Here is a 72,089-nt window from a genome sequence, read left to right as displayed (position 1 = left end):
CCTAAATACCCATCAACCATCACGAGCACACTGCCACAGCCTGAATAGCCATCAACCATCACTATCACAATGTTCACAGCCTGAATCAACATTAACCATCACTGTCACACTGTTCACAGCCTGAATACCCATCAACCATCTATTCACAATGGTTCAGCCTGAATACCCATCAACAATCACTATCACACTGTTCACAGCGTGAATACCCATCAACCATCACGAGCACACTGCCACAGCCTGAATAGCCATCAACCATCACTATCACAATGTTCACAGCCTGAATACCCATCAACCATCACTACCACACTGCCGCAGCCTGAATACCCATCAACCATCACTACCACACTGTACAAAGCCTGAATAAACATCAACCATCACTGTCACACGGTTCACAGCCTGTATACCCATCAACCATCTATTCACAATCGTTCAGCCTGAATACTCATCAACAATCACTGTCACACTGTTCAGAGCCTGAATACCCATCAGCCATCACTACCACAGTGCCACAGCGTGAATACCCATCAACCATCACTGTCACACTGTTCACAGCCTGAATACACATCAACCATCACTGTCACCCTGTTCACTGCCTTAATACCCATCAACCATCACTGTCACGCTGTTCACTGATTGAATACGCATCAACCATCACTGCCACACTGCCACAGCCTGAATACCCATCAACCATGACTACCACACTGCCACGGCCTGTATACCCATCAACAATCACTGTCACACTGTTCACATCCTGAATACCCATCAACCATCACGATCACACTGCTACAGCTTGAATACCAGTCAACCGTCACTGTCACGCTGTTCACTGCCTTAATACCCATTAACCATCACTGTCACACTGTTCACAGCCTGAATACCCATCAACCATCACTGTCACACTGCTACAGCCTGTATACCCATCAACCATCACTATCACACTGTTCACAGCCTGAATACCCATCAACCATCACTACCACAGTGCCACAGCCTGAATACCCATCAACCATCACTATCACACTGCGACAGCCTGAATACCCAACAACCATCACTGTCACCCTGTTCACCGCCTTAATACCCATTAACCATCACTGTCACACTGTTCACAGCCTGAATACCCATCAACCATCACTGTCACACTGCGACAGCCTGTATACCCATCAACCATCACTATCACACTGTTCACAGCCTGAATACCCATCAACGATTACTATCCCACTGCTCCTGCCTGAATACCACTCAACCATCGCTGTCACGATGCTGCAGCCTGAATAACCATCACTATCACACTGTTCACAGCCTGAATACCCATCAACGATTACTATCACGCTGCTAGTGCCTGAATATCCATTCACCATTACTATCAAACTGCTGCAGCATGAATACCCATCAACCAACACTATCACACTGCCACAGCCTGAATACACATCAACCATCACTACCACAGTGCCACAGCCTGAATACCCATCAACCATCACTATCACACTGCGACAGCCTGAATACCCATCAACCATCACTGTCACCCTGTTCACTGCCTTAATACCCATTAACCATCACTGTCACACTGTTCACAGCCTGAATACCCATCAACCATCACTGTCACACTGCTACAGCCTGTATACCCATCAACCATTACTATCACACTGTTCACAGCCTGAATACCCATCAACGATTACTATCACGCTGCTAGTGCCTGAATATCCATTCACCATTACTATCAAACTGCTGCAGCATTAATACCCATCAACCAACACTATCACACTGCCACAGCCTGAATAGCCATCAACCATCACTGCCACACTGCAACAGCCTGAATACCCATCAACCATCACTGTCACACTGCTACAGCCTGAATACTCATCAACCATCACAATCAAACTGTTCAGAGCCGGAATATCCATCATCGATTACTATCACGATGCTACTGCCTGAATATCCATTAACCATCACTATCACACTGCTACAGCCTGAATACCCATCAACCAACACTACCACACTGTTCACAAACTGAATGCCCATCAACCATCACTATCACACTGCCACAGCCTGAATACAATTCAACCATCACTATCACGCTGTTCACAGCCTGAATAACCATCAACCATCACAATCACACTGTTGACAGCCTGAATGCCCATGAACCATCACGATCACACTACCACAGCCTGAATACCCATCAACCATCAGTATCACACTGTTCACAGCCTGAATACCCATTAATCATCACTATCACACTGGTCACAGCCTGAATACCCATCAACCATGACTACCACACCGCCACAGCCTGAATACCCATTAACCATCACTATCACACTGTTCACAACCTGAATACCCATCAATCATCACGAGCACACTGCCACTGCCTGAATACCCATCAACCATCACTATCACAATCTTCACAGCCTGAATACCCATCAACCATCACTACCCCACTGCCACAGCCTGAATATCCATCAACCATCACTACAACACTGTACACAGCCTGAATAAACATCAACCATCACTGTCACACTGTTCACAGCCTGAATACCCATCAGCCATCACTCTCACACTGTTCACAGCCTGAATACACATCAACCATCACTGTCACCCTGTTCACTGCCTTAATACCCATCAACCATGACTGTCACACTGTTCACTGATTGAATACACATCAACCATCACTGTCACGCTGTTCACAGCTGAATACACATCAACCATCACTATCACACTGTTCACAGCCTGAATACCCATCAACCATCTATTCACAATGGTTCAGCCTGAATTCCCTTCAACAATCACTGTCACACTGTTCACAGCCTGAATACCCATCAACCATCACGATCACACTGCTACAGCTTGAATACCAGTCAACCGTCACTGTCACACTGCTACAGCCTGAATACCCATCAACCATCACTGTCACACTGTTCACAGCCTGAATACCCATCAACCATCACTGTCACAGTACCCATCAACCATCACTGTCACACTTTTCACTGATTGCATTCCCATCAACTTTCACGATCACACTGTTCACAGCCTGAATACCCATCAACCATCACTGTCACACTGCTACTGCCTGAATACCACTCAACCATCACTATCACACTGTTCACAGCCTGAATATCCATTAAACATTACTATCACACTGCTACAGCCTGAATATCCATCAACCATCACTGTTACACTGTTCACAGCCTGAATACCCATCAACCATCACAGTCACAATACCCATCAACCATCACTGTCACACTGTTCACAGCCTGAATACCCATCAACCATCACTGTCACACTGCTACAGACTGAATACCCATCAACCATCACTATCACACTGTTCACAGCCTGAATACCCATGAACGATTACTATCACGCTGCTACTGCCTGAATACCCATCAATGATTACCCATCAACCATCACTGTCACACTGTTCACAGCCTGAATATCCATCAACCATCACTACCACAGTGCCACAGCCTGAATACTCATCAACCATCACTATCACACTGCCACAGCCTGAATACCCATCAACCATTACTACCACACTGTACACAGCCTGAATACCCATCAACCATCACTACCACCCTGCCACAGCCTGAATACCCATCAACCATCACTACCACACTGTACACAGCCTGAATAAACATCAACCATCACTGTCCCACTGTTCACAGCTGAATATCCATCAACGATCTATTCACAATGGTTCAGTCTGAATACCTATCAACAATCACTATCACACTGTTCACAGCCTGAATACACATCAGCCATCACTATCACACTGCTACAGCCTGAATACCCATGAACCATCACTATCACCCTGTTCACTGCCTGAATACCCATCAACCAGCACTGTCGCACTGCTACAGCCTGAATACCCATCAACGATTACTATCACACTGCTACTGCCTGAATACCCATGAACCATCACTATCACACTGCTACAGCCTGAATACCAATCATCCATCACTGTCACACTGCAACAGCCTGAATACCCATCAGCCATGGCTACCACACTGCTACAGCTTGAATCCCCATTAACCATCACTATCACACTGTTGACAGCCTTAATACCCATCAACCATCACTACCACAGTGCCACAGCCTGAATACCATTCAACCATCACTATCACACTGCCACAGCCTGAATACCCATTAACCATCACTATCACACTGTTCACAGCCTGAATACCCATCAACCGTCACTATCAAACTGTTCAGAGCCTCAATACCCATCAACGATTACTGTCACGATGCTACTGCCTGAATATCCATTAACCATCACTATCACACTGCTACACTAGCCAGTCCAACGAGGGAAGGGGCGGTACTGGACATGGTATTGGGGAATGAGCCCGGCCAGGTGGTAGATGTTTCAGTAGGGGAGCATTTCGGTAGCAATGACCACAATTCAGTAAGTTTTAAAGTACTGGTGGACAAGGATAAGAGTGGTCCGAGGATGAATGTGCTAAATTGGGGGAAGGCTAATTATAACAATATTAGGCGGGAACTGAAGAACATAGATTGGGGGCGGATGTTTGAGGGCAAATCAACATCTGACATGTGGGAGGCTTTCAAGTGGCAGTTGAAAGGAGTACAGGACCGGCATGTTCCTGTGAGGAAGAAAGATAAATACGGCAATTTCCGGGAACCTTGGATGACGAGTGATATTGTCGGCCTCGTCAAAAAGAAAAAGGAGGCATTTGTCAGGGCTAAAAGGCTGGGAACAGACGAAGCCTGCATGGAATATAAGGAAAGTAGGAAGGAACTTAAGCAAGGAGTCAGGAGGGCTAGAAGGGGTCACGAAAAGTCATTGGCAAATAGGGTTAAGGAAAATCCCAAGGCTTTTTACATGTACATAAAAAGCAAGAGGGTAGCCAGGGAAAGGGTTGGCCCACTGAAGGATAGGCAAGGGAATCTATGTGTGGAGCCAGAGGAAATGGGCGAGGTACTAAATGAATACTTTGCATCAGTATTCACCAAAGAGAAGGAATTGGTAGATGTTGAGTCTGGAGAAGGGGGTGTAGATAGCCTGGGTCACATTGTGATCCAAAAAGACGAGGTGTTGTGTGTCGTAAAAATATTAAGGTAGATAAGTCCCCAGGGCCTGATGGGATCTACCCCAGAATACTGAAGGAGGCTGGAGAGGAAATTGCTGAGGCCTTGACAGAAATCTTTGGATCCTCGCTGTCTTCAGGGGATGTCCCGGAGGACTGGAGAATAGCCAATGTTGTTCCTCTGTTTAAGAAGGGTAGCAAAGATAATCCTGGGAACTACAGGCCGGTGAGCCTTACTTCAGTGGTAGGGAAATTACTGGAGAGAATTCTTCGAGACAGGATCTACTCCCATTTGGAAGCAAATGGACGTATTAGTGAGAGGCAGCACGGTTTTGTGAATGGGAGGTCGTGTCTCACTAACTTGATAGAGTTTTTCGAGGAGGTCACTAAGATGATTGATGCAGGTAGGGCAGTAGATGTTGTCTATATGGACTTCAGTAAGGCCTTTGACAAGGTCCCTCATGGTAGACTAGTACAAAAGGTGAAGTCACACGGGATCAGGGGTGAGCTGGCAAGGTGGATACAGAACTGGCTAGGCCATAGAAGGCAGAGAGTAGCAATGGAGGGATGCTTTTCTAATTGGAGGGCTGTGACCAGTGGTGTTCCACAGGGATCAGTGCTGGGACCTTTGCTCTTTGTAGTATATATAAATGATTTGGAGGAAAATGTAACTGGTCTGATTAGTAAGTTTGCAGACGACACAAAGGTTGGTGGAATTGCGGATAGCGATGAGGACTGTCGGAGGATACAGCAGGATTTAGATTGTCTGGAGACTTGGGCGGAGAGATGGCAGATGGAGTTTAATCCGGACAAATGTGAGGTAATGCATTTTGGAAGGTCTAATGCAGGTAGGGAATATACAGTGAATGGTAGAACCCTCAAGAGTATTGAAAGTCAAAGAGATCTAGGAGTACAGGTCCACAGGTCATTGAAAGGGGCAACACAGGTGGAGAAGGTAGTCAAGAAGGCATACGGCATGCTTGCCTTCATTGGCCGGGGCATTGAATATAAGAATTGGCAAGTCATGTTGCAGCTGTATAGAACCTTAGTTAGGCCACACTTGGAGTATAGTGTTCAATTCTGGTCGCCACACTACCAGAAGGATGTGGAGGCTTTAGAGAGGGTGCAGAAGAGATTTACCAGAATGTTGCCTGGTATGGAGGGCATTAGCTATGAGGAGCGCTTGAATAAACTCGGTTTGTTTTCACTGGAACGAAGGAGGTTGAGGGGAGACCTGATAGAGGTATACAAAATTATGAGGGGCATAGACAGAGTGGATAGTCAGAGGCTTTTCCCCAGGGTAGAGGGGTCAATTACTAGGGGGCATAGGTTTAAGGTGAGAGGGGCAAGGTTTAGAGGAGATGTACGAGGCAAGTTTTTTACGCAGAGGGTAGTGGGTGCCTGGAACTCGCTACCGGAGGAGGTAGTGGAAGCAGGGACGATAGGGACATTTAAGGGGCATCTAGACAAATATATGAATAGGATGGGAATAGAAGGATACGGACCCAGGAAGTGTAGAAGATTGTAGTTTAGTCGGGCAGCATGGTCGGCACGGGCTTGGAGGGCCGAAGGGCCTGTTCCTGTGCTGTACATTTTTTTGTCCTTTGTTCTTTGTACAGCCTGAATACTCATCAACCATCACAATCAAACTGTTCACAGCCTGAATACCCATCAACGATTACTATCACGCTGCTACTGCCTGAATACCCATCAACCATCACTGTCACACTGCTACAGCCTGAATACCCATCAACCATCACTATCACACTGCTACAGCCTGAATACCCATCAACTAACACTACCACACTGTTCACAACCTGAATGCCCATCAACCATCACTATCACACTGCCACTGCCTGAATACAATTCAACCATCACTATCACGCTGTTCACAGCCTGAATACCCATCAACCATCACTATCACACTGTTGACAGCCTGAATACCCATCAACCATCACTATCACACTACCACAGCCTGAATACCCATCAACCATCAGTATCACACTGTTCACAGCCTGAATACCCATCAACCATCACTATCACACTGCCACAGCCTGAATACCCATCAACCATTTTTTCACAATGGTTCAGCCTGAATACCCATCAACAATCACGATCACACTGTTCACAGCCTGAATACCCATCAACCATCACGATCACACTGCTACAGCTTGAATACTAGTCAACCGTCGCTGTCACACTGCCACAGCCTGAATACCCATCAACCATCACTATCACACTGTTCACAGCTGAATACACATCAACCATCACTATCACACTGTTCACAGCCTGAATACCCATCAACCATCTATTCACTATGGTTCAGCCTGAATACCCATCAACCATCTATTCACAATGGTTCAGCCTGAATACCCTTCAACAATCACTGTCGCACTGTTAACAGCCTGAATACCCATTAACCATCACTATCACACTGTTCAAAGCTGAATACACATCAACCATCACTATCACACTGTTCACAGCCTGAATACCCATCAACCATCTATTCACAATGGTTCAGCCTGAATACCCATCAACCATCTATTCACAATGGTTCAGCCTGAATACCCATCAACAATCACTATAACACTGTTCACAGCCTGAATACACATCAGCCATCACTATCACACTGCTACAGCCTGAATAACCATGAACCATCACTATCACCCTGTTCACTGCCTGAATACCCATCAACCATCACTGTCGCACTGCTACAGCCTGAATACCAATCAACCATCACTGTCACACTGCTACAGCCTGAATACCCATCAACCATCTATTCACAATGGTTCAGCCTGAATACCCTTCAACAATCGCACTGTTAACAGCCTGAATACCCATCAACCATCACGATCACACTGATACAGCTTGAATACCAGTCAACCGTCACTGTCATACTGCCACAGCCTGAATACCCATTAACCATCACTATCACACTGTTCACAGCCTGAATACCCATCAACAATCACTGTCACCCTGTTCACTGCCTTAATACCCATCCACCGTCACTGTCACACTGTTCACTGATTGAATTCCCATCAACTTTCACTATCACACTGTTCAGAGCCTGAATACCCATCAACCATCACGATCACACTGCTACAGCTTGAATACCAGTCAACCGTCACTGTCACACTGCTACAGCCTGTATACCCATCAACCATCACTATCACACTATTCACAGCCTGAATACCCATCAACCATCACTGTCACACTGCTACAGACTGAACACCCATCAACCATCACCATCACACTGTTCACAGCCTTAATACCCATCAACGATTACTATCACGCTGCTACTGCCTGAATATCCATTAACCATTACTATCACACTGCTACAGCCTGAATACCCATCAACGATTACTATCACGCTGCTACTGCCTGAATATCCATTAACCATCACTATCAAACTGCTGCAGCCTGAATACCCATCAACCAACACTGTTCACAGCCTGAATACCCATTAATCATCACTATCACACTGTTCACAACCTGAATACCCATCAACCATCACTGACACACTGTTCACAGCCTGAATACACATCAACCATCACTACCACAGTGCCACAGCCTGAATAGCCATCAACCATCACTATCACAATGTAACAGCCTGAATACCCATCAACCATCTATTCGCAATGGTTCAGCCTGAATACCCAAAAACAATCACTATCACACTGTTCACAGCCTGAATACCCATCAACCATCACTATCACACTGCTACAGCCTGAATACCCATCAACAGTGGCTACCACACTGTATACAGCCTGAATACCCATCAACCATCACTACCACACTGTACACAGCCTGAATACCCATCAACTATCACTACCACAGTGCCACAGCCTGAATACCCATCAACCATCACTACCACAGTGCCACAGCCTGACTACCCATCAACCATCACTATCACACTGCCACAGCCTGAACACGCATCAATCATCACTATCACACTGCCACAGCCTGAATACCCATCAACTATCACAAACACACTGTACACAGCCTGAATATCCATCAACCATCATTACCACAATGTACACAGCCTGAATACCCATCAACCATCACTACCACAGTGCCACAGCCTGAATAAACATCAACCATCACTACCACACTGCCACAGCCTGAATACCCATCAACCATCACTGTCACACTGTTCACAGCCTGAATACCCATCAACCATCACTACCACAGTGCCACAGCCTGACTACCCATCAACCATCACTATCACACTGCCACAGCCTGAATACCCATCAACCATCACTACCACACTGTACACAGCCTGAATACCCATCAACCATCACTATCACACTGCCACAGCCTGAATATCCATCAACCATCACAACCACACTGTACACAGCCTGAATACCCATTAACCATCACTATCACACTGCCACAGCCTGAATAAACATCAACCATCACTGTCACACTGCCACAGCCTGAATAAACATCAACCATCACTGTCACACTGATCACGGCCTGAATACCCATCAACCATCTATTCACAATGGTTCAGCCTGAATACCCATCAACAATCACTATCACACTGTTCACAGCCTGAATACCCATCAACCATCACGATCACACTGCTACAGCTTGAATACTAGTCAACCGTCACTGTCACACTGCTACAGCCTGAATACCCATCAAGCATCACTGTCACACTGTTCACAGCCTGAATACCCATCAACCACCACTACCACAGTGCCACAGCCTGAATACCCATCAACCATCACTATCACAGTGCCACAGCCTGAGTACCCACCAACCATCACTATCGCACGGCCACAGCCTGAATACCCATTAACCATCACTATCACACTGTTCATAGCCTGAATACCCATCAGCCATCACTATCAGTGTTCACAGCCTGAATACCCATCAACCATCACGAGCACCCTGCCACAGCCTGAATCGCCATCAACCATAACTATCATAATGTTCACAGCCTGAATACCCATCAACCATCTATTCACAATGGTTCAGCCTGAATACCCATCAACAATCACTATAACACTGTTCACAGCCTGAATACACATCAGCCATCACTATCACACTGCTACAGCCTGTATAACCATGAACCATCACTATCGCCCTGTTCACTGCCTGAATACCCATCAACCATGACTATCACACTGTTCTCAGCTTGTACACCCATCAACCATCACTGTCACACTGCTACAGCCTGAATACCGATCAACTATTACTATCATACTGCTACTGCCTGAATTCCCATCAACCATCACTGTCACACTGGTTCAGCCTGGAAACACACCAACTATAATTCTCACATTATGACGTTGTTCAAAACCTGAATACCCATCAAGCATCACTGTCACACTGCCACAGCCTGAATACCCATCAACCATCACTGTCACACTGTTCACTGATTGAATACCCATCAACCATCACTGTCACGCTGCCACAGCCTGAATACCCATCAACCATGACTACCACACTGGTCACAGCCTGAATACCCATGAACCATCACTATCACATTGCCACAGCGTGAATACCCATCAACCATCACTATCACTGTTCACAGCTGAATACACATCGACAATCACTGTCACACTGTTCACAGCCTGAATACCCGTCAACCGTCACTGTCACACTGCTTCAGCCTGAATACCCATCAAACATCACTGTCACACTGCCACAGCCTGAATACCCATCAACTTTCACTGTCACATTGTTACTGCCTGAATACCCATCAACCATCACTGTCACACTGCAACAGCCTGTATACCCATCAACCATCACTTTCACACTGTTCACAGCCTGAATACCCATCAACAATTCCTATCACACTGCTACTGCCTGAATACCACTCAACCATCACTATCACACTGTTCACAGCCTGAATACCCATCAACCATCACTGTCACACTGCTACAGACTGAATACCCATCAACGATTACTATCACGCTGCTACTGCCTGAATGTCCATTCACCATCACGATCACACTGCCACAGCCTGAATACCCATCAACCAACACTATCACACTGTTCACAGCCTGAATACCCATCAACCATCACTATCACACTGCTACAGCCTGAATACCCATCAACAGTGGCTACCACACTGTATACAGCCTGAATACCCATCAACCATCACTACCACACTGTACACAGCCTGAATGCCCATCAACCATCATTACCACACTGTACACAGCCTGAATACCCATCAACCATCACTACCACAGTGCCACAGCCTGAATAAACATCAACCATCACTACCACACTGCCACAGCCTGAATACCCATCAACCATCACTGTCACACTGTTCACAGCCTGACTACCCATCAACCATCACTACCACAGTGCCACAGCCTGACTACCCATCAACCATCACTATCACACTGCCACAGCCTGAATACCCATCAACCATCACTACCACGCTGTACACAGCCTGAATACCCATCAACCATCACTATCACACTGCCACAGCCTGAATATCCATCAACCATCACAACCACACTGTACACAGCCTGAATAAACATCAACCATCACTGTCACACTGATCACGGCCTGAATACCCATCAACCATCTATTCACAATGGTTCAGCCTGAATACCCATCAACAATCACTATCACGCTGTTCACAGCCTGAATACCCATCAACCATCACGATCACACTGCTACAGCTTGAATACTAGTCAACCGTCACTGTCACACTGCTACAGCCTGAATACCCATCAACCATCACTGTCACACTGTTCACAGCCTGAATACCCATCAACCACCACTACCACAGTGCCACAGCCTGAATACCCATCAACCATTACTATCACACTGCCACAGCCTGAATACCCATTAACCATCACTATCACACTGTTCACAGCCTGAATACCCATCAACCATCACGAGCACACTGCTACAGCTTGAATACTAGTCAACCGTCACTGTCACACTGCTACAGCCTGAATACCCATCAACAATCACTATCACACTGTTCACAGCCTGAATACCCATCAACCATCACGATCACACTGCTACAGCTTGAATACTAGTCAACCGTCACTGTCACACTGCTACAGCCTGAATACCCATCAAACATCACTATCACACTGCTACAGCCTGAATACCCATCAACCATGGCTACCACACTGCCACAGCTTGAATCCCCATTAACCATCACTATCACACTGTTCACAACCTGCATAACCATTAACCATCACTGTCACACTGTTCACAGCCTTAATACCCATCAACCATCACTATCGCACGGCCACAGCCTGAATACCCATCAGCCATCACGAGCACCCTGCCACAGCCTGAATCGCCATCAACCATAACTATCACAATGTTCACAGCCTGATTACCCATCAACCATCTATTCACAATGGTTCAGCCTGAATACCCATCAACAATCACTATAACACTGTTCACAGCCTGAATACACATCATCCATCACCATCACACTGCTACAGCCTGTATAACCATGAACCATCACTATCACCCTGTTCACTGCCTGAATACCCATCAACCATCACTGTCGCACTGCTACAGCCTGAATACCAATCAACCATCACTGTCACACTGCTACAGCCTGAATACTCATCAACCATCTTTGTCACACTGCTGCAGCCTGAATACCCATCAACCATGACTATCACACTGTTCTCAGCTTGTACACCCATCAACCATCACTGTCACACTGCTACAGCCTGAATACCGATCAACTATTACTATCATACTGCTACTGCCTGAATTCCCATCAACCATCACTATCGCACTGCTACAGCCTGAATACCCATCAACCATCACTGTCACACTGGTTCAGCCTGGAAACACACCAACTATAATTCTCACATTATGACGTTGTTCAAAACCTGAATACCCATCAAGCATCACTGTCACACTGCCACAGCCTGAATACCCATCAACCATCACTGTGACACTGTTCACTGATTGAATACCCATCAACCATCACTGTCACGCTGCCACAGCCTGAATACCCATCAACCATGACTACCACACTGGTCACAGCCTGAATACCCGTCAACCGTCACTGTCACACTGCTTCAGCCTGAATACCCATCAACCATCACTGTCACACTGCCACAGCCTGAATACCCATCAACTTTCACTGTCACATTGTTCACTGCCTGAATACCCATCAACCATCACTGTCACACTGCTACAGCCTGTATACCCATCAACCATCACTTTCACACTGTTCACAGCCTGAATACCCATCAACAATTACTGTCACACTGCTACTGCCTGAATACCACTCAACCATCACTATCACACTGTTCACAGCCTGAATACCCATCAACCATCACTGTCACACTGCTACAGACTGAATACCCATCAACGATTACTATCACGCTGCTACTGCCTGAATGTCCATTCACCATCACGATCACACTGCCACAGCCTGAATACCCATCAACCAACACTATCACACTGTTCACAGCCTGAATACCCATCAAGCATCACTATCACTCTGTTCACAGCCTGAATACCCATCAACCATCTATTCACAATGGTTCAGGCTGAATACCCATCAACAATCACGATCACACTGTTCACAGCCTGAATACCCATCAACCATCACTATCACACTGCTTCAGCCTGAATACCCATCAACCATGGCTACCACACTGCCACAGCTTGAATCCCGATTAACCATCACTATCAGACTGTTCACAACCTGAATAGCCATTAACCATCACTGTCACACTGTTCACAGCCTTAGTTCCCATCAACCATCACTACCACAGTGCCACAGCCTGAATGCCAATCAAACATCAATATCACACTGCCACAGCCTGAATACCCATTAACCATCACTATCACACTGTTCACAACCTCAATACCCATCAACCATCACTACCACAGTGCCACAGCCTGAATACCCATCAACCATCACTATCACACTGCCACAGCCTGAATACCCATTAACCATCACTATCACACTGTTCACAACCTGAAAACCCGTCAACCATCACTGTCCCACTACCACAGCCTGAATACCCATCAACCATCATTATCACACTGTTCACAGCCTGAATACCCATCAACCATGACTACCACCCTGCCCCAGCCTGAATACCCATTAACCATCACTATCACACTGTTCACAACCTTAATACCCATCAACCATCACTGTCACACTGTTCACAGCCTGAATACACATCAACCATCACTGCCACACTGCCCCAACCTGAATATCCATTAACCATCACTATCACACTGTTCGCAACCTTAATACCCATCAACCATCACTGTCACACTGTTCACAGCCTGAATACACATCAACCATCACGACCACACTGCCACAGCCTGAATACCCATCAACCATCAGTACCACACTGTACACAGCCTGCATAAACATCAACCATCACTGCCACACTTTTCACAGCCTGAATACCCATCAACCATCACCATCACACTGCTCACAGCTGAATACCCATCAACCATCTATTCACAATGGTTCAGCCTGAATACCCATCAACAATCACTATCACACTGTTCACAGCCTGAATACCCATCAACCATCTATTCACAATGGTTCAGCCTGAATACCCATCAACCATCACTATCACCCTGTTCACTGCCTGAATACCCATCAACCATCACTGTCGCACTGCAACAGCCTGAATACCCATCAACGATTACTATCACCCTGTTCACTGCCTGAATACCCATCAACCATCACTGTCGCACTGCTACAGCCTGAATACCAATCAACCATCACTGTCACACTGCTACAGCCTGAATACTCATCAACCATCTTTGTCACACTGCTGCAGCCTGAATACCCATCAACCATGACTATCACACTGTTCTCAGCTTGTACACCCATCAACCATCACTGTCACACTGCTACAGCCTGAATACCGATCAACTATTACTATCATACTGCTACTGCCTGAATTCCCATCAACCATCACTATCGCACTGCTACAGCCTGAATACCCATCAACCATCACTGTCACACTGGTTCAGCCTGGAAACACACCAACTATAATTCTCACATTATGACGTTGTTCAAACCCTGAATACCCATCAAGCATCACTGTCACACTGCCACAGCCTGAATACCCATCAACCACCACTGTGACACTGTTCACTGATTGAATACCCATCAACCATCACTGTCACGCTGCCACAGCCTGAATACCCATCAACCATGACTACCACACTGGTCACAGCCTGAATACCCATGAACCATCACTATCACATTGCCACAGCGTGAATACCCATCAACCATCACTATCACTGTTCACAGCTGAATACACATCAACAATCACTGTCACACTGTTCACAGCCTGAATACCCGTCAACCGTCACTGTCACACTGCTTCAGCCTGAATACCCATCAACCATCACTGTCACACTGCCACAGCCTGAATACCCATCAACTTTCACTGTCACATTGTTCACTGCCTGAATACCCATCAACCATCACTGTCACACTGCTACAGCCTGTATACCCATCAACCATCACTTTCACACTGTTCACAGCCTGAATACCCATCAACAATTACTATCACACTGCTACTGCCTGAATACCACTCAACCATGACTATCACACTGTTCACAGCCTGAATACCCATCAACCATCACTGTCACACTTCTACAGACTGAATACCCATCAACGATTACTATCACGCTGCTACTGCCTGAATGTCCATTCACCATCACGATCACACTGTTCACAGCCTGAATACCCATCAAGCATCACTATCACACTGTTCACAGCCTGAATACCCATCAACCATCTATTCACAATGGTTCAGGCTGAATACCCATCAACAATCACGATCACACTGTTCACAGCCTGAATACCCATCAACCATCACTATCACACTGCTTCAGCCTGAATACCCATCAACCATGGCTACCACACTGCCACAGCTTGAATCCCGATTAACCATCACTATCAAACTGTTCACAACCTGAATAGCCATTAACCATCACTGTCACACTGTTCACAGCCTTAGTTCCCATCAACCATCACTACCACAGTGCCACAGCCTGAATGCCAATCAAACATCAATATCACACTGCCACAGCCTGAATACCCATTAACCATCACTATCACACTGTTCACAACCTCAATACCCATCGACCATCACTACCACAGTGCCACAGCCTGAATACCCATCAAGCATCACTGTCACACTGCCACAGCCTGAATACCCATCAACCATCACTGTCACACTGTTCACTGATTGAATACCCATCACCCATCACTGTCACGCTGCCACAGCCTGAATACCCATCAACCATCACTATCACACTGCCACAGCCTGAATACCCATTAACCATCACTATCACACTGTTCACAGCCTGAATACCCATCAACCATGACTACCACCCTGCCCCAGCCTGAATACCCATTAACCATCACTATCACACTGTTCACAACCTTAATACCCATCAACCATCACTGTCACACTGTTCACAGCCTGAATACACATCAACCATCACTACCACACTGCCCCAACCTGAATATCCATTAACCATCACTATCACACTGTTCACAACCTTAATACCCATCAACCATCACTGTCACACTGTTCACAGCCTGAATACACATCAACCATCACGACCACACTGCCACAGCCTGAATACCCATCAACCATCAGTACCACACTGTACACAGCCTGCATAAACATCAACCATCACTGTCACACTTTTCACAGCCTGAATACCCATCAACCATCACCATCACACTGCTCACAGCTGAATACCCATCAACCATCTATTCACAATGGTTCAGCCTGAATACCCATCAACAATCACTATCACACTGTTCACAGCCTGAATACCCATCAACCATCTATTCACAATGGTTCAGCCTGAATACCCATCAACCATCACTATCACCCTGTTCACTGCCTGAATACCCATCAACCATCACTGTCGCACTGCAACAGCCTGAATACCCATCAACGATTACTATCACCCTGTTCACTGCCTGAATACCCATCAACCATCACTGTCGCACTGCTACAGCCTGAATACCAATCAACCATCACTGTCACACTGCTACAGCCTGAATACTCACCAACCATCTTTGTCACACTGCTGCAGCCTGAATACCCATCAACCATGACTATCACACTGTTCTCAGCTTGTACACCCATCAACCATCACTGTCACACTGCTACAGCCTGAATACCGATCAACTATTACTATCATACTGCTACTGCCTGAATTCCCATCAACCATCACTATCGCACTGCTACAGCCTGAATACCCATCAACCATCACTTTCACACTGTTCACAGCCTGAATACCCATCAACAATTACTATCACACTGCTACTGCCTGAATACCACTCAACCATGACTATCACACTGTTCACAGCCTGAATACCCATCAACCATCACTGTCACACTTCTACAGACTGAATACCCATCAACGATTACTATCACGCTGCTACTGCCTGAATGTCCATTCACCATCACGATCACACTGTTCACAGCCTGAATACCCATCAAGCATCACTATCACACTGTTCACAGCCTGAATACCCATCAACCATCTATTCACAATGGTTCAGGCTGAATACTCATCAACAATCACGATCACACTGTTCACAGCCTGAATACCCATCAACCATCACTATCACACTGCTTCAGCCTGAATACCCATCAACCATGGCTACCACACTGCCACAGCTTGAATCCCGATTAACCATCACTATCAAACTGTTCACAACCTGAATAGCCATTAACCATCACTGTCACACTGTTCACAGCCTTAGTTCCCATCAACCATCACTACCACAGTGCCACAGCCTGAATGCCAATCAAACATCAATATCACACTGCCACAGCCTGAATACCCATTAACCATCACTATCACACTGTTCACAACCTCAATACCCATCGACCATCACTACCACAGTGCCACAGCCTGAATACCCATCAAGCATCACTGTCACACTGCCACAGCCTGAATACCCATCAACCATCACTGTCACACTGTTCACTGATTGAATACCCATCACCCATCACTGTCACGCTGCCACAGCCTGAATACCCATCAACCATCACTATCACACTGCCACAGCCTGAATACCCATTAACCATCACTATCACACTGTTCACAGCCTGAATACCCATCAACCATGACTACCACCCTGCCCCAGCCTGAATACCCATTAACCATCACTATCACACTGTTCACAACCTTAATACCCATCAACCATCACTGTCACACTGTTCACAGCCTGAATACACATCAACCATCACTACCACACTGCCCCAACCTGAATATCCATTAACCATCACTATCACACTGTTCACAACCTTAATACCCATCAACCATCACTGTCACACTGTTCACAGCCTGAATACACATCAACCATCACGACCACACTGCCACAGCCTGAATACCCATCAACCATCAGTACCACACTGTACACAGCCTGCATAAACATCAACCATCACTGTCACACTTTTCACAGCCTGAATACCCATCAACCATCACCATCACACTGCTCACAGCTGAATACCCATCAACCATCTATTCACAATGGTTCAGCCTGAATACCCATCAACAATCACTATCACACTGTTCACAGCCTGAATACCCATCAACCATCTATTCACAATGGTTCAGCCTGAATACCCATCAACCATCACTATCACCCTGTTCACTGCCTGAATACCCATCAACCATCACTGTCGCACTGCAACAGCCTGAATACCCATCAACGATTACTATCACCCTGTTCACTGCCTGAATACCCATCAACCATCACTGTCGCACTGCTACAGCCTGAATACCAATCAACCATCACTGTCACACTGCTACAGCCTGAATACTCATCAACCATCTTTGTCACACTGCTGCAGCCTGAATACCCATCAACCATGACTATCACACTGTTCTCAGCTTGTACACCCATCAACCATCACTGTCACACTGCTACAGCCTGAATACCGATCAACTATTACTATCATACTGCTACTGCCTGAATTCCCATCAACCATCACTATCGCACTGCTACAGCCTGAATACCCATCAACCATCACTGTCACACTGGTTCAGCCTGGAAACACACCAACTATAATTCTCACATTATGACGTTGTTCAAACCCTGAATACCCATCAAGCATCACTGTCACACTGCCACAGCCTGAATACCCATCAACCATCACTGTGACACTGTTCACTGATTGAATACCCATCAACCATCACTGTCACGCTGCCACAGCCTGAATACCCATCAACCATGACTACCACACTGGTCACAGCCTGAATACCCATGAACCATCACTATCACATTGCCACAGCGTGAATACCCATCAACCATCACTATCACTGTTCACAGCTGAATACACATCAACAATCACTGTCACACTGTTCACAGCCTGAATACCCGTCAACCGTCACTGTCACACTGCTTCAGCCTGAATACCCATCAACCATCACTGTCACACTGCCACAGCCTGAATACCCATCAACTTTCACTGTCACATTGTTCACTGCCTGAATACCCATCAACCATCACTGTCACACTGCTACAGCCTGTATACCCATCAACCATCACTTTCACACTGTTCACAGCCTGAATACCCATCAACAATTACTATCACACTGCTACTGCCTGAATACCACTCAACCATGACTATCACACTGTTCACAGCCTGAATACCCATCAACCATCACTGTCACACTTCTACAGACTGAATACCCATCAACGATTACTATCACGCTGCTACTGCCTGAATGTCCATTCACCATCACGATCACACTGTTCACAGCCTGAATACCCATCAAGCATCACTATCACACTGTTCACAGCCTGAATACCCATCAACCATCTATTCACAATGGTTCAGGCTGAATACCCATCAACAATCACGATCACACTGTTCACAGCCTGAATACCCATCAACCATCACTATCACACTGCTTCAGCCTGAATACCCATCAACCATGGCTACCACACTGCCACAGCTTGAATCCCGATTAACCATCACTATCAAACTGTTCACAACCTGAATAGCCATTAACCATCACTGTCACACTGTTCACAGCCTTAGTTCCCATCAACCATCACTACCACAGTGCCACAGCCTGAATGCCAATCAAACATCAATATCACACTGCCACAGCCTGAATACCCATTAACCATCACTATCACACTGTTCACAACCTCAATACCCATCGACCATCACTACCACAGTGCCACAGCCTGAATACCCATCAAGCATCACTGTCACACTGCCACAGCCTGAATACCCATCAACCATCACTGTCACACTGTTCACTGATTGAATACCCATCACCCATCACTGTCACGCTGCCACAGCCTGAATACCCATCAACCATGACTACCACACTGTACACAGCCTGCATAAACATCAACCATCACTGTCACACTTTTCACAGCCTGAATACCCATCAACCATCACCATCACACTGCTCACAGCTGAATACCCATCAACCATCTATTCACAATGGTTCAGCCTGAATACCCATCAACAATCACTATCACACTGTTCACAGCCTGAATACCCATCAACCATCTATTCACAATGGTTCAGCCTGAATACCCATCAACCATCACTATCACCCTGTTCACTGCCTGAATACCCATCAACCATCACTGTCGCACTGCAACAGCCTGAATACCCATCAACGATTACTATCACCCTGTTCACTGCCTGAATACCCATCAACCATCACTGTCGCACTGCTACAGCCTGAATACCAATCAACCATCACTGTCACACTGCTACAGCCTGAATACTCATCAACCATCTTTGTCACACTGCTGCAGCCTGAATACCCATCAACCATGACTATCACACTGTTCTCAGCTTGTACACCCATCAACCATCACTGTCACACTGCTACAGCCTGAATACCGATCAACTATTACTATCATACTGCTACTGCCTGAATTCCCATCAACCATCACTATCGCACTGCTACAGCCTGAATACCCATCAACCATCACTGTCACACTGGTTCAGCCTGGAAACACACCAACTATAATTCTCACATTATGACGTTGTTCAAACCCTGAATACCCATCAAGCATCACTGTCACACTGCCACAGCCTGAATACCCATCAACCATCACTGTGACACTGTTCACTGATTGAATACCCATCAACCATCACTGTCACGCTGCCACAGCCTGAATACCCATCAACCATGACTACCACACTGGTCACAGCCTGAATACCCATGAACCATCACTATCACATTGCCACAGCGTGAATACCCATCAACCATCACTATCACTGTTCACAGCTGAATACACATCAACAATCACTGTCACACTGTTCACAGCCTGAATACCCGTCAACCGTCACTGTCACACTGCTTCAGCCTGAATACCCATCAACCATCACTGTCACACTGCCACAGCCTGAATACCCATCAACTTTCACTGTCACATTGTTCACTGCCTGAATACCCATCAACCATCACTGTCACACTGCTACAGCCTGTATACCCATCAACCATCACTTTCACACTGTTCACAGCCTGAATACCCATCAACAATTACTATCACACTGCTACTGCCTGAATACCACTCAACCATGACTATCACACTGTTCACAGCCTGAATACCCATCAACCATCACTGTCACACTTCTACAGACTGAATACCCATCAACGATTACTATCACGCTGCTACTGCCTGAATGTCCATTCACCATCACGATCACACTGTTCACAGCCTGAATACCCATCAAGCATCACTATCACACTGTTCACAGCCTGAATACCCATCAACCATCTATTCACAATGGTTCAGGCTGAATACCCATCAACAATCACGATCACACTGTTCACAGCCTGAATACCCATCAACCATCACTATCACACTGCTTCAGCCTGAATACCCATCAACCATGGCTACCACACTGCCACAGCTTGAATCCCGATTAACCATCACTATCAAACTGTTCACAACCTGAATAGCCATTAACCATCACTGTCACACTGTTCACAGCCTTAGTTCCCATCAACCATCACTACCACAGTGCCACAGCCTGAATGCCAATCAAACATCAATATCACACTGCCACAGCCTGAATACCCATTAACCATCACTATCACACTGTTCACAACCTCAATACCCATCGACCATCACTACCACAGTGCCACAGCCTGAATACCCATCAAGCATCACTGTCACACTGCCACAGCCTGAATACCCATCAACCATCACTGTCACACTGTTCACTGATTGAATACCCATCACCCATCACTGTCACGCTGCCACAGCCTGAATACCCATCAACCATGACTACCACACTGGTCACAGCCTGAATACCCATGAACCATCACTATCACATTGCCACAGCGTGAATACCCATCAACCATCACTATCACTGTTCACAGCTGAATACACATCAACAATCACTGTCACACTGTTCACAGCCTGAATACCCGTCAACCGTCACTGTCACACTGCTTCAGCCTGAATACCCATCAACCATCACTGTCACACTGCCACAGCCTGAATACCCATCAACTTTCACTGTCACATTGTTCACTGCCTGAATACCCATCAACCATCACTGTCACACTGCTACAGCCTGTATACCCATCAACCATCACTTTCACACTGTTCACAGCCTGAATACCCATCAACAATTACTATCACACTGCTACTGCCTGAATACCACTCAACCATGACTATCACACTGCTACAGCCTGTATACCCATCAACCATCACTTTCACACTGTTCACAGCCTGAATACCCATCAACCATCACTGTCACACTGCTACAGCCTGTATACCCATCAACCATCACTTTCACACTGTTCACAGCCTGAATACCCATCAACCATCACTGTCACACTGCTACAGACTGAATACCCATCAACGATTACTATCACGCTGCTACTGCCTGAATGTCCATTCACCATCACGATCACACTGTTCACAGCCTGAATACCCATCAAGCATCACTATCACACTGTTCACAGCCTGAATACCCATCAACCATCTATTCACAATGGTTCAGGCTGAATACCCATCAACAATCACGATCACACTGTTCACAGCCTGAATACACATCAACCATCACTATCACACTGCTTCAGCCTGAATACCCATCAACCATGGCTACCACACTGCCACAGCTTGAATCCCGATTAACCATCACTATCAAACTTTTCACAACCTGAATAGCCATTAACCATCACTGTCACACTGTTCACAGCCTTAGTTCCCATCAACCATCACTACCACAGTGCCACAGCCTGAATGCCAATCAAACATCAATATCACACTGCCACAGCCTGAATACCCATTAACCATCACTATCACACTGTTCACAACCTCAATACCCATCAACTATCACTACCACAGTGCCACAGCCTGAATACCCATCAACCATCACTATCACACTGCCACAGCCTGAATACCCATTCACCATCACTATCACACTGTTCACAGCCTGAAAACCCATCAACCATCACTGTCACACTACCACAGCCTGAATACCCATCAACCATCATTATCACACTGTTCACAGCCTGAATACCCATCAACCATGACTACCACCCTGCCCCAGCCTGAATACCCATTAACCATCACTATCGCACTGTTCACAACCTTAATACCCATCAACCATCACTGTCACACTGTTCACAGCCTGAATACACATCAACCATCACTACCACACTGCCCCAACCTGAATATCCATTAACCATCACTATCACACTGTTCACAACCTTAATACCTATCAACCATCACTGTCACACTGTTCACAGCCTGAATACACATCAACCATCACGACCACACTGCCACAGCCTGAATACCCATCAACCATCAGTACCACACTGTACACAGCCTGCATAAACATCAACCATCACTATCACACTTTTCACAGCCTGAATACCCATCAACCATCACCATCACACTGCTCACAGCTGAATACCCATCAACCATCTATTCACAATGGTTCAGCCTGAATACCCATCAACAATCACTATCACACTGTTCACAGCCTGAATACCCATCAACCATCACTGTCACACTGCTACAGGTTGAATACCCATCAACCATCACTATCACCCTGTTCACTGCCTGAATACCCATCAACCATCACTGTCGCACTGCAACAGCCTGAATACCCATCAACGATTACTATCACACTGCTACTGCCTGAATTCCCATCAACCATCACTATCGCACTGCTACAGCCTGTATACCCATCAACCATCACTATCACACTGTTCACAGCCTGAATACCCATCAACGATTCCTATCACACTGTTACTGCCTGAATACCCATCAACCATCACTGTCACACTGCCGCAGCCTGAATATCCATCAGCCATCACTATCACGCTGCTACAGCCTGAATACGCATCAACCATCACTATCACACTGCCACAGCCTGAATACCTATCAACCATAACTATCACGCTGTTCACAGCGTGAATACCCATCAACCATCACTATCACACTGCCACAGCCTGAATACCCATTCACCATCACAGTAACACTGGTTCAACCTGAATTCACATCAACTATCACTATCACATTGTTCACAGCCTGAATACCCATCACCCATCACTGTCAGACCGTTCACAGATGGAATACCCATCAACCATCACAATCACACTGCTTCAGCCTGAATAGCCATCAACCATCACTATCACACTTCTTCAGCCTGAATACCCATCAACCATCACAGTCACACTGCCACAGCCTGAATACCCATCAACCATCGCTGTCACACTGGTTCAGCCTGAATACCCATCAACCATCGCTGTCACACTGTTCACAGACTGCAAGGGAGGCAGGTACGGGGATCCTGAGTTTAGGAGTTGAGGAGCCTCAGCCCTTGACCTTGTCCAACAGGTATGAGGTACTTGCTCCCTGTGTGGATGAGGAAGAGGGCTGTAGGGAGGATCCGTTGACTGTCCTCTGCACCGTGGTACAGGAAGCCATTCAAGAGGGGGGAGCAAAAAGACAAGTCGTAGTTGTAGGGGATTCTATAATTAGGGGGATTGATGGCACCCTTTGTAAGCCAGATCGTGATTCCCGCATGGTATGTTGCCTGCCCGGTGCCTGTGTGAGGGACAGCTCTGATCGGCTTGAAAGGATTTTGGAGAGGGAGGGGGAGGGTCCAGTTGTTGTGGTCCACGTTGGGACTAACAACATAGGTAAGACTAGGAAAGAGGACCTGTTTAGGGATTATCAAACACTAGGGACTAAGTTAAAGAACAGGTCCTCCAGGGTTATAATCTCTGGATTACTACCCGAGCCACGTGCCAATTGGCATAGGGTTGAGAAAATTAGTGAAGTTAACACGTGGCTAAAGGAGTGGTGCGGGAAAGAGGGATTCCATTTCATGGGGCATTGGCATCAGTACTGGGGCAGGAGGGACCTGTACCGTTGGGACGGTCTTCACCTGAACCATTCTGGGACCAGTGTTCTAGCGAATAGGATAAATAGGTTGGTCACAAGGACTTTAAACTAGCAAGTCGGGGGGAAGGGAAGGGTAAAGCTATGGACAGTATAATGGTTAATGGAGAGCAAGGCAGCAGGTTACGTGACAGGTTATTATGTAGAGATATGGGTTCAAAGACAAGGAAAATTAGGAGAAAGGGTAAAAGGAAAAATAATTTGCGAAAAGTTACTGATCAAGGTGTTAGGATTCATAAACAAAGACATTAAAAACAGCATAAGTGTACTTTACCTGAATGCTCGGAGTATACGGAATAAGGTGAATGAGTTGATGGTGCAAATCGTGAATGACTATGATTCAGTGACCATTACTGAAACATGGTTAAAGGATGGTCACGACTGGGAGTTAAATATCCAAGGGTATCAAACTATACGAAAGGATAGAATGGACGGTAAGGGCGGTGGTGTAGCTTTGTTGTTTAAGGCTGGCATCCGGGCAGTAGTAAGGAATAGTATTGGTGCTATGGAGGACAAGGTTGAATCAATTTGAGTGGAAATCAGGAATAGTAAGGCGAAAAGGTCACTGATAGGAGTAGTCTACAGGTCACCAAATAGTAACATGATGGTAGGGCAGGCAATAAGCAAAGAAATAACGGATGCATGTAGAAATGGTACAGCGGTTATCATGGGGGATTTTAATCTACATGTCGATTGATTTAACCAGGTTGGTAAAGGCAGCCTTGAGGAGGAGTTTATAGAATGTGTCCGGGATAATTTGCTGGAACAGTATGTAATGGAACTTACAAGGGAACAAGCGGTCCTATATCTGGTCCTGTGTAATGAGGCAGGATTGATTAATGATCTCATAGTTCGGGATCCTCTTGGAAGGAGCGAATACAATATTGTGGAATTTAAAATACAGTTGAAGAATGACAAGGTAAAATCAAACACTAGTGTTTTGTGCTTAAACAAAGGCGATTACAATGGGATGAGAGAAGAACTAGCTAAGGTAGACTGGGAGCAAAGACTTCATGGTGAAGCAGTTGAGGAACAGTGGAGAACCTTCCGAGCGATCTTTCACAGTGTTCAGAAAAGGTTTATACCGACAAAAAAGAAAGACGGTAGAAAGGGGAAAAATCGACCGTGGATATCTAAGGAGGTGAGGGAGAGTATAAAATTGAAGGAAAAAACATACAAAGTGGCAAATATTAGTGGGAGACTAGAGGACTGGGAAGTATTTAGGGGACAACAGAAAGCTACTAAAAAAAGCTATAAAGAAGAGTAAGGTAGACTATGAAAGTAAACTGGCTCAGAACATAAAAGCAGATAGTAAAAGCTTCTACAAATATATAAGACAAAAAAGAGTGGCTAAGGTAAATATTGGTCCTTTGGAAGATGAGAAGGGAGATTTCATAATAGGAGACGGGGAAATGGCTGAGGAGCTGATCAGGTTTTTTGGGTCAGTCTCCACAGTGGAAGACAGAAATAACATGCCAGTGACTGATGGAAATAAAGATATGATAGGTGAGGACCTTGAGATGATTGTAATCACTAAGGATTACTAATGGGGCTAAAGGTAGACAAGTCTCCTGGCCCTGATGGGATGCATCCCAGAGTGTTAAAAGAGATGGCTAGGGAAATTGAAAACGCACTAGTGATAATTTATCAAAATTCACTAGACTCTGGGGTGGTCCCAGAGGATTGGAAAGTAGCAAACGTGACACCACTGTTTAAAAAAGGAGGTCGGCACAAAGCGGGTAATTATAGGCCGGTAAGCTTAACTTCGGTTGTAGGGAAAATGCTGGAATCTATCATTAAGGAGGAAATAGCGGGGCACCTGGAGGGAAATTGTCCCATTGGGCAGACGCAGCATGGGTTCATAAAGTGTAGGTCGTGTCTGACTAATTTGGTAGAATTTTTTGAGGACGTTACCAGTGCAGTAGATAACGGGGAGCCAATGGATGTGGTATATCTGGATTTCCAGAAAGCTTTTGACAAGGTGCCACATGAAAGGTTGATTCATAAACTAAAGATGCATGGCATTGAGGGTAAAGTGGTAGCATGGGTAGAGGATTGGTTAACTAACAGAAAGCAGAGAGTGGGGATAAATGGGTGTTTCTCTAGTTGGCAACCTGTAACTAGTGGGGTCTCTCAAGGATCAGTGTTGGGCCCGCAGTTGCTCACAATTTACATAGATGATTTGGAGTTGGGGACCAAGTGCAATGTGTCAAAGTTTGCAGACGACACCAAGATGAGTGGTAAAGCAAAATGTGGAGAGGATACCAGAAGTCTGCAGAAGGATTTGGATAGGTTAGGTGAATGGGCTAGGGTCTGGCAGATAGAATTTAATGTTGCCAAGTGTGAGACTATCCGTTTTGCGAGGAATAACAGCAGAATGGGTTATTATTTAAACGGTAAGATGTTAAAACATGCTGCTGTGCAGAGGGACCTGGGTGTGCTGGTGCACGAGTCGCAAAAAGTTGGTGTGCAGGTGCAACAGGTGATTAAGAAGGCTAATCGAGCTATGTCTTTCATTGCTAGAGGGACGGAGTTCAAGACTAGGGAGGTTATGCTGCACTTGTATAGGGTGTTGGTGAGGCCACACCTGGAGTATTCTGTTCAGTTTTGGTCTCCTTATCTGAGAAAGGACATATTGGCACTGGAGGGAGTGCAGAGGAGATTCACTAGGTTGATCCCAGAATTGAGGGGATTAGATTATGACGAGAGGTTGAATAGACTGGGACTGTACTCATTGGAGTTTAGAAGGATGCGGGTGAGGGGGGGGGGGGGGGGTCTTATTGAAACATATATAATTATGAAGGGAATAGATAGGATAGATGCGGGCTGGTTGTTTCCACTGGTCGGGGAAAGCAGAACTAGGGGGCATTGTCTCAAAATAAGGTGAAGTAGATTTAAGACCGAATTTAGGAGGAACTTCTTCACCCAAAGGGTTGTGAATCTCTGGAATTCCTTGCCCAGTGAAGCAGGTGAGGCTCCTTCTTTAAATGTTTTTAAGAAAAGATAGATACATTTCTAAAGAATGAAGGGATTCGGGGATATGGTGTACGGGCCGGTGAGTGGAGCTGAGTCCACAAAGATCAGCCATGATCTCATTAAATGGCAGAGCAGGCTCGAGGGGCCAGATGGCCTACTCCTGTTCCTAGTTCTTGTGTTCTTATGTAAACATCACTATCACACTGTTCACAGCCTGAATACCCATCAAGCATCACTGTCACTCTGCCACAGCCTGAATACCCATCAACCATCACTATCACACTGTTCACAGCCTGGATGCCCATTAACCATCACTATCACACTGTTCACAGCCTGAATACCCATCCCATCAACCATCACTATCACACTGCCACAGGCTGAATACCCATCAGCCATCACTATCACGCTGTTCACAGACTGAATACCCATCAACCATCACTGTCACACGGTTCACAGCCTAAATACCCATCAACCATCACTATCACACTGGTTCAGCCTGAATACCCATCATACATCACTATCAAACTGTTCACAGCCTGAATACCCGACATCAATCTTTGCCACACTGCTACAGCCTGAATACCCATCAACCATCACAATCACACTGCTACAGCCTGAATACCCATCAACAATCACTGTCACACTGCTACAGCCTGAATACCCATCAACCATCATTATCACACTGTTCACAGCCTGAATACACAATAAACCATCACTGTCACACATCTCACAGATCGAATAACCATCCAACCATCACTGTCACACTGGTACAGCTTGATTACCCATCAGCTATCACCATCACACTGTTCAATGATTAAATACCCATCAACCATCACAATCGCATTGCTACAGCCTGTCTACCCATTAACCATCACGGTCGCATTGTTCACAGATTGAATACCCATCAACCGTCACTGTCACACTGCTACAGCCTGAATACCCATCACTATCACACTGTTCACAGCCTGAATACCCATCAACCATCACTGTCACACTGGTACAGATTGATTACCCATCACTATCACACTGTTCACAGATTGAATACCCATCATCCATCACTATCACACTGCTACAGCCTGAATACACATCAAACATCACTATCACACTGTTCACAGACTGAATACCCATCAACCATCACTGTCACGCTGCTACAGCCTGACTACCCATCAACCATCACGGTCACATTTTTCACAGATGGAATGCCCATCAACCATCACTGTCACACTGTTCACAGAGTGAATTCCCATCAACCATTACCATCACACTGCTACAGCCTGAATACCCATCAACCATCACTATCACACTGCTACAGCCTGAATACCCATCAAACATCACTATCACACTGATCACAGATTGAATTCCCATCAACTCCATCACTGTCACACTGCTACAGCCTGAATACCCATCAACCATCACTATCACACATCTTACAGATTAAATACCCATCAACCATCACTATCACACTGCTACAGCCTGAATACCCATCAAACATCACTATCACACTGGTACAGCTTGATTACCCATCAACCATCACTATCACACTGATCACAGATTGAATTCCCATCAACTCGATCACTGTCACACTGCTACAGCCTGAATACCCATCAACCATCACTATCACACTGTTCACAGCCTGAATACCAAATCAACCATCACTGTCACGCTGCTGCAGCCTGACTACCCATCGACCATCACGGTCACATTGTTCACAGATTGAATACCCATCAACCAGCACTGTGACACTGTTCACAGAATGAATTCCCATCAACCATCACTGTCACACTGTTCAAAGCCCGAATCCCCTTCAACAATCACTGTCACACGGTTCACAGCTTGAATACCCGTCAACCATCACTATAACACAGCTACTGCCTCAATGCCAATCAAACATCACTATCACACATTTCACAGCCTGAATACCCATCAACCATCACTATCACACTGTTCACAGCCTGAATACCCATCAACCATTACCATCACCCTGCTACAGCCTGAATACCCATCAACCATCACTGTCACACTCTTCACAGCTTGTCTCCCCAATCATCCATCACTATCACACATCTCACAGATCGAATACCCATCAACCATCACTGTCACACTGGTAAGCTTGATTACCCATCAGCCATCACCATCACACTGTTTACAGACTGAATTCCCATCAACTCCATCACTGTCACACTGCTACAGCCTGAATACCCATCAACCATCACTGTCACACTGCTCCCAGATTGAATACCCAGCAACCATCACTGTTTCACAGGTACAGCTTGATTACCCATCAACCATCACTATCACACTGTTCACATATTGAATAACCATCAACCATGACTAACACACTGCTACAGCCTGAATACCCATCAAACATCACTATCACACTGGTACAGCTTGATTACCCATCAACCATCACTATCACACTGATCACAGATTGAATACCCATCAACCATCACTATCACACTGCAACAGACTGAATACCCATCAACCATCACTGTCACACCCGTCACAGCTTGAATACCCAATTAACCATCGCTGTCACCCATCTCACAGATCGAATACCCAAACATCACTATCACACTGTTGACAGCCTGAATACCCATCAACCGTCACTGTCACACTGCTTCAGCCTGAATACCCATCATCCATCACTATCACACTGTTCATAGCCTGAATACCCATCATCCATCACTATCACACTGTTCCCAGCCTGACTACCCATTAACCATCACGGTCGCATTGTTCACAGATTGAATACCCATCAACCACCACTGTCACACTGTTCACAGGATGAATTCCCATCAACCATTACTATCACACTGCTACAGCCTGAAAACCCGTCAACCATCACTATCACACTGCTGCAGCCTGAGTACCCATCAAACATCAGCATCACACTGCTCACTGCCTGAATACCCATTAGCCATCACGATCACACTGCTACAGCCTGAATACCCATCAACCATCAATATCACACTTCTACAGCTTGACTACCCACGCAACATCACTATCACACTGTTCACAGCCTAAGTTCCCATCAACCATCACTGTCACTCTGTTCACAGATTGAATACCCATCAACCATCACTGTCACACGGTTCACAGATTGAATACCCATCCACCATCACTGTCACACTGGTTCAGCCTGAATACCCATCAAACATCACTATCACACTGTTCACAGCCTTTATACCCATCAACCATCCCTATCAAAGTCTTCACAGCTTGAATACCCAGTCAACCATCTCTGTCACTCATCTCACAGATCGAATACCCATCAACCATCACTGTCACACGGTTCACAACCTGAATACCCATCAACTATCACGATCGCACTGGTACAGCCTGAATACCCATCAAACATGGCCCCTCTCCTTTGTGAACTCTGAAGAAAAGTATTCATTCAACGCCTCTCCTATTTCTTCTGACTCCATGCACAAGTTCCCACTACTGTCCTTGACCGGCTCTACCCTCACCTCGGTCATTCTTTTATTTCTCACATAAGAGTAAAACGCCTTGGGGTTTTCCTTGTTCCGACCCGCCAAGGACTTCTCATGCCCCCTCGTGGCTATCCTAAGCCCTTTCTTCAGCTCATTCCTTGCTACCTTGTAACCCTCAAGCGACCCTAATGAACCTTGTTTTCTCATCCTTACGTACTCTTCCTTTTTCCTCTTGACAAGACATTCAACCACTTTTGTGAACCATGGTTCCCTCACACGGCCATTTCCTCCCTGCCTGACAGGGACATACCTATCAAGGACACGCAGTATTTGGTCCTTGAACAATCTCCATTTTTCACTTGTGCCTTTCCCTGACAGTTTCTATTCCCATCTTATGCTGCCTAATTCTTGCCTAATCGCATCATAATTACCCCAATTATAAACCTTGCCCTGCCTTGGCCCTCTCCATTGCAATAGTGAAAGACACCGAATTGTGGTCACTATCACCAAAGTGCTCTCCCACAAACAAATCTAACACTTGGCCCGGTTCATTACCCAGTACCAAATCCAATGTGCCCCCCCCCCCCCCCCCCCCGCCCTCTGGTCAGCCTATCCACATATTGTGTCAGGAAATCCTCCTGCACACAAAACTGCCCCATCCGAACTGTTTGACCTATAGAGGTTTCCATCAAGATTTGGAAAGCTAAAGTCACCCATGACAACTACCCTGAGACCGCCACACCTATCCATAATCTGATTTGCAATTTCTTCCTCCACATCTCTATTACTATTTGGGGGTCTGTAGAAAACTCCTAACAATGTGACCGCTCCTTTCCTATTTCTAACTTCGGCCCATATTACCTCAGTAGGCAGATCCCCTTCAAACTGCCTTTTTGCAGCCGTTAAACTATCCTTGATTAACAATGCTACTCCTCCACCTCTTTTACCACCTTCCCTACTCTTACTGAAACATCTATACCCCGGAACTTCCAACAGCCATTCCTGTCCCTGTTCTAACCATGTCTCCGTAATGGCCACAACATCGTAGTCACAAGGAGAAATCCTCACCCCAGGTTCACCTACCTTATTCCGGATGCTCCTTGCATTGAAGTAGACACACTTCAACCTGCCTTTCTGTCTGCCGGTACACTCCTGCGACCTTGATACCCTCCTCAGTACCTCACTACTCTCAACACTCTCAACACAGCTTGTTTTCCCAGCCCCCTGACAAATCAGTTTAAACCCCCCGAAGAGCCGTAGCAAATTTCCCTCCCAGGATATTGGTGCCCCTCTGGTTCAGGTGCAAACCACCCTGTCTGTACAGGTCCCACCTTCCCCAGAATGTGCTCCAATTATCCACGTACCTGAAACCCTCCCTCCTGCACTCTCTCCCTGTTCCACACCTCACTAGCACGTGGCACTGGCAACAAACCAGGGATGACAACATGGTTTTCCCTGGCTCTCAGCTTCCACCATAGCTCCCTACATTCCTGATTTAAATCCCCGTCCCTTCTCTTACCTATGTCGTTGGTACCGATGTGTACCACAACTTGTGACTGCTCCCCCTCCCCTTTAAGGATTCTGAAAACACGGTCCGAGACATCACGGACCACGGCACCCGGGAGGCAACATACCATCCGTGACTATCTTTCGCTGCCACAGAACCGTCTATCTGTCCCTCTAACTATCAAGTCCCCAATAACTATTGTTCTCCTGCTCTCCCTCCTTCCCTTCTGAGCGACAGGGGCGGACTCAGTTCTGGAGATCCGGTCACTGTGGCTTATCCCTGGTCGGTGGTCCCCCTCAACAGTATCCAAAGCGGTATACTTGTTACTGAGGGAACGACCACAGAGGATCCCTGCGCTGACTGCTTCCTCCCAGCCCCTCTCACTGTCACCCATCTATCTTGATTCTTCAGAGGAACTACATCTCTGAAGCTACTATCTATGACCACCTCTGCCTCCCGAATGATGCGAAGTTCATCCAGCTCCAGCTCCAGTTCCCTAATGAGGTTTCTGAGGAGCTGGAGATGGGTGCACTTCCCACAGGTGAAATCAGCAGTGACACTGATGGCGTCCCTCACCTCAAACATTCTGCAGGAGGCACATTGCACTGCCTTCTCTGCCATCCCCTCTTTATAAAACAAGAAAAAGAAAGAAAGAGCTTACCTGTTATTCACTCTACCGCTTAGGTTAAATGAGGTGGAAGGGTGCGGGACACTACAAGTGTAGTGTCTAGGGTTTAGAAACTGCCCAACTAAAATACAGGTAAAAATAAAACACTTAACCAGCAACCACTGTGCCTCACACGAGAACAGCAATCAGCTGTTATGGGCCTGCGCAAACAATTTCAATCATTACTACTTACCCAGCAGTCACTCTGCCCTCACTCCAACCGGATTCAGCAGAAAACTCCCAACAGTACGTTTTGAACATTTTTTAACTCCCCTTCTCAGCAAACACTCACTCAGAAACCACTGTGCCCCGCACCATAACACCTCAGGGAAAAGAAAAATTAATTACCAGTCACCAGCCAATCACTTACCTGCAGGATGTGATGTCACGCTTCAACGTCTTTCTAATTTAACCTGCCCTCGAGTCACCGTCTTGATCTTTACTCGGCTGGGATCCTTACAGTGATTGCCTTTTTTTTTTGGTTAGAGGAGGAGGTAGGGAGGGAAACACTGAAGAAGTGTTTGGTTTTAAATGTCACTCAGCTCCTCCACAAAATACCTTCAAGACACAGTGACCGCAATGCACTGGTGCAAATCTTCCCCGCAAAAGCCAATCAGCAGCTCCGCTCTACTGCCCTCTGCTGGATGCTTGCCTTCACTTGAACACCTAGGGTGTCTTACTCAGGTACACTTTCTGGATGCAGTCACCGTAATGCACTAGAGCAAACTTTCCCCGCAACAGCCAATCTGCAGCTCTGCTGTACTGCCCTCTGCTGGATGCTTGCCTTCACTTGAACACCTAGGGTGTATTGCTCAGGTACACTTTCGGGATGCAGTGACCGTTTTGCAATGGTGCAAATTTTCCTCGCCACAGCCCATCAGCAGCTCCGCTCTACTGCCCTCTGCTGGATGCGTGCCTTCACTTGAACACCTAGCGTGTCTTGCTCAGGGACGCTTTCTGGATGCAGTGACCATAATGCACTAGTGCACATTTTCGCCGCGACAGGCAAACCGCAGTTCCGCTCTACTGCCCCCTGTTGGCTGCTTGCCTTCACTTGAAAAACTAGGTGCCTTGCTCAGGTACATTTTCTGGATGCAGTGACCGTAATGCACTAGTGCAAATTTTCCCCGAAACAGCCAATCAGCAGCTGTGCTCTACTGCCCTCTGCTGGATGGTTGCCGTCTTTTGAACAACTCGGGCATCATGCTCAGGTACACTTTCTGGATGCAGTGACCGTAATGCACTGGTGCATATTTTACCCTAAACAGCCAATCAGCAGCTCCCGTCCACTGCCCTCTGCTGGATTCCTGCCTTAACTTGAGCACCTAGGGTGTCTTGCTCAGGTACACTTTCTTGATGCATTGACTGTTATGCACTGCTGCACATTTTCCCCGCAACAGCCCATCAGCAGCTCCGCTCTACTGCCCTCTGCTGGATGCTGGCCTTCACTTGAACAACTAGCGTGTCTTGCACTGGTACACTTTCTGGATGCAGTGACCGCAATGCACTGGTGCAAATCTTCCCCGCAACAGCTATTCAGCAGCTCTGATCTACTGCCCTCTGCTGGATGCTTGCCTTCACTTGAACCCCTACGGTGTCTTGCTCAGGTACACTTTCTGGATGCAATGACCGCAATGCAATGATGCAAATTTACCCCGCAACAGCCAATCAGTAGCTCCGCTCTACTGGCCTCTGCTGAATGCTTGCCTTCACTTGAACACCTAGGGTGTCTTGCTCAGGTACACTTTCTGGATGCAGTGATCGCAATGCACTGATGCAAATTTCACCCCTCCCTCCAACAGCCAATCAGTACCTCTGCTCTACTGCCCTCTGCTGAATGCTTGCCTTCACTTGAACACCTAGGGTGTCTTGCTCAGGTACGCGTTCTGGATACAGTGACCATAATGCAGTAGTGCAAATTTTCGCCGCAACAGCCAATCAGCAGCTCCGCCCTACTGCCCCCTGATGGCTGCTTGCCTTCACTTGAACACATAGGTGCCTTGCTCAGGTACACTTTCTGGATGCAGTGACCGTAATGCAGCAGTGGAAACTTACCCCGAAACAACCAGTGGAAACCTACCCCGGAACAACCAATCAGCAGTGCCGCACTTCTGCCCTCTGCTGGGTGCTTGCCTTCACTTGAACACCTAGGGTGTCTTGCTCAGATACGCGTTCTGGATACAGTGACCATAATGCAGTAGTGCAAATTTTCGCAGCAACAGCCAATCAGCAGCTCCGCCCTACTGACCCCTTCTGGCTGCTTGCCTTCACGTGATCACCTAGGTGTCTTGCTCAGGTACACTTTCTGGATGCATGACCGCAATGCATTGATGCAGAATATCCCCGCAACAGCCAATCAGCAGCACCTTTCATCAGCCCTCTGCTGGATGCGTGCCTTCACTTGAACACCTAGGGTGTCTTCCGCAGGTACACTTTCTGTATGCAGTGACCGTAATTCACTAGAGGAAATTTTCCCCGAAACAACCAATCAGTATCTGCGCCCTACTGACCACTGCTGGCTGCTTGCCTTCACTTGAACACCTTGGTGTCTTGCTCAGGTACACTTTCTGGATGCAGTGACCGTAATGCACGAGAGGAAATGTTCCCCGGAACAACCAATCAGCAGCACCGCACTTCCGCCCTCTGCTGGATGCTTGCCTTTACTTGAACACCTAGGGTGTCTTGCTCAGGTACACTTTCTGGATGCAGTGACCGTAATGCACTGATACAGATTTTTCCCCAAACGGCCTATCAGCAGCTCCGCTTTACTCCCCTCTGCTGGATGCTTCCCTTCAGTTGAATACCTAGGGTTTCTTGCTCAGGTACACTATCTGGATGCAATGACCGTAAGGCACTGGTACAAATTTTTTCCGCAACAGCCAATCAGCAGCTGTGCTCTACTGCCCTCTGCTGGATGTTGCCGTCTCTTGAACAACTAGGGTATCTTGCTCAGGTACACTTTCTGGATGCAGTGACCGAAATGCACGATTGCATATTTTACCCTAAACAGCCAATCACCAGGACCCGTCTACTGCCCTCTGCTTGATTCCTGCCTTAACTTGAGCACCTAGGGTGTCTTGCTCAGGTACACTTTCGGGGTGCAGTGACCGTTTTGCAATGGTGCAAATTCTCCCCGCCACAACACATCAGCAGCTCCGCTCTACTGCCCTCTGCTGGATGCTTGCCTTCACTTGAACAACTAGGCTGTCTTGCTCAGGTACTCTATCTGGATGCAATGACCGTAATGCACTGGTGCAAATTTTTCCCGCACCAGACAATCAGCAGCTCCGCTCTACTGCCCTCTGCTGGATGCTTGCCTTCACTTGAACATCTAGGGTGTCTTGCTCAGGTACACTTTCTGGATGCAGTGGCCTTAATGCACTGTTGCAAATTTTACCCGCAACAGCCAATCAGGAGCTCCGATCTACTACGCTCTGCTGGATGCGTGCCTTCACTTGAACACCTAGGGTGTCTTGCTCAGGTACACTTTCTGGATGCATGACAGCAATGCATTGATGCAAAATCTCCCCGCAGCAGCCAATCAGCAGCAGCACCTTTCTTCAGCTCTCTGCTGGATGCTCGCTTTCAGTTGAACACGTAGGGTGTCTTGCTCAGGTACACTTTCTGGATGCAGTGACCGTAATGCACAGGTTTAAATTTTCCCCGCAATAGCCAATCAGCAGCTGTGCTCTACTGCCCTCTGCTGGATGGTTGCCTTCTCTTCAACAACTAGGGCATCTTGCTCAGGTACACTTTCTGGATGCAGTGACCGTATTGCACTGGTGCATATTTTACCCTAAACAGCCAATCAGCAGATCCCGTCTACTGATCTCTGCTTGATTCCTGCCTTAACTTGAGGACCTAGGGTGTCTTGCTCAGGTACACTTTCGGGATGCAGTGACCGTTTTGCAATGGTGCAAATTTTCCTCGCCACGGCCCATCAGCAGCTCCGCTCTACTGCCCTCTGCTGGATGCTTGCCTTCACTTGAACAACTAGGGTGTCTTGCTCAGGTATACTTTCGTGATGCAGTGACCGCAATGCACTGGTGCAAATTTTCCCCTCAGCAGCCAATCAGCAGCTCCGATCTACTGCCCTCTGCTGGATGCTTGCGTTCTCATGAACAACTTGGGTGTCTTGCTCAGGTACACTTTCTGGATGCAGTGGCCTTAATGCACTGATGCAAATTTTACCCGCAACAGCCAATCAGCAGCTCCGATCTACTGCCCTCTGCTGGGTGCTTGCGTTCTCTTTAACAACTCGGTTGTCTTGCTCAGGTAAACTTTCTGGATGCAGTGATCTTAATGCACTGGTGCAAGTTTTACCCGCAACAGCCAATCAGCAGCTCCGCACTACTTCCCTCTGCTGGATGTTTGCCTTCACTTGAACACCTACGGTGTCTTGCTCAGGTACACTTTCTGAATGCAGTGACCATAATGTACTGATGCAAATTGTCCTTGCAACCGCCAATCAGCAGCTCCTCTCTACTGCCCTCTGGTGGATGCTTGCGTTCACTTGAACACCCAGGGTGTCTTTCTCAGGGACACATTCTGGATGAAATGACCGCAATGCACTGATTCATATTTTCCCCGCAACAGCCAATCAGCAGCTGTGCGCTACTCCCCTCTGCTGGATGGTTGCCTTCTCTTGAACAACTAGGGTATCTTGCTCAGGTACACTTTCTGGATGCACGACCGCAATGCACTGATGCAAAATCTCCCCGCAACAGCCAATAAGCAGCTCCTTTCTTCTGTCCTCTGCTAGATGCTTGCCTTCACTTGAACACCTAGGGTGTCTTCCGCAGGTACACTTTCTGGATGAACAGACCGCAATGCACTGGTGGAAAATTTGCCCTCAACACCAATCAGCAGCTCCATCTACTCCCCTCTGCTGGATGCTTGCCTTCACTTGAACAACGAGGGTGTCTTGCTCAGGTACTCTTTCTGGATGCAGTGACCGTAATGCACTGGTGAAATTTGTCACGCAACAGCCAATCAGCAGCTCCGCTCTACTGCCCTCTGCTGGATGCTTGCCTTCACTTGAACACCTAGGGCGTCTTGCTCAAGTACACTTTCTGGATGCAATGACCGCAATGCACAGATGTAAATTTTCCCCGCAACAGCCAATCAGTAGCTCCGCTCTACTGCCCTCTGCTCTTCAGTGACCGTAATGCACTAGGGGCAATTTCCCCCGCAATAGCCAATCAGCAGCTGTTCTCTACAGCCCTCTGCTGGATGCTTGCCTTCTCTTGAACAACCAGGGTGTCTTGCTCAGGTTCACTTTCTAGATGCAGTGACCGAAAAGCACCGGTGCAAATATTACCCGCCACAGCCGATCAGCAGCTCCACTCTACTGTCCTCTGCTGGATGCTTGCCTTCACTTGAACACCTAGCGTGTCTTGCTCAGGTACGCTTTTTGGACGCAGTGACCATAATGCACTTGTGCAAATTTTCGCCGCAACACGCAAACAGCAGTTCCGCTCTACTGCCCTCTGCTGGATGCTTGCCTTCACTTGAACATCTAGGGTGTCTTGATCAGGTACAATTTCTGGATGCAGTGACCGTAATGCACTGGTGAAAATTTTCTCCTCCACAGGCAATCAGCAGCTCTGCTCTACTGCCCTCTGCTGGATGATTGCCTTCACATGAACATCGAGGGTGTCTTGCTCAGGTACGCTTTCTGGATGCAGTGACCATAATGCACTAGTGCAAATTTTCGCCGCAAGAGGCAAACAGCAGTTCCGCTCTACTGCCCCCGGTTGGCTGTTTGCCTTCACTTGAACAACTAGGTGTCTTGCTCAGGTACACTTTCTGGATGCAGTGACCGTAATGCACTGGTTCAAATTTCCCCCGCAATAGCCAATCAGCAGCTGTGCTCTACTGCCCTCTGCTGGATGCTTGCCTTCTCTTGAACAACCAGGGTGTCTTGCTCAGGTTCACTTTCTAGATGCAGTGACCGAAATGCACCGGTGCAAATTTTACCCACCACAGCCGATCAGCAGCTCCACTCTACTGTCCTCTGCTGGATGCTTGCCTTCACTTGAACATCTCGCGTGTCTTGCTCAGGTACGCTTTCTGGATGCAGTGACTATAATGCACTAGTGCAAATTTTCGCCGCAACATGCAAACAGCAGTTCCGCTCTACTGCCCCCTGTTGGCTGCTGGCCTTCACTTGAACAACTAGCTGTCTTGCTCAGGTCCACTTTCTGGATGCAGTCACCGTAATGCACTAGTGCAAATTTTCCCTGAAACAACCAATCAGCAGCGCCGCACTTCTGCCCTCTGCTGGATGCTTGCCTTCACTTGAACAACTAGGGTGTCTTGCTCAGGTACACTTTCTGGATGCAGTGACCGTAATGCGCTGGTGAAAATTTCTCCTGCAACAGCCAATCAGTAGGTCAGCTCTGCTGCCCTCTGCGGGATGCTTGCCTTCACTTGAACACCTAGTGTGTCTTGCTCAGGTACACTTTCTATTACTCAAAATGCTTAACTCGCCGAGAAAATCACTTATATTCCAAAATGAAAGTTCGTCAAAAAATAGTAAATCTTCATGGAAGCCGCTCTCAAACCAACCGGCACATTACTCAAAATGCTTAACTCGCCGAGAAAATCACTTTGGTTCCAAAATGAATGTTCGTCAAAAAATAGTAAATTTTCATGGAAGCCGCTCTGAAACTAACCGGCATATTACTCAACCTGCTTAACTCGCCAAGAAAATCACTTTGGTTCCAAAATGAATGTTTGGCAAAAAATAGTTAATTTTGATGCATGCCGCTCTGAAACCAACAGGCACATTAGTCAAAATACTTAACTCGCCGAGTAAATCACTTTGGTTCCAAAATGAATGTTAGTCAAAAAATAGTTAATTTTCATGGAAGCCGCTCTGAAATCAACCGGCACATTAGTCAAAATCCTTAACTCGCCGAGAAAATCACTTTGGTTCCAAAATGAAAGTTTGGCAAAAAATAGTTAATTTTCATGCAAACCGTTCTGAAACCAACTGACTATTACTCAAAATGGTTAACTCGCCGAGAAAATCACTTTCATTCCAAAATGAAAGTTCGGCAAAAAATAGTTACTTTTGATGCAAGCCGCTCTGAAACCAACTGACTATTACTCAAAATGCTTAACTTGCCGAGAAAATCACTTTCATTCCAAAATGAAAGTTTGGCAAAAAATAGTTAATTTAGATGCAAACCGCTCTGAAACCAACTGGCAAATTAGTCAAAATGCTTAACTCGCCGAGAAAATGACTTTGGTTCCAAAATGAATGTTCGTCAAAAAATAGTAAATTTTCATGGAAGCCGCTCTGAAACCAACCGGCATATTACTCAAAATGCTTAACTCGCCGAGAAAATCACTTTCATTCCAAAATGAAAGTTTGGCAAAAAATAGTTAATTTTGATGCAAACCGCTCTGAAACCAATCGGCAAATTACTCAAAATGCTTAACTCTCCGAGTAAATCACTTTTATTCCACAATGAATGCCTGGCAAAAAATAGTTAATTTCAATGCAAGCCGTTCTGAAACCAATCGGCAAATTACTCGAAATGCTTAACGCGCCGAGAAAATCACTTTTGTTCCACAATGAATTTCTGGCAAAAAATAGTAAATTGTGATGCAAGCCGTTCTGAAACCAATCGGCAAATTACTCAAAATGCTTAACTCGCCGAGAAAATCACTTTTTTCCCACAATGAATGTCTGGCAAAAAATAGTAAATTTCAATGCAAGCCGTTCTGAAAGCAATCGGCAAATTACTCAAAATGCTTAACTCGCCGAGAAAATCACTTTTTTCCACAATGAATGCTGGCAAAAAATAGTAAATTTCAATGCAAGCTGTTCTGAAACCAATCGGCAAATTACTCAAAATGCTTAACTCGCCGAGAAAATCACTTTTGTCCCAAAATTAATGCCAGGCAAAAAATAGTTAATTGTGATGCAAGCCGTTCTGAAACCAATCGGCAAATTACTCAAAATGCTTAACTCGCCGAGAAAATCACTTTTTTCCCACAATGAATGTCTGGCAGAAAATGAAAATTTCAATGCAAGCCGTTCTGAAAGCAATCGGCAAATTCCTCAGAATGCTTAACTCGCCGAGAAAATTACTTTTTTCCTTCAATGAATGTCTGGCAAAAAATAGTAAATTTCAATGCAAGCCGTTCTGAAAGCAATCGGCAAATTACTCAGAATGCTCAACTCGCCGAGAAAATCACTTTTGTTCCACAATGAATGCCTGGCAAAAAATAGTTAATTGTGATGCAAGCCGTTCTGAAACCAATCGGCAAATTACTCAAAATGCTTTACTCGCCGAGAAAATCACCTTTTTCCCACAATGAATGTCTGGCAAAAAATAGTAAATTTCAATGCAAGCCGTTCTGAAACCGATCGGCAAATTACTCAAAATGCTTAACTCGCCGAGAAAATCACTTTTGTTCCACAATGAATACCTGGCAAAAAATAGTTAATTGTGATGCAAGCCGTTCTGAAACCAATCGGCAAATTACTCGAAATGCTTAACGCGCCGAGAAAATCACTTTTATTCCCACATTGAATGTCTGGCAAAAAAATAGTTAATTTTGATGCAAGCGGTTCTGAAACTCATCGGCAAATTACTCAAAATGCTTAAATCGCCGAGAAAATCACTTTTTTTCCCCACAATGAATGCCTGGCAAAAAATAGTTAATTGTGATGCAAGCCGTTCTGAAACCAATCGGCAAATTACTCGAAATGCATAACTCGCCGAGAAAATCACTTTTTCCCACAATGAATGTCTGGCAGAAAATGTAAATTTCAATGCAAGCCGTTCTGAAACCAATCGGCAAATTACTCAAAATGCTTAACTCGCCGAGAAAATTACTTTTTCCCCACAATGAATGTCTGGCAAAAAATAGTACATTTCAATGCAAGCCGTTCTGAAAGCAATCGGCAAATTACTCAAAATGCTTAACTCGCCGAGAAAATTAATTTTTTCCCACAATGAATGTCTGGCAAAAAATAGTAAATTTCAATGCAAGCCGTTCTGAAAGCAATCGGCAAATTACTCAGAATGCTTAACTCACCGAGAAAAACACTTTTGTTCCACAATGAATGCCTGGCAAAAAATAGTTAATTGTGATGCAAGCCGTTCTGAAACCAATCGTCAAATTCCTCAAAATGCTTTACCTGCCGAGAAAATCACCTTTTTCCCACAATGCATGGCTGGCAACAAATAGTAAATTTCAATGCAAGCCGTTCTGAAAGCAATCGGCAAATTACTCAAAATGCTTAACTCGCCGAGAAAATCACTTTTGTTCCACAATGAATGTCTGGCAAAAAATAATAAATTTCAATGCGAGCCGTTCTGAAACCAATCGGCAAATTACTCAAAATGCTTAACTCGCCGAGAAAGTCACTTTTTTCCCATAATGAATGTGTGGCAAAAAATAATAAATTGTGATGCAAGCCGTTCTGAAACCAATCGGCAAATTACTCAAAATGCTTAACTCGCCGAGAAAATTACTTTTTCCCCACAATGAATGTCTGGCAAAAAATAGTACATTTCAATGCAAGCCGTTCTGAAAGCAATCGGCAAATTACTCAAAATGCTTAACTCGCCGAGAAAATTATTTTTTTCCCACAATGAATGTCTGGCAAAAAATAGTAAATTTCAATGCAAGCCGTTCTGAAAGCAATCGGCAAATTACTCAGAATGCTTAACTCACCGAGAAAATCACTTTTGTTCCACAATGAATGCCTGGCAAAAAATAGTTAATTGTGATGCAAGCCGTTCTGAAAGCAATCGGCAAATTACTCAAAATGCTTAACTCGCCGAGAAAATCACTTTTGTTCCACAATGAATCTCTGGCAAAAAATAATAAATTTCAATGCGAGCCGTTCTGAAACCAATCGGCAAATTACTCAAAATGCTTAACTCGCCGAGAAAATCACTTTTTTCCCATAATGAATGTGTGGCAAAAAATAGTAAATTGTGATGCAAGCCGTTCTGAAACCAATCGGCAAATTACTCAAAATGCTTAACTCGCCGAGAAAATCACTTTTTTCCCACAATGAATGTGTGGCAAAAAATAGTAAATTTCAATGCAAGCCGTTCTGAAAGCAATCGGCAAATTACTCAAAATGCTTAACTTGCCGAGAAAATCACTTTTTTCCCCACAATGAATGTCTGGCAAAAAATAGTGAATCTCAATGCAAGCCGTTCTGAAAGCAATCAGCAAAATACTCAAAATGCTTAACTCGCCGAGAAAATCACTTTTTTCCACAATGAATGCTGGCAAAAAATAGTAAATTTCAATGCAAGCTGTTCTGAAACTAATCGGCAAATTACTCAAAATGCTTAACTCGCCGAGAAATTCACTTTTTTTCCAAAATGAATGGCTGGCAAAAAGTAGTTCATTTTGATGCAAGACGTTCTGAAACCAATCGGCAAATTACTCAAAATGCTTAACTCGCCGAGAAAATCACTTTTGTTCCAAAATGAATGCGAGGCAAAAAATAGTTAATTGTGATGCAAGCCGTTCTGAAACCAATCGGCAAATTACTCAAAATGCTTAACGCGCCGAGAAAATCACTTTTTTCCCACAATGAATCTCCAGCAAAAAATAGTTAATTTTGATGCAAGACGTTCTGAAACCAATCGGCAAATTACTAAAAATGCTTAACTCGCCGAGAAAATCACTTTTTTCCCACAATGAATGTGTGGCAGGAAAAGTAATTTTCAATGCAAGCCGTTCTGAAACCAATCGGCAAATTACTCAAAATGCTTAACTCTCCGAGTAAATCACTTTTGGTCCACAATGAATGTCTGGCAAAAAATAGTTAATTTCAATGCAAGCCGTTCTGAAACAAATCGGCAAATTACTGAAAATGCTTACCGCGCCCAGAAAATCACTTTTGTTCCACAGTGAATTTCTGGCAAAAAATAGTAAATTGTGATGCAAGCCGTTCTGAGACCAATCGGCAAATTACTCAAAATGCTTAACTCGCCGAGAAAATCACTTTTTTCCCACAATGAATGTCTGGCAAAAAATAGTAAATTTCAATGCAAGCCGTTCTGAAAGCAATCGGCAAATTACTCAAAATGCTTAACTCGCCGAGAAAATCACTTTTTTCCCCACAATGAATGTCTGGCAAAAAATAGTAAATCTCAATGCAAGCCGTTCTGAAAGCAATCGGCAAATTACTCAAAATGCTTAACTCGCCGAGAAAATCACTTTTTTCCCATAATGAATGTGTGGCAAAAAATAGTAAATTGTGATGCAAGCCGTTCTGAAACCAATCGGCAAATTACTAAAAATGCTTAACGCGCCGAGAAAATCACTTTTTTCCCACAATGAATCTCTAGCAAAAAAGAGTTAATTTTGATGCAAGACGTTCTGAAACCAATCGGCAAATTACTCAAAATGCTTAACTCGCCGAGAAAATCACGTTTTTCCCACAATGAATGTCTGGCAGAAAATGTAAATTTCAATGCAAGCCGTTCTGAAAGCAATCGGCAAATTACTCAGAATGCTTAACTCGCCGAGAAAATTACTTTTTTCCCACAATGTATGTCTGGCAAAAAATAGTAAATTTCAATGCAAGCCGTTCTGAAAGCAATCGGCAAATTACTCAGAACGCTCAACTCGCCGAGAAAATCACTTTTGTTCCACAATGAATGCCTGGCAAAAAATAGTTAATTGTGATGCAAGCCGTTCTGAAACCAATCGGCAAATTACTCCAAATGCTTAACTCGCAGAGAAAATCACTTTTTTCCCACAATGAATGTCTGGCACAAAATATAAATTTCAATGCAAGCCGTTCTGAAACCAATTGGCAAATTACTCAAAATGCATAACGCGCCGAGAAAATCACTTTTTTCCCACAATGAATGTGTGGCAGAAAATGTAAATTTCAATGCTAGCCGTTCTGAAAGCAATCGGCAAATTACTCAAAATGCTTAACTCGTCGAGAAAATCACTTTTTTCCCCACAATGAATGTCTGGCAAAAAATAGTAAATCTCAATGCAAGCCGTTCTGAAAGCAATCGGCAAATTACTCAAAATGCTTAACTCGCCGAGAAATTCACTTTTTTTCCAAAATGAATGGCTGACAAAAAATAGTTCATTTTGATGCAAGCCGTTCTGAAACCAATCGGCAAATTACTCAAAATGCTTAACGCGCCGAGAAAATCACTTTTGTTCCAAAATGAATGCCAGGCAAAAAATAGTTAATTTTGATGCAAGACGTTCTGAAACCAATCGGCAAATTACTCAAAATGCTTAACTCGCCGAGAAAATCACTTTTTTCCCACAATGAATGTCTGGCAGAAAATGTAAATTTCAATGCAAGCCGTTCTGAAAGCAACCGGCAAATTACTCAGAATGCTTAACTCGCCGAGAAAATTACTTTTTTCCCACAATGAATGTCTGGCAAAAAATAGTAAATTTCAATGCAAGCCGTTCTGAAAGCAATCGGCAAATTACTCAGGACGCTCAACTCGCCGAGAAAATCACTTTTGTTCCACAATGAATGCCTGGCAAAAAATAGTTAATTGTGATGCAAGCCGTTCTGAAACCAATCCGCAAATTACTCAAAATGCTTTACTCGCCGAGGAAATCACCTTTTTCCCACAATGAATGTCTGGCAAAAAATAGTAAATTTCAATGCAAGCCGTTCTGAAAGCAATCGGCAAATTACTCAAAATGCTTAACTCGCCGACAAAATCACTTTTGTTCCACAATGAATGTCTGGCAAAAAATAGTAAATTGTGATGCAAGCCGTTCTGAAACCAATCGGCAAATTACTCCAAATGCTTAACTCGCAGAGAAAATCACTTTTTTCCCACAATGAATGTCTGGCACAAAATATAAATTTCAATGCAAGCCGTTCTGAAACCAATCGGCAAATTACTCAAAATGCATAACGCGCCGAGAAAATCACTTTTTTCCCACAATGAATGTGTGGCAGAAAATGTAAATTTCAATGCAAGCCGTTCTGAAACCAATCGGCAAATTACTCCAAATGCTTAACTCGCAGAGAAAATCACTTTTTCCCACAATGAATGTCTGGCACAAAATATAAATTTCAATGCAAGCCGTTCTGAAACCAATCGTCAAATTACTCAAAATGCTTAACTCGCCGAGAAAATCACTTTTTTCCCACAATGAATGCCTGGCAAAAAATAGTTAATTGTGATGCAAGCCGTTTTGAAACCAATCGTCAAATTACTCAAAATGCTTTACTCGCCGAGAAAATCACCTTTTTCCCACAATGAATGTCTGGCAAAAAATAGTAAATTTCAATGCAAGCCGTTCTGAAAGCAATCGGCAAATTACTCAAAATGCTTAACTCGCCGAGAAAATCACTTTTTTTCCACAATGAATGTATGGCAAAAAATAGTAAATTTCAATGCGAGCCGTTCTGAAACCAATCGGCAAATTACTCCAAATGCTTAACTCGCAGAGAAAATCACTTTTTCCCACAATGAATGTCTGGCACAAAATATAAATTTCAATGCAAGCCGTTCTGAAACCAATCGGCAAATTACTCAAAATGCATAACGAGCCGAGAAAATCACTTTTTTCCCACAATGAATGTGTGGCAGAAAATGTAAATTTCAATGCAAGCCGTTCTTAAACCAATCGGCAAATTACTCAAAATGCTTAACTCTCCGAGTAAATCACTTTTGTTCCACAATGAATGTCTGGCAAAAAATAGTTAATTTCAATGCATGCCGTTCTGAAACCAATCGGCAAATTACTGAAAATGCTTACCGCGCTGAGAAAATCACTTTTGTTCCACAATGAATTTCTGGCAAAAAATAGTAAATTGTGATGCAAACCGTTCTGAAACCAGTCGGCAAATTACTCAAAATGCTTAACTCGCCGAGAAAATCACTTTTTTCCCACAATGAATGTCTGGCAAAAAATAGTAAATTTCAATGCAAGCCGTTCTGAAAGCAATCGGCAAATTACTCAAAATGCTTAACTCGCCGAGAAAATCACTTTTTTCCCCACAATGTATGTCTGGCAAAAAATAGTAAATCTCAATGCAAGCAGTTCTGAAAGCAATCGGCAAATTACTCAAAATGCTTAACTCGCCGAGAAAATCACTTTTTTCCACAATGAATGCTGGCAAAAAATAGTAAATTTCAATGCAAGCTGTTCTGAAACCAATCGGCAAATTACTCAAAATGCTTAACTCGCCGAGAAAATCACTTTTGTCCCAAAATTAATGCCAGGCAAAAAATAGTTAATTGTGATGCAAGTCGTTCTGAAACCAATCGGCAAATTACTCAAAATGCTTACCTCGCCGAGAAAATCACTTTTTTCCCACAATGAATGTCTGGCAGAAATTGTAAATTTCAATGCAAGCCGTTCTGAAAGCAATCGGCAAATTACTCAGAACGCTCAACTCGCCGAGAAAATCACTTTTGTTCCACAATGAATGCCTGGCAAAAAATAGTTAATTGTGATGCAAGCCGTTTTGAAACCAATCGTCAAATTACTCAAAATGCTTTACTCGCCGAGAAAATCACCTTTTTCCCACAATGAATGTCTGGCAAAAAATAGTAAATTTCAATGCAAGCCGTTCTGAAAGCAATCGGCAAATTACTCAAAATGCTTAACTCGCCGAGAAAATCACTTTTTTCCACAATGAATGTATGGCAAAAAATAGTAAATTTCAATGCGAGCCGTTCTGAAACCAATCGGCAAATTACTCCAAATGCTTAACTCGCAGAGAAAATCACTTTTTCCCACAATGAATGTCTGGCACAAAATATAAATTTCAATGCAAGCCGTTCTGAAACCAATCGGCAAATTACTCAAAATGCTTACCTCGCCGAGAAAATCACTTTTTTCCCACAATGAATGTCTGGCAGAAATTGTAAATTTCAATGCAAGCCGTTCTGAAAGCAATCGGCAAATTACTCAGAACGCTCAACTCGCCGAGAAAATCACTTTTGTTCCACAATGAATGCCTGGCAAAAAATAGTTAATTGTGATGCAAGCCGTTTTGAAACCAATCGTCAAATTACTCAAAATGCTTTACTCGCCGAGAAAATCACCTTTTTCCCACAATGAATGTCTGGCAAAAAATAGTAAATTTCAATGCAAGCCGTTCTGAAAGCAATCGGCAAATTACTCAAAATGCTTAACTCGCCGAGAAAATCACTTTTTTCCACAATGAATGTATGGCAAAAAATAGTAAATTTCAATGCGAGCCGTTCTGAAACCAATCGGCAAATTACTCCAAATGCTTAACTCGCAGAGAAAATCACTTTTTCCCACAATGAATGTCTGGCACAAAATATAAATTTCAATGCAAGCCGTTCTGAAACCAATCGGCAAATTACTCAAAATGCATGACGCGCCGAGAAAATCACTTTTTTCCCACAATGAATCTGTGGCAGAAAATGTAAATTTCAATGCAAGCCGTTCTGAAACCATTCGGCAAATTACTCAAAATGCTTAACTCGCCGAGAAAATCACTTTTGTCCCAAAATTAATGCCAGGCAAAAAATAGTTAATTGTGATGCAAGCCGTTCTGAAACCAATCGGCAAATTACTCAAAATGCTTAACGCGCCGAGAAAATCACTTTTTTCCCACAATGAATCTCTGGCAAAAAATAGTTAATTTTGATGCAAGACGTTCTGAAACCAATCGGCAAATTACTCAAAATGCTTAACTCGCCGAGAAAATCACTTTTTTCCCACAATGAATGTCTGGCAGAAATTGTAAATTTCAATGCAAGCCGTTCTGAAAGCAATCGGCAAATTACTCAGAATGCTTCACTCGCCGAGAAAATTACTTTTTTCCTTCAATGAATGTCTGGCAAAAAATAGTAAATTTCAATGCAAGCCGTTCTGAAAGCAATCGGCAAATTACTCAGAATGCTCAACTCGCCGAGAAAATCACTTTTGTTCCACAATGAATGCCTGGCAAAAAATAGTTAATTGTGATGCAAGCCGTTCTGAAACCAATCGGCAAATTACTCAAAATGCTTAACTCGCCGAGAAAATCACTTTTGTTCCACAATGAATGTCTGGCAAAAAATAGTAAATTTCAATGCGAGCCGTTCTGAAACCAATCGGCAAATTACTCCAAATGCTTAACTCGCAGAGAAAATCACTTATTTCCCACAATGAATGTCTGGCACAAAATGTAAATTTCAATGCAAGCCGTTCTGAAACCAATCGGTAAATTACTCAAAATGCATAACGCGCCGAGAAAATCGCTTTTTTCCCACAATGAATGCCTGGCAAAAAATAGTGAATTTTGATGCAAGACGTTTTGAAACCAATCGGCAAATTACTCAAAATGCTTAACTCGCCGAGAAAATCACTTTTTTCCCACAATGAATATGTGGCAGAAAATGTAAATTTCAATGCAAGCCGTTCTGAAACCAATCGGCAAATTACTGAAAATGCTTACCGCGCCGAGAAAATCACTTTTGTTCCACAATGAATTTCTGGCAAAAAATAGTAAATTGTGATGCAAGCCGTTCAGAAACCACTCGTCAAATTACTCAAAATGCTTCACTCGCCGAGAATGTCACTTTTTTTCCAAAATGAATGGCTGGCAAAAAATAGTTCATTTTGATGCAAGACGTTCTGAAACCAATCGGCAAATTACTCAAAATGCTTAACTCGCCGAGAAAATCACTTTTGTTCCACAATGAATGCCTGGCAAAAAATAGTTAATTGTGATGCAAGCCGTTCTGAAACCAATCGGCAAATTACTCGAAATGATTAACGCGCCTAGAGAATCAATTTTTTCCCACAATGAATGTCTGGCAAAAAATAGTTAATTTTGATGCAAGACGTTCTGAAACCAATCGGCAAATTACTCAAAATGCTTAACTCGCCGAGAAAATCACTTTTTTCCCACAATGAATGTCTGGCAGAAAATGTAAATTTCAATGCAAGCCGTTCTGAAACCAATCGGCAAATTACTCAAAATGCTTAACTGTCCGAGAAAATCACTTTTGTTCCACAATGAATGTCTGGCAAAAAATAGTTAATTTCAATGCAAACCGTTCTGAAACCAATCGGCAAATTACTCAAAATGCTTAAATCGCCGAGAAAATCACTTTTTTCCCACAATGAATGTCTGGCAAAAAATATTAAATTTCAATGCAAGCCGTTCTGAAAGCAATCGGCAAATTACTCAGAATGCTTAACTCGCCGAGAAAATTACTTTTTTCCCACAATGAATGTCTGGCAAAAAATAGTAAATTTCAATGCAAACCATACTGAAAGCAATCGGCAAATTACTCAGAATGCTTAACTTGCCGAGAAAATCACTTTTGTTCCACAATGAATGCCTGGCAAAAAATAGTTAATTGTGATGCAAGCCGTCCTGAACCAATCCGCAAATTACTCAAAATGCTTTACTCGCGGAGAAAATCACCTTTTTCCCACAATGAATGTCTGGCAAAAAATAGTAAATTTCAATGCAAGCCGTTCTGAAACCAATCGGCAAATTACTCAAAATGCTTAACTCGCCGAGAAAATCACTTTTGTTCCACAATGAATGTCTGGCAAAAAATAGTTAATTTCAATGAAAACCGTTCTGAAACCAATCGGCAAATTACTCAAAATGCTTAACTCGCCGAGAAAATCACTTTTTTCCCAAAATGAATGTCTGGCAAAAAATATTAAATTTCAATGCAAGCCGTTCTGAAAGCAATCGGCAAATTACTCAGAATGCTTAACTCGCCGAGAAAATTACTTTTTTCCCACAATGAATGTCTGGCAAAAAATAGTAAATTTCAATGCAAGCCATTCTGAAAGCAATCGGCAAATTACTCAGAATGCTTAACTTGCCGAGAAAATCACTTTTGTTCCACAATGAATGCCTGGCAAAAAATAGTTAATTGTGATGCAAGCCGTCCTGAAACCAATCGGCAAATTACTCAAAATGCTTTACTCGCGGAGAAAATCACCTTTTTCCCACAATGAATGTCTGGCAAAAAATAGTAAATTTCAATGCAAGCCGTTCTGAAAGCAATCGGCAAATTACTCAAAATGCTTAACTCGCCGAGAAAATCACTTTTGTTCCACAATGAATGTCTGGCAAAAAATAGTAAATTTCAATGCGAGCCGTTCTGAAACCAATCGGCAAATTACTCAAAATGCTTATCTCGCAGAGAAAATCTCTTTTTTCCCCACAATGAATGCCTGGCAAAAAATAGTTAATTTTGATGCAAGACGTTCTGAAAACAATCGGCAAATTACTCAAAATGCTTAACTCGCCGAGAAAATCACTTTTTCCCACAATGAATGTGTGGCACAAAATGTAAATTTCAATGCAAGCCGTTCTGAAACCAATCGGCAAATTACTCAAAATGCTTAACTCTCCGAGTAAATCACTTTTGTTCCACAATAAATTTCTGGCAAAAAATAGTAAATTGTGATGCAAGCCGTTCTGAAAGCAATCGGCAAATTACTCAAAATGCTGAACTCGCCAAGAAAATCACTTTTTTCCCACAATGAATGTCTGGCAAAAAATAGTAACTCTCAATGCAAGCCGTTCTGAAAGCAATCGGCAAATTACTCAAAATGCTTAACTCGCCGAGAAAATCACTTTTTTCCACAATGAATGCTGGCAAAAAATAGTAAATTTCAATGCAAGCTGTACTGAAAATAATCGGCAAATTACTCAAAATGCTGAACGCGCCGAGAAATTCACTTTTTTTCCAAAATGAATGGCTGGCAAAAAATAGTTCATTTTGATGCAAGCCGTTCTGAAAGCAATCGGCAAATTACTCAGAATGCTTCACTCGCCGAGAAAATTACTTTTTTCCTTCAATGAATGTCTGGCAAAAAATAGTAAATTTCAATGCAAGCCGTTCTGAAAGCAATCGGCAAATTACTCAGAATGCTCAACTCGCCGAGAAAATCACTTTTGTTCCACAATGAATGCCTGGCAAAAAATAGTTAATTGTGATGCAAGCCGTTCTGAAACCAATCGGCAAATTACTCAAAATGCTTAACTCGCCGAGAAAATCACTTTTGTTCCACAATGAATGTCTGGCAAAAAATAGTAAATTTCAATGCGAGCCGTTCTGAAACCAATCGGCAAATTACTCCAAATGCTTAACTCGCAGAGAAAATCACTTATTTCCCACAATGAATGTCTGGCACAAAATGTAAATTTCAATGCAAGCCGTTCTGAAACCAATCGGTAAATTACTCAAAATGCATAACGCGCCGAGAAAATCGCTTTTTTCCCACAATGAATGCCTGGCAAAAAATAGTGAATTTTGATGCAAGACGTTTTGAAACCAATCGGCAAATTACTCAAAATGCTTAACTCGCCGAGAAAATCACTTTTTTCCCACAATGAATATGTGGCAGAAAATGTAAATTTCAATGCAAGCCGTTCTGAAACCAATCGGCAAATTACTGAAAATGCTTACCGCGCCGAGAAAATCACTTTTGTTCCACAATGAATTTCTGGCAAAAAATAGTAAATTGTGATGCAAGCCGTTCAGAAACCACTCGTCAAATTACTCAAAATGCTTCACTCGCCGAGAATGTCACTTTTTTTCCAAAATGAATGGCTGGCAAAAAATAGTTCATTTTGATGCAAGACGTTCTGAAACCAATCGGCAAATTACTCAAAATGCTTACTCGCCGAGAAAATCACTTTTGTTCCACAATGAATGCCTGGCAAAAAATAGTTAATTGTGATGCAAGCCGTTCTGAAACCAATCGGCAAATTACTCGAAATGCTTAACGCGCCTAGAGAATCAATTTTTTCCCACAATGAATGTCTGGCAAAAAATAGTTAATTTTGATGCAAGCCGTTCTGAAACCAATCGGCAAATTACTCAAAATGCTTAACTCGCCGAGAAAATCACTTTTTTCCCACAATGAATGTCTGGCAGAAAATGTAAATTTCAATGCAAGCCGTTCTGAAACCAATCGGCAAATTACTCAAAATGCTTAACTGTCCGAGAAAATCACTTTTGTTCCACAATGAATGTCTGGCAAAAAATAGTTAATTTCAATGCAAACCGTTCTGAAACCAATCGGCAAATTACTCAAAATGCTTAAATCGCCGAGAAAATCACTTTTTTCCCACAATGAATGTCTGGCAAAAAATATTAAATTTCAATGCAAGCCGTTCTGAAAGCAATCGGCAAATTACTCAGAATGCTTAACTCGCCGAGAAAATTACTTTTTTCCCACAATGAATGTCTGGCAAAAAATAGTAAATTTCAATGCAAACCATACTGAAAGCAATCGGCAAATTACTCAGAATGCTTAACTTGCCGAGAAAATCACTTTTGTTCCACAATGAATGCCTGGCAAAAATAGTTAATTGTGATGCAAGCCGTCCTGAACCAATCGGCAAATTACTCAAAATGCTTTACTCGCGGAGAAAATCACCTTTTTCCCACAATGAATGTCTGGCAAAAAATAGTAAATTTCAATGCAAGCCGTTCTGAAAGCAATCGGCAAATTACTCAAAATGCTTAACTCGCCGAGAAAATCACTTTTGTTCCACAATGAATGTCTGGCAAAAAATAGTTAATTTCAATGCAAACCGTTCTGAAACCAATCGGCAAATTACTCAAAATGCTTAACTCGCCGAGAAAATCACTTTTTTCCCAAAATGAATGTCTGGCAAAAAATATTAAATTTCAATGCAAGCCGTTCTGAAAGCAATCGGCAAATTACTCAGAATGCTTAACTCGCCGAGAAAATTACTTTTTTCCCACAATGAATGTCTGGCAAAAAATAGTAAATTTCAATGCAAGCCATTCTGAAAGCAATCGGCAAATTACTCAGAATGCTTAACTTGCCGAGAAAATCACTTTTGTTCCACAATGAATGCCTGGCAAAAAATAGTTAATTGTGATGCAAGCCGTCCTGAAACCAATCGGCAAATTACTCAAAATGCTTTACTCGCGGAGAAAATCACCTTTTTCCCACAATGAATGTCTGGCAAAAAATAGTAAATTTCAATGCAAGCCGTTCTGAAAGCAATCGGCAAATTACTCAAAATGCTTAACTCGCCGAGAAAATCACTTTTGTTCCACAATGAATGTCTGGCAAAAAATAGTAAATTTCAATGCGAGCCGTTCTGAAACCAATCGGCAAATTACTCAAAATGCTTATCTCGCAGAGAAAATCTCTTTTTTCCCCACAATGAATGCCTGGCAAAAAATAGTTAATTTTGATGCAAGACGTTCTGAAAACAATCGGCAAATTACTCAAAATGCTTAACTCGCCGAGAAAATCACTTTTTTCCCACAATGAATGTCTGGCAAAAAATATTAAATTTCAATGCAAGCCGTTCTGAAAGCAATCGGCAAATTACTCAGAATGCTTAACTCGCCGATAAAATTACTTTTTTCCCACAATGAATGTCTGGCAAAAAATAGTAAATTTCAATGCAAGCCATTCTGAAAGCAATCGGCAAATTACTCAGAATGCTTAACTTGCCGAGAAAATTACTTTTGTTCCACAATGAATGCCTGGCAAAAAATAGTTAATTGTGATGCAAGCCGTCCTGAAACCAATCGGCAAATTACTCAAAATGCTTTACTCGCGGAGAAAATCACCTTTTTCCCACAATGAATGTCTGGCAAAAAATAGTAAATTTCAATGCAAGCCGTTCTGAAAGCAATCGGCAAATTACTCAAAATGCTTAACTCGCCGAGAAAATCACTTTTGTTCCACAATGAATGTCTGGCAAAAAATAGTTAATTTCAATGCAAACCGTTCTGAAACCAATCGGCAAATTCCTCAAAATGCTTAACTCGCCGAGAAAATCACTTTTTTCCCACAATGAATGTCTGGCAAAAAATATTAAATTTCAATGCAAGCCGTTCTGAAAGCAATCGGCAAATTACTCAGAATGCTTAACTCGCCGAGAAAATTACTTTTTTCGCACAATGAATGTCTGGCAAAAATTAGTAAATTTCAATGCAAGCTATTCTGAAAGCAATCGGCAAATTACTCAGAATGCTTACATTGCCGAGAAAATCACTTTTGTTCCACAATGAATGCCTGCCAAAAAATAGTTAATTGTGATGCAAGCCGTCCTGAAACCAATCGGCAAATTACTCAAAATGCTTTACTCGCGGAGAAAATCACCTTTTTCCCACAATGAATGTCTGGCAAAAAATAGTAAATTTCAATGCAAGCCGTTCTGAAAGCAATCGGCAAATTACTCAAAATGCTTAACTCGCCGAGAAAATCACTTTTGTTCCACAATGAATGTCTGGCAAAAAATAGTAAATTTCAATGCGAGCCGTTCTGAAACCAATCGGCAAATTACTCAAAATGCTTATCTCGCAGAGAAAATCTCTTTTTTCCCCACAATGAATGTCTGGCAAAAAATGTAAATTTCAATGCAAGCCGTTCTGAAACCAATCGGCAAATTACTCAAAATGCATACCGCGCCGAGAAAATCACTTTTTTCCCACAATGAATGCCTGGCAAAAAATAGTTAATTTTGATGCAAGACGTTCTGAAAACAATCGGCAAATTACTCAAAATGCTTAACTCGCCGAGAAAATCACTTTTTCCCACAATGAATGTGTGGCAGAAAATGTAAATTTCAATGCAAGCCGTTCTGAAACCAATCGGCAAATTACTCAAAATGCTTAACTCTCCGAGAAAATCACTTTTGTTCCACAATGAATGTCTGGCAAAAAATAGTAAATTTCAATGCGAGCCGTTCTGAAACCAATCGGCAATTTACTCAAAATGCTTATCTCGCAGAGAAAATCTCTTTTTTCCCCACAATGAATGTCTGGCAAAAAATGTAAATTTCAATGCAAGCCGTTCTGAAACCAATCGGCAAATTACTCAAAATGCATACCGCGCCGAGAAAATCACTTTTTTCCCACAATGAATGCCTGGCAAAAAATAGTTAATTTTGATGCAAGACGTTCTGAAAACAATCGGCAAATTACTCAAAATGCTTAACTCGCCGAGAAAATCACTTTTTCCCACAATGAATGTGTGGCAGAAAATGTAAATTTCAATGCAAGCCGTTCTGAAACCAATCGGCAAATTACTCAAAATGCTTAACTCTCCGAGTAAATCACTTTTGTTCCACAATGAATTTCTGGCAAAAAATAGTAAATTGTGATGCAAGCCGTTCTGAAAGCAATCGGCAAATTACTCAAAATGCTGAACTCGCCGAGAAAATCACTTTTGTTCCAAAATGAATGCCAGGCAAAAAATAGTTAATTTCAATGCAAGCCGTTCTGAAAGCAATCGGCAGATTACTCAAAATGCTTAACTCGCAGAGAAAATCACTGTTGTTCCACAATGAATGCCTGGCAAAAAATAGTTAATTGTGATGCAAGCCGTTCTGAAACCAATCGGCAAATTGCTCAAAATGCATAACTCGCCGAGAAAATCACTTTTTTTCCCACAATGAATGTCTGGCAAAAAATAGTTAATTTTGATGCAAGACGTTCTGAAACCAATCGGCAAATTAATCAAAATGCTTCACTCTCCGAGAAAATCACTTTTGTTCCACAATGAATGTCTGGCAAAAAATAGTTAATTTCAATGCAAGCCGTTCTGAAACCAATCGGCAAATTACTCAAAATGCTTAACTCGCCGAGAAAATCACTTTTTTCCCACAATGAATGTCTGGCAGAAAATGTAAATTTCAATGCAAGCCGTTCAGAAACCAATCGGCAAATTACTCAAAATGCTTAACTGTCCGAGAAAATCACTTTTGTTCCACAATGAATGTCTGGCAAAAAATAGTTAATTTCAATGCAAACCGTTCTGAAACCAATCGGCAAATTACTCAAAATGCTTAACTCGCCGAGAAAATCACTTTTTTCCCACAATGAATGTCTGGCAAAAAATATTAAATTTCAATGCAAGCCGTTCTGAAAGCAATCGGCAAATTACTCAGAATGCTTAACTCGCCGATAAAATTACTTTTTTCCCACAATGAATGTCTGGCAAAAAATAGTAAATTTCAATGCAAGCCATTCTGAAAGCAATCGGCAAATTACTCAGAATGCTTAACTTGCCGAGAAAATTACTTTTGTTCCACAATGAATGCCTGGCAAAAAATAGTTAATTGTGATGCAAGCCGTCCTGAAACCAATCGGCAAATTACTCAAAATGCTTTACTCGCGGAGAAAATCACCTTTTTCCCACAATGAATGTCTGGCAAAAAATAGTAAATTTCAATGCAAGCCGTTCTGAAAGCAATCGGCAAATTACTCAAAATGCTTAACTCGCCGAGAAAATCACTTTTCTTCCACAATGAATGTCTGGCAAAAAATAGTTAATTTCAATGCAAGCCGTTCTGAAAGCAATCGGCAAATTACTCAGAATGCTTAACTCGCCGAGAAAATTACTTTTTTCCCACAATGAATGTCTGGCAAAAATTAGTAAATTTCAATGCAAGCTATTCTGAAAGCAATCGGCAAATTACTCAGAATGCTTAACTTGCCGAGAAAATCACTTTTGTTCCACAATGAATGCCTGCCAAAAAATAGTTAATTGTGATGCAAGCCGTCCTGAAACCAATCGGCAAATTACTCAAAATGCTTTACTCGACGAGAAAATCACTTTTTTCCCACAATGAATGTCTGGCAGAAAATGTAAATTTCAATGCAAGCCGTTCAGAAACCAATCGGCAAATTACTCAAAATGCTTTACTCGCCGAGAAAATCACTTTTTTTCCCACAATGAATGTCTGGCAAAAAATAGTTAATTTTGATGCAAGACGTTCTGAAACCAATCGGCAAATTAATCAAAATGCTTCACTCTCCGAGAAAATCACTTTTGTTCCACAATGAATGTCTGGCAAAAAATAGTTAATTTCAATGCAAGCCGTTCTGAAACCAATCGGCAAATTACTCAAAATGCTTAACTCGCCGAGAAAATCACTTTTTTCCCACAATGAATGTCTGGCAGAAAATGTAAATTTCATTGCAAGCCGTTCAGAAACCAATCGGCAAATTACTCAAAATGCTTAACTGTCCGAGAAAATCACTTTTGTTCCACAATGAATGTCTGGCAGAAAATAGTTAATTTCAATGCAAACCGTTCTGAATCCAATCGGCAAATTACTCAAAATGCTTAACTCGCCGAGAAAATCACTTTTTTCCCACAATGAATGTCTGGCAAAAAATATTAAATTTCAATGCAAGCCGTTCTGAAAGCAATCGGCAAATTACTCAGAATGCTTAACTCGCCGATAAAATTACTTTTTTCCCACAATGAATGTCTGGCAAAAAATAGTAAATTTCAATGCAAGCCATTCTGAAAGCAATCGGCAAATTACTCAGAATGCTTAACTTGCCGAGAAAATTACTTTTGTTCCACAATGAATGCCTGGCAAAAAATAGTTAATTGTGATTCAAGCCGTCCTGAAACCAATCGGCAAATTACTCAAAATGCTTTACTCGCGGAGAAAATCACCTTTTTCCCACAATGAATGTCTGGCAAAAAATAGTAAATTTCAATGCGAGCCGTTCTGAAACCAATCGGCAAATTACTCAAAATGCTTATCTCGCAGAGAAAATCTCTTTTTTCCCCACAATGAATGTCTGGCAAAAAATGTAAATTTCAATGCAAGCCGTTCTGAAACCAATCGGCAAATTACTCAAAATGCATACCGCGCCGAGAAAATCACTTTTTTCCCACAATGAATGTCTGGCAAAAAATAGTTAATTTCGATGCAACACGTTCTGAAACCAATCGGCAAATTAATCAAAATGCTTCACTCTCCGAGAAAATCACTTTTGTTCCACAATGAATGTCTGGCAAAAAATAGTAAATTTCAATGCGAGCCGTTCTGAAACCAATCGGCAAATTACTCAAAATGCTTATCTCGCAGAGAAAATCTCTTTTTTCCCCACAATGAATGTCTGGCAAAAAATGTAAATTTCAATGCAAGCCGTTCTGAAACCAATCGGCAAATTACTCAAAATGCATACCGCGCCGAGAAAATCACTTTTTTCCCACAATGAATGTCTGGCAAAAAATAGTTAATTTCGATGCAACACGTTCTGAAACCAATCGGCAAATTAATCAAAATGCTTCACTCTCCGAGAAAATCACTTTTGTTCCACAATGAATGTCTGGCAAAAAATAGTTAATTTCAATGCAAGCCGTTCTGAAACCAATCGGCAAATTACTCAAAATGCTTAACTCGCCGAGAAAATCACTTTTTTCCCACAATGAATGTCTGGCAGAAAATGTAAATTTCAATGCAAGCCGTTCAGAAACCAATCGGCAAATTACTCAAAATGCTTAACTGTCCGAGAAAATCACTTTTGTTCCACAATGAATGTCTGGCAAAAAATAGTTAATTTCAATGCAAACCGTTCTGAAAGCAATCGGCAAATTACTCAGAATGCTTAACTCGCCGATAAAATTACTTTTTTCCCACAATGAATGTCTGGCAAAAAATAGTAAATTTCAATGCAAGCCATTCTGAAAGCAATCGGCAAATTACTCAGAATGCTTAACTTGCCGAGAAAATTACTTTTGTTCCACAATGAATGCCTGGCAAAAAATAGTTAATTGTGATGCAAGCCGTCCTGAAACCAATCGGCAAATTACTCAAAATGCTTTACTCGCGGAGAAAATCACCTTTTTCCCACAATGAATGTCTGGCAAAAAATAGTAAATTTCAATGCAAGCCGTTCTGAAAGCAATCGGCAAATTACTCAAAATGCTTAACTCGCCGAGAAAATCACTTTTCTTCCACAATGAATGTCTGGCAAAAAATAGTTAATTTCAATGCAAACCGTTCTGAAACCAATCGGCAAATTCCTCAAAATGCTTAACTCGCCGAGAAAATCACTTTTTTCCCACAATGAATGTCTGGCAAAAAATATTAAATTTCAATGCAAGCCGTTCTGAAAGCAATCGGCAAATTACTCAGAATGCTTAACTCGCCGAGAAAATTACTTTTTTCCCACAATGAATGTCTGGCAAAAATTAGTAAATTTCAATGCAAGCTATTCTGAAAGCAATCGGCAAATTACTCAGAATGCTTAACTTGCCGAGAAAATCACTTTTGTTCCACAATGAATGCCTGCCAAAAAATAGTTAATTGTGATGCAAGCCGTCCTGAAACCAATCGGCAAATTACTCAAAATGCTTTACTCGCGGAGAAAATCACCTTTTTCCCACAATGAATGTCTGGCAAAAAATAGTAAATTTCAATGCAAGCCGTTCTGAAAGCAATCGGCAAATTACTCAAAATGCTTAACTCGCCGAGAAAATCACTTTTGTTCCACAATGAATGTCTGGCAAAAAATAGTAAATTTCAATGCGAGCCGTTCTGAAACCAATCGGCAAATTACTCAAAATGCTTATCTCGCAGAGAAAATCTCTTTTTTCCCCACAATGAATGTCTGGCAAAAAATGTAAATTTCAATGCAAGCCGTTCTGAAACCAATCGGCAAATTACTCAAAATGCATACCGCACCGAGAAAATCACTTTTTTCCCACAATGAATGCCTGGCAAAAAATAGTTAATTTTGATGCAAGACGTTCTGAAAACAATCGGCAAATTACTCAAAATGCTTAACTCGCCGAGAAAATCACTTTTTTCCACAATGAATGTGTGGCAGAAAATGTAAATTTCAATGCAAGCCGTTCTGAAACCAATCGGCAAATTACTCAAAATGCTTAACTCTCCGAGTAAATCACTTTTGTTCCACAATGAATTTCTGGCAAAAAATAGTAAATTGTGATGCAAGCCGTTCTGAAAGCAATCGGCAAATTACTCAAAATGCTGAACTCGCCGAGAAAATCACTTTTTTCCCACAATGAATGTCTGGCAAAAAATAGTAACTCTCAATGCAAGCCGTTCTGAAAGCAATCGGCAAATTACTCAAAATGCTTAACTCGCCGAGAAAATCACTTTTTTCCACAATGAATGCTGGCAAAAAATAGTAAATTTCAATGCAAGCTGTACTGAAAATAATCGGCAAATTACTCAAAATGCTGAACGCGCCGAGAAATTCACTTTTTTTCCAAAATGAATGGCTGGCAAAAAATAGTTCATTTTGATGCAAGACGTTCTGAAACCAATCGGCGAATTACTCAAAATGCTTAACTCGCCGAGAAAATCACTTTTGTTCCAAAATGAATGCCAGGCAAAAAATAGTTAATTTCAATGCAAGCCGTTCTGAAAGCAATCGGCAGATTACTCAAAATGCTTAACTCGCAGAGAAAATCACTGTTGTTCCACAATGAATGCCTGGCAAAAAATAGTTAATTGTGATGCAAGCCGTTCTGAAACCAATCGGCAAATTGCTCAAAATGCATAACTCGCCGAGAAAATCACTTTTTTTCCCACAATGAATGTCTGGCAAAAAATAGTTAATTTTGATGCAAGACGTTCTGAAACCAATCGGCAAATTAATCAAAATGCTTCACTCTCCGAGAAAATCACTTTTGTTCCACAATGAATGTCTGGCAAAAAATAGTTAATTTCAATGCAAGCCGTTCTGAAACCAATCGGCAAATTACTCAAAATGCTTACCGCGCCGAGAAAATCACTTTTGTTTCACAATGAATGTCTGGCAAAAAATAGTAAATTTCAATGCAAGCCGTTCTGAAAGCAATCGGCAAATTACTCAGAATCCTCAACTCGCCGAGAAAATCACTTTTGTTCCACAATGAATGCCTGGCAAAAAATAGTTAATTGTGATGCAAGCCGTTTTGAAACCAATCGTCAAATTACTCAAAATGCTTTACTCGCCGAGAAAATCACCTTTTTCCCACAATGAATGTCTGGCAAAAAATAGTAAATTTCAATGCAAGCCGTTCTGAAAGCAATCGGCAAATTACTCAAAATGCTTAACTCGCCGAGAAAATCACTTTTTTTCCACAATGAATGTATGGCAAAAAATAGTAAATTTCAATGCGAGCCGTTCTGAAACCAATCGGCAAATTACTCCAAATGCTTCACTCGCAGAGAAAATCACTTTTTCCCACAATGAATGTCTGGCACAAAATATAAATTTCAATGCAAGCCGTTCTGAAACCAATCGGCAAATTACTCAAAATGCATAACGCGCCGAGAAAATCACTTTTTCCCACAATGAATGTGTGGCACAAAATGTAAATTTCAATACAAGCCGTTCTGAAACCAAACGGCAAATTACTCAAAATGCTTAACTCTCCGAGTAAATCACTTTTGTTCCACAATGAATTTCTGGCAAAAAATAGTAAATTGTGATGCAAGCCGTTCTGAAAGCAATCGGCAAATTACTCAAAATGCTTAACTCGCCGAGAAAATCACGTTTTTCCCACAATGAATGTCTGGCAAAAAATAGTAACTCTCAATGCAAGCCGTTCTGAAAGCAATCGGCAAATTACTCAAAATGCTTAACTCGCCGAGAAAATCACTTTTTTCCACAATGAATGCTGGCAAAAAAATAGTAAATTTCAATGCAAGCTGTTCTGAAACTAATCGGCAAATTACTCAAAATGCTTAACTCGCCGAGAAATTCACTTTTTTTCCAAAATGAATGGCTGGCAAAAAATAGTTCATTTTGATGCAAGACATTCTGAAACCAATCGGCAAATTACTCAAAATGCTTAACTCGCCGAGAAAATCACTTTTTTCCCCACAATGAATGTCTGGCAAAAAATAGTAAATTTCAATGCAAGCCGTTCTGAAACCAATCAGCAAATTGCTCAAAATGCTTAACTCGCCGAGAAAATCACTTTTGTTCCAAAATGAATGCCAGGCAAAAAATAGTTCATTGTGATGCAAGCCGTTCTGAAACCAATCGGCAAATTACTCAAAATGCTTAACGCGCCGAGAAAATCACTTTTTTCCCACAATGAATCTCTGGCAAAAAGTAGTTAATTTTAATGCAAGACGTTCTGACACCAATCGGCAGATTACTCAAAATGCTTAACTCGCAGAGAAAATCACTGTTGTTCCACAATGAATGCCTGGCAAAAAATAGTTAATTGTGATGCAAGCCGTTCTGAAACCAATCGGCACATTATTCAAAATGCTTAACACGCCGAGAAAATTACTTTTTTCCCACAATGAATATCTGGCAAAAAATAGTAAAATTGAATGCAAGCCGTTCTGAAACCAATCGGCAAATTGCTCAAAATGCATAACTCGCCGAGAAAATCACTTTTTTCCCACAATGAATGTCTGGCAAAAAATAGTTAATTTTGATGCAAGACGTTCTGAAAACAATCGGCAAATTACTCAAAATGCTTAACTCGCCGAGAAAATCACTTTTTCCCACAATGAATGTGTGGCAGAAAATGTAAATTTCAATGCAAGCCGTTCTGAAACCAATCGGCAAATTACTCAAAATGCTTAACTCTCCCAGTAAATCACTTTTGTTCCACAATGAATTTCTGGCAAAAAATAGTAAATTGTGATGCAAGCCGTTCGAAAGCAATCGGCAAATTACTCAAAATGCTGAACTCGCCGAGAAAATCACTTTTTTCCCACAATGAATGTCTGGCAAAAAATAGTAACTCTCAATGCAAGCCGTTCTGAAAGCAATCGGCAAATTACTCAAAATGCTTAACTCGCCGAGAAAATCACTTTTTTCCACAATAAATGCTGGCAAAAAATAGTAAATTTCAATGCAAGCTGTACTGAAAATAATCGGCAAATTACTCAAAATGCTGAACGCGCCGAGAAATTCACTTTTTTTCCAAAATGACTGGCTGGCAAAAAATAGTTCATTTTGATGCAAGACGTTCTGAAACCAATCGGCGAATTACTCAAAATGCTTAACTCGCCGAGAAAATCACTTTTGTTCCAAAATGAATGCCAGGCAAAAAATAGTTAATTTCAATGCAAGCCGTTCTGAAAGCAATCGGCAGATTACTCAAAATGCTTAACTCGCAGAGAAAATCACTGTTGTTCCACAATGAATGCCTGGCAAAAAATAGTTAATTGTGATGCAAGCCGTTCTGAAACCAATCGGCAAATTGCTCAAAATGCATAACTCGCCGAGAAAATCACTTTTTTTCCCACAATGAATGTCTGGCAAAAAATAGTTAATTTTGATGCAAGACGTTCTGAAACCAATCGGCAAATTAATCAAAATGCTTCACTCTCCGAGAAAATCACTTTTGTTCCACAATGAATGTCTGGCACAAAATATAAATTTCAATGCAAGCCGTTCTGAAACCAATCGGCAAATTACTCAAAATGCATAACGCGCCGAGAAAATCACTTTTTCCCACAATGAATGTGTGGCACAAAATGTAAATTTCAATACAAGCCGTTCTGAAACCAAACGGCAAATTACTCAAAATGCTTAACTCTCCGAGTAAATCACTTTTGTTCCACAATGAATTTCTGGCAAAAAATAGTAAATTGTGATGCAAGCCGTTCTGAAACCAATCGGCACATTACTCAAAATGCTTAACACGCCGAGAAAATTATTTTTTTCCCACAATGAATGTCTGGCAAAAAATAGTTAATTGTGATGCAAGCCGTTCTGAAACCAATCGGCACATTACTCAAAATGCTTAACACGCCGAGAAAATTATTTTTTTCCCACAATGAATGTCTGGCAAAAAATAGTAAATTTGAATGCAAGCCGTTCTGAAACCAATCGGCAAATTGCTCAAAATGCATAACTCGCGAAGAAAATCACTTTTTTCCCACAATGAATGTCTGGCAAAAAATAGTTAATTTTGATGCAAGACGTTCTGAAAACAATCGGCAAATTACTCAAAATGCTTAACTCGCCGAGAAAATCACTTTTTCCCACAATGAATGTGTGGCAGAAAATGTAAATTTCAATGCAAGCCGTTCTGAAACCAATCGGCAAATTACTCAAAATGCTTAACTCTCCGAGTAAATCACTTTTGTTCCACGATGAATTTCTGGCAAAAAATAGTAAATTGTGATGCAAGCCGTTCTGAAAGCAATCGGCAAATTACTCAAAATGCTTAACTCGCCGAGAAAATCACTTTTTTCCACAATGAATGCTGGCAAAAAATAGTAAATTTCAATGCAAGCTGTACTGAAAATAATCGGCAAATTACTCAAAATGCTGAACGCGCCGAGAAATTCACTTTTTTTCCAAAATGAATGGCTGGCAAAAAATAGTTCATTTTGATGCAAGACGTTCTGAAACCAATCGGCGAATTACTCAAAATGCTTAACTCGCCGAGAAAATCACTTTTGTTCCAAAATGAATGCGAGGCAAAAAATAGTTAATTTCAATGCAAGCCGTTCTGAAAGCAATCGGCAGATTACTCAAAATGCTTAACTCGCAGAGAAAATCACTGTTGTTCCACAATGAATGCCTGGCAAAAAATAGTTAATTGTGATGCAAGCCGTTCTGAAACCAATCGGCAAATTGCTCAAAATGCATAACTCGCCGAGAAAATCACTTTTTTTCCCACAATGAATGTCTGGCAAAAAATAGTTAATTTTGATGCAAGACGTTCTGAAACCAATCGGCAAATTAATCAAAATGCTTCACTCTCCGAGAAAATCACTTTTGTTCCACAATGAATGTCTGGCAAAAAATAGTTAATTTCAATGCAAGCCGTTCTGAAACCAATCGGCAAATTACTCAAAATGCTTACCGCGCCGAGAAAATCACTTTTGTTCCACAATGAATGTCTGGCAAAAAATAGTAAATTTCAATGCAAGCCGTTCTGAAAGCAATCGGCAAATTACTCAGAATCCTCAACTCGCCGAGAAAATCACTTTTGTTCCACAATGAATGACTGGCAAAAAATAGTTAATTGTGATGCAAGCCGTTTTGAAACCAATCGTCAAATTACTCAAAATGCTTTACTCGCCGAGAAAATCACCTTTTTCCCACAATGAATGTCTGGCAAAAAATAGTAAATTTCAATGCAAGCCGTTCTGAAAGCAATCGGCAAATTACTCAAAATGCTTAACTCGCCGAGAAAATCACTTTTTTCCACAATGAATGTATGGCAAAAAATAGTAAATTTCAATGCGAGCCGTTCTGAAACCAATCGGCAAATTACTCCAAATGCTTAACTCGCAGAGAAAATCACTTTTTCCCACAATGAATGTCTGGCACAAAATATAAATTTCAATGCAAGCCGTTCTGAAACCAATCGGCAAATTACTCAAAATGCATAACGCGCCGAGAAAATCACTTTTTCCCACAATGAATGTGTGGCACAAAATGTAAATTTCAATACAAGCCGTTCTGAAACCAAACGGCAAATTACTCAAAATGCTTAACTCTCCGAGTAAATCACTTTTGTTCCACAATGAATTTCTGGCAAAAAATAGTAAATTGTGATGCAAGCCGTTCTGAAAGCAATCGGCAAATTACTCAAAATGCTTAACTCGCCGAGAAAATCACTTTTTTCCACAATGAATGCTGGCAAAAAAATAGTAAATTTCAATGCAAGCTATTCTGAAACTAATCGGCAAATTACTCAAAATGCTTAACTCGCCGAGAAATTCACTTTTTTCCCACAATGAATGTCTGGCAAAAAATAGTAAATTTCAATGCAAGCCGTTCTGAAACCAATCAGCAAATTGCTCAAAATGCTTAACTCGCCGAGAAAATCACTTTTGTTCCAAAATGAATGCCAGGCAATAAATAGTTCATTGTGATGCAAGCCGTTCTGAAACCAATCGGCAAATTACTCAAAATGCTTAACGCGCCGAGAAAATCACTTTTTTCCCACAATGAATCTCTGGCAAAAAGTAGTTAATTTTAATGCAAGACGTTCTGACACCAATCGGCAGATTACTCAAAATGCTTAACTCGCAGAGAAAATCACTGTTGTTCCACAATGAATGCCTGGCAAAAAATAGTTAATTGTGATGCAAGCCGTTCTGAAACCAATCGGCACATTACTCAAAATGCTTAACACGCCGAGAAAATTACTTTTTTCCCACAATGAATGTCTGGCAAAAAATAGTAAATTTGAATGGAAGCCTTTCTGAAACCAATCGGCAAATTGCTCAAAATGCATAACTCGCCGAGAAAATCACTTTTTTCCCACAATGAATGTCTGGCAAAAAATTGTTAATTTTGTTGCAAGACGTTCTGAAACCAATCGGCAAATTAATCAAAATGCTTAACTCTCCGAGAAAATCACTTTTGTTCCACAATGAATGTCTGGCAAAAAATAGTAAATTTCAATGCAAGCCGTTCTGAAAGCAATCGGCAAATTACTCAAAATGCTTTACTCGCCGAGAAAATCACATTTTACCCACGATGAATGTCTGGCAAAAAATAGTAAATTTCAATGCAAGCCGTTCTGAAAGCCATCGGCAAATTACTCAAAATGCTTAACTCGCCGAGAAAATCATTTTTGTTCCACAATGAATGTCTGGCAAAAAATAGTAAATTTCAATGCGAGCCGTTCTGAAACCAATCGGCAAATTACTCAAAATGCTTAACGCGCCGTGAAAATCACTTTTTTCCCACAATGAATGCCTGGCAAAAAATAGTGAATTTTGATGCAAGACGTTTTGAAACCAATCGGCAAATTACTCAAAATGCTTAACTCGCCGAGAAAATCACTTTTTTCCCACAATGAATGTGTGGCAGAAAATGTAAATTTCAATGCAAGCCGTTCTGAAACCAATCGGCAAATTACTCAAAATGCTTAACTCTCCGAGTAAATCACTTTTGTTCCACAATGAATGTCTGGCAAAAAATAGTTAATTTCAATGCAAGCCGTTCTGAAACAAATCGGCAAATTACTGAAAATGCTTACCGCGCCGAGAAAATCACTTTTGCTCCACAATGAATTTCTGGCAAAAAATAGTAAATTGTGATGCAAGCCGTTCTGAAACCACTCGTCAAATTACTCAAAATGCTTCACTCCCCGAGAATATCACTTTTTTTCCAAAATGAATGGCTGGCAAAAAATAGTTAATTGTGATGCAAGCCGTTCTGAAACCAATCGGCAAATTACTCGAAATGCTTAACGCGCCTAGAGAATCACTTTTTTCCCACAATGAATGTCTGGCAAAAAATAGTGAATTTTGATGCACGACGTTCTGAAACCAATCGGCAAATTACTCAAAATGCTTAACTCGCCGAGAAAATTACTTTTTTTCCACAATGAATGTCTGGCAAAAAATAGTAAATTTCAATGCAAGCCGTTCTGAAACCAATCGGCAAATTACTCAAAATGCATAACGCGCCGAGAAAATCACTTTTTTCCCACAATGAATGTGTGGCAGAAAATGTAAATTTCACTGCAAGCCGTTCTGAAAGCAATCGGCAAATTACTCAAAATGCTTAACTCGCCGAGAAAATCACTTTTTTCCCCACAATGAATGTCTGGCAAAAAATAGTAAATCTCAATGCAAGCCGTTCTGAAAGCAATCGGCAAATTACTCAAAATGCTTAACTCGCCGAGAAAATCACTTTTTTCCACAATGAATGCTGGCAAAAAATAGTAAATTTCAATGCAAGCTGTTCTGAAACTAATCGGCAAATTACTCAAAATGCTTAACTCGCCGAGAAATTCACTTTTTTTCCAAAATGAATGGCAGACAAAAAATAGTTCATTTTGATGCAAGCCGTTCTGAAACCAATCGGCAAATTACTCAAAATGCTTAACGCGCCGAGAAAATCACTTTTGTTCCACAATGAATGCCAGGCAAAAAATAGTTAATTTTGATGCAAGACGTTCTGAAACCAATCGGCAAATTACTCAAAATGCTTAACTCGCCGAGAAAATCACTTTTTTCCCACAATGAATGTATGGCAGAAAATGTAAATTTCAATGCAAGCCGTTCTGAAAGCAACCGGCAAATTACTCAGAATGCTTAACTCGCCGAGAAAATTACTTTTTTCCCACAATGAATGTCTGGCAAAAAATAGTAAATTTCAATGCAAGCCGTTCTGAAAGCAATCGGCAAATTACTCAGAACGCTGAACTCGCCGAGAAAATCACTTTTGTTCCACAATGAATGCCTGGCAAAAAATAGTTAATTGTGATGCAAGCCGTTCTGAAACCAATCGGCAAATTACTCAAAATGCTTTACTCGCCGAGGAAATCACCTTTTTCCCACAATGAATGTCTGGCAAAAAATAGTAAATTTCAATGCAAGCCGTTCTGAAAGCAATCGGCAAATTACTCAAAATGCTTAACTCACCGACAAAATCACTTTCGTTCCACAATGAATGTCTGGCAAAAAATAGTAAATTGTGATGCAAGCCGTTCTGAAACCAATCGGCAAATTACTCCAAATGCTTAACTCGCAGAGAAAATCACTTTTTTCCCACAATGAATGTCTGGCACAAAATATAAATTTCAATGCAAGCCGTTCTGAAACCAATCGGCAAATTACTCAAAATGCATAACGCGCCGAGAAAATCACTTTTTTCCCACAATGAATGTGTGGCAGAAAATGTAAATTTCAATGCAAGCCGTTCTGAAACCAATCGGCAAATTACTCAAAATGCTTAACTCTCCGAGTAAATCACTTTTGTTCCACAATGAATGTCTGGCAAAAAATAGTTAATTTCAATGCAAGCCGTTCTGAAACCAATCGGCAAATTACTGAAAATGCTTACCGCGCCGAGAAAATCACTTTTGTTCCACAATGAATTTCTGGCAAAAAATAGTAAATTGTGATGCAAGCCGTTCTGAAACCAATCGGCAAATTACTCAAAATGCTTAACTCGCCGAGAAAATCACTTTTTTCCCACAATGAATGCCTGGCAAAAAATAGTAAATTTCAATGCAAGCCGTTCTGAAAGCAATCGGCAAATTACTCAAAATGCTTAACTCGCCGAGAAAATCACTTTTTTCCCACAATGAATGTCTGGCAAAAAATAGTAAATTTCAATGCAAGCCGTTCTGAAAGCAATTGGCAAATTACTCAGAACGCTCAACTCGCCGAGAAAATCACTTTTGTTCCACAATGAATGCCTGGCAAAAAATAGTTAATTGTGATGCAAGCCGTTTTGAAACCAATCGTCAAATTACTCAAAATGCTTTACTCGCCGAGAAAATCACCTTATTCCCACAATGAATGTCTGGCAAAAAATAGTAAATTTCAATGCAAGCCGTTCTGAAAGCAATCGGCAAATTACTCAAAATGCTTAACTCGCCGAGAAAATCACTTTTTTTCCACAATGAATGTATGGCAAAAAATAGTAAATTTCAATGCGAGCCGTTCTGAAACCAATCGGCAAATTACTCCAAATGCTTAACTCGCAGAGAAAATCACTTTTTCCCACAATGAATGTCTGGCACAAAATATAAATTTCAATGCAAGCCGTTCTGAAACCAATCGGCAAATTACTCAAAATGCATAACGCGCCGAGAAAATCACTTTTTTCCCACAATGAATGTGTGGCAGAAAATGTAAATTTCAATGCAAGCCGTTCTGAAACCAATCGGCAAATTACTCAAAATGCTTAACTCTCCGAGTAAATCACTTTTGTTCCACAATGAATGTCTGGCAAAAAATAGTTAATTTCAATGCAAGCCGTTCTGAAACCAATCGGCAAATTACTGAAAATGCTTACCGCGCCGAGAAAATCACTTTTGTTCCACAATGAATTTCTGGCAAAAAATAGTAAATTGTGATGCAAACCGTTCTGAAACCAATCGGCAAATTACTCAAAATGCTTAACTCGCCGAGAAAATCACTTTTTTCCCACAATGAATGTCTGGCAAAAAATAGTAAATTTCAATGCAAGCCGTTCTGAAAGCAATTGGCAAATTACTCAGAACGCTCAACTCGCCGAGAAAATCACTTTTTTCCCACAATGAATGTGTGGCAGAAAATGTAAATTTCAATGCAAGCCGTTCTGAAACCAATCGGCAAATTACTCAAAATGCTTAACTCTCCGAGTAAATCACTTTTGTTCCACAATGAATGTCTGGCAAAAAATAGTTAATTTCAATGCAAGCCGTTCTGAAACCAATCGGCAAATTACTGAAAATGCTTACCGCGCCGAGAAAATCACTTTTGTTCCACAATGAACTTCTGGCAAAAAATAGTAAATTGTGATGCAAACCGTTCTGAAACCAATCGGCAAATTACTCAAAATGCTTCACTCCCCGAGAATATCACTTTTTTTCCAAAATGAATGGCTGGCAAATAATAGTTCGTTTTGATGCAAGCTGTTCTGAAACTAATCGGCAAATTACTCAAAATGCATAACTCGCCGAG

This window comes from Scyliorhinus torazame, chromosome 8 (genome assembly GCF_047496885.1).
Source record: "Scyliorhinus torazame isolate Kashiwa2021f chromosome 8, sScyTor2.1, whole genome shotgun sequence".
NCBI lineage: Eukaryota > Metazoa > Chordata > Chondrichthyes > Carcharhiniformes > Scyliorhinidae > Scyliorhinus > Scyliorhinus torazame.
This window is presented reverse-complemented; position numbering follows the sequence as displayed.